This window comes from Haliotis asinina, chromosome 13, assembly GCF_037392515.1.
Source record: "Haliotis asinina isolate JCU_RB_2024 chromosome 13, JCU_Hal_asi_v2, whole genome shotgun sequence".
Classification (NCBI taxonomy): Eukaryota; Metazoa; Mollusca; class Gastropoda; order Lepetellida; family Haliotidae; genus Haliotis; species Haliotis asinina.
In genome coordinates this window covers 20,920,095-20,981,042 of record NC_090292.1, presented here as the reverse complement: position 1 = coordinate 20,981,042, position 60,948 = coordinate 20,920,095, and the positions used below count along the sequence as shown (strand labels likewise).

General features: G+C 41.6%; 2 protein-coding genes across 3 annotated transcripts in view; both read right to left on the bottom strand.

Moving 5' to 3' along the window:
• Positions 1 to 248: 248 nt before the first annotated feature.
• On the bottom strand, positions 249 to 29,394 carry LOC137259268 (aminopeptidase N-like). Its single transcript, XM_067796902.1, has 21 exons — positions 29,121 to 29,394; positions 28,219 to 28,723; positions 27,787 to 27,954; positions 27,163 to 27,274; positions 24,860 to 24,980; positions 23,801 to 23,952; positions 21,022 to 21,135; positions 19,746 to 19,880; positions 18,695 to 18,760; positions 17,921 to 17,986; positions 17,616 to 17,794; positions 16,105 to 16,214; positions 10,985 to 11,130; positions 10,277 to 10,332; positions 8,692 to 8,839; positions 7,184 to 7,263; positions 6,316 to 6,426; positions 5,300 to 5,470; positions 3,262 to 3,402; positions 639 to 714; positions 249 to 407 (listed from the first exon to the last, which is right to left on the bottom strand). The coding sequence occupies exons 1-21, from the start codon at positions 29,392 to 29,394 to the stop codon at positions 249 to 251; spliced, it is 3,090 nt and encodes a 1,029-aa protein (XP_067653003.1).
• A 5,631-nt stretch (positions 29,395 to 35,025) lies between these two features.
• Positions 35,026 to 60,948, bottom strand: part of LOC137259267 (aminopeptidase N-like) — a 34,997-nt gene continuing 9,074 nt past the window's right edge. The window contains exons 8-22 of one of the 2 annotated variants that reach the window (XM_067796900.1): positions 60,831 to 60,948; positions 60,313 to 60,378; positions 59,879 to 59,944; positions 57,624 to 57,805; positions 56,169 to 56,269; positions 51,586 to 51,734; positions 51,076 to 51,131; positions 50,133 to 50,280; positions 47,396 to 47,472; positions 46,827 to 46,937; positions 43,772 to 43,939; positions 42,865 to 43,008; positions 39,167 to 39,248; positions 36,510 to 36,685; positions 35,026 to 35,276 (exon numbers count right to left, since the gene is read on the bottom strand). The exon at positions 60,831 to 60,948 is cut by the window's right edge and continues 17 nt beyond it. In XM_067796900.1, coding sequence (XP_067653001.1) covers positions 36,542 to 36,685; positions 39,167 to 39,248; positions 42,865 to 43,008; positions 43,772 to 43,939; positions 46,827 to 46,937; positions 47,396 to 47,472; positions 50,133 to 50,280; positions 51,076 to 51,131; positions 51,586 to 51,734; positions 56,169 to 56,269; positions 57,624 to 57,805; positions 59,879 to 59,944; positions 60,313 to 60,378; positions 60,831 to 60,948 — 1,612 coding nt within the window. In that variant the 3' untranslated portion in view covers positions 35,026 to 35,276; positions 36,510 to 36,541. The remainder of the gene's footprint in view (positions 35,277 to 36,509; positions 36,686 to 39,166; positions 39,249 to 42,864; positions 43,009 to 43,771; positions 43,940 to 46,826; positions 46,938 to 47,395; positions 47,473 to 50,132; positions 50,281 to 51,075; positions 51,132 to 51,585; positions 51,735 to 56,168; positions 56,270 to 57,623; positions 57,806 to 59,878; positions 59,945 to 60,312; positions 60,379 to 60,830) is intronic. The other variant, XM_067796901.1, reaches the window with a different exon arrangement.

The window sequence follows — 60,948 nt, the reverse complement described above, 5'->3', positions numbered from 1 at the left end:
TCTGTGCTAAAATACAAGAGTTACGATGTTCCTAGCGATAATAATGTCGTACGAAAGTGATAAAATAAAGGGGTTACGATGTTCTTAGCGCTACGACTGTCGTAAGCCAATGCTAACGAATGAGTTACGATGTTCGAAGCGTTACGACTGTCGTACGCCTGTGCTTAAGCATAGAGTCTACGGACTCATTGAGAAACATGCATCGGGTATGCAGCCAGACAAGTGAAACAAAGTCCCTGAGTGGGCAGTTACGGCAGGTAGTCCGCGAAACCCTGTTCTGTGAGCCACTCTTTGATGTCGTCACCGTCTTTCTCCAGCCAGTCCAAATTAGCCTGAGTCGTCTTAATGGCTTGTTGAAATGCAGCCTGATACTGCTCTGTCATGGTGGCGTTGGCCAACAACTGCAGCTGAAGTAAACAACATGGATACTTTTGACAACATCACTTAAATTACTGGGACACTTATCTATTTGCACATGAATCAGACTTGTGGGAAGATGCACGCTGGGCTCAGCTCAGAATTATTGAAAAATACTTTTTTATGCACTGCATTTGAAATAACTCTCTACTTCCAAACACTAAATTGAATGAAAATTCTTAACGGGCAGGCATTCAGCATCACACGAACTACAAACTTACCTCGTTCAAAAGGTACCCCGTGTTATAACCAGATGTCATATATCTTATCAGCGAAGATAGTTGGGTTTGACCGAATCTTCAAGGAAAAGAAATGTATCATTAGTTTACTGTGATACACGTGGTGTCATGTTACACATAATCAATAATGTGGTAACATGGTAACATCTAGTTGCAGTGTTAATTCAAGGAGGATGGAGAGCTATGAACATTAAGGTTCATGCTGTATATTAAGAAGGTCACAATTAAGACCAATCTAGGATCCGATCCAAAGCAAATAGGCCACTCATCACAGCACAGAGTCTGCCGTTCCTCCAGCTCGGGATCCGTTTTAAAATGGATCTTAGGCATTCCCTTATTTAAGAGGTGACTAATGGTCGGATGGTCAGGCTCGCTGACTTGCTTTACACATACCACCTCAACATAGGTGGAAAGCAGATATACAATGGAGACAGTCAAAACCGGCACCTGTCCAATTCAGCAAGTTGCCAAGACTGGGCATACAATCTCAGTTACATCAATGACTTGTTCATTTATCTTCAGCTCTACAATCCAGCACATTGTCTACACCGGACTATTTCTTCAGTCCCAGTGAGTGCCGGTTTAGACAACTTCCACTGTATAGCGTTAGGCACTCCGATCCATGCACCCTCGTTCTTTAGCTATAATAGCTACACTGCTACTATTGCTACTCTGCCACTACTCTGCCACTCTGCTCTGCCACTACTCTGCCGCTCTGCTCTGAAAGCGAATGATTATTTGAACATGTACATATATATACACTACGCTAACTGAAAGATTGTTATAGTTTATTCTTGTATATATTATTGCCACAAATCCCTGTTGTCAGTGTTTTCATATTGTAAATATGGCATATGCGAATTTGGTGGAGAGGACGTTCTTAAGTTGTGCCCAGTCCATTTCATGTTTGAATAAAATATGTTTAATACAATAGTTAAGGACGAAAATGTCCTGTATTACACTATACATGTTTGAAGAGCAAACTGCATTACTTAAAGCAAACGTTGACGCTATATATACTTGAAAACTAAATGCAGTAAACGAACTAGCCTATCATAGGTTTTCACTGAAACCTAGCATTGAACTATAATGCGAGATGTCTATATGCAGCAATGAAATGTAACAAGGGGATGTAGATCACTATACTAAATTGGCTTTAAGGTAGAATCTACTTCAATGAGGTGAATCACTGAATTACAGACCAACTGACTTCAATGAGAGCAAGGATTCAATGAGGTGAATCACTGAATTACAAACCAACTGACTTCAATGAGAGCAAGGATTCAATGAGGTGAATCACTGAATTACAGACCAACTGACTTCAATGAGAGCAAGGATTCAATGAGGTGAATCACTGAATTACAGACCAACTGACTTCAATGAGAGCAAGGATTCAATGAGGTGAATCCCTGAATTACAAACCAACTGACTTCAATGAGAGCAAGGATTCAATGAGGTGAATCACTGAATTACAAACCAACTGACTTCAATGAGAGCAAGGATTCAATGAGGTGAATCACTGAATTACAAACCAACTGACTTCAATGAGAGCAAGGATTCAATGAGGTGAATCACTGAATTACAAACCAACTGACTTCAATGAGAGCAAGGATTCAATGAGGTGAATCACTGAATTACAAACCAACTGACTTCAATGAGAGCAAGGATTCAATGAGGTGAATCACTGAATTACAAACCAACTGACTTCAATGAGAGCAAGGATTCAATGAGGTGAATCACTGAATTACAGACCAACTGACTTCAATGAGAGCAAGGATTCAATGAGGTGAATCACTGAATTACAGACCAACTGACTTCAATGAGAGCAAGGATTCAATGAGGTGAATCACTGAATTACAGACCAACTGACTTCAATGAGAGCAAGGATTCAATGAGGTGAATCACTGAATTACAGACCAACTGACTTCAATGAGAGCAAGGATTCAATGAGTGACTGAAGCATTCCAAAGCTCCTTTGACGTGGATTGTTCAGGATATCCTAATAACCGGATTCCATAGCTTCTGATCGGAATGAACCCGTGAAGGTCCTGGGCTAGAATAGGCCTTCGGCAACCCATGCTTGTCATAAAAGGCTACTATGCTTGTCGTAAGAGGCGACTAACGGGATCGGGTGGTCAGACTCGCTGACTTGGTTGACACATGTCATAGGTTCCCAATTGCACAGATCGATGCTCATGCTGTTGATCAGTGGGTTGTCTGGTCCTGACTGGATTATTTACTCAGCTTCAATATTGCTGACTCACTCGCTCTGATCAGAATGACAACAACCAGGAGGTAGGCGGCATCACTATGGCTAACAGAGAAAACAAGTGCAGATCGAGAAGTGCAATTACTGTAACTACCACTGATGGTAAATCGCCATACTTGAAACAATATAAGGCATAATGTACTTAACTTTCATGATTCATTAATAAGAGGTAACAAAGAATTGTATTTGATGTGAGGGATTATTAGCAAGACAGAATTGACTTTGAGAAACTGATGTTCGATCTCTGTATCTGTTCTTGTGATTTGGGGTGATTTTATCAATTTTACAGGCCGTTGGATTAATTCCGAAGGAAAGACTGCTCACTTCGTGACTTACTTGTTATGCAGTGTCATGAAGTTGTTCTTGACAAAGCTCCATGTTATATCTTTGTCGGCAACATTCCCGGCGACGTTGACCAAATTAGTAAGTGCATCAGAAGAGCGAACAGTACTATTGTCCAGTGTCATGTCCAGCAACCTGGAAACATAAAACTTGTTAAGATGAACAAACCATCACCACCACCACCACCACCATCATCATCATCATCATCATCATCATCATCATCATCATCATCATCATCATCTACAACAACAACAACAACAACAACAACATTTCCAATCAGTAAGTTGAGTGAGCTGGAATGTCACACTATACAAAGAACTATGTCTGATTCGTAATCTGTATATGTATATATATGTACATGATATAACTATACCACTGCGTAAAGCTTGGTAAAGACACACAAACTCTCTCACACGTGCGAATGCCTGATGTTGCCACTTTTATATCATAAAATATACTTTTCAAGGACAATTCAAGCTGCTTCGAAAATTTTCTCGTTACTTCAAATAGTTCTTCGATGTGTCGGATGCTTTCTCGTTGCTTTGGACATTCAGTGGTTTCTTCAAATTTCTTTTGAAAAATTGAAGTATTTACTCGTTCCTTCGAGTATTTTCTCGTTAGTTTAATTATTTTTTCGTTGCATGGATTAGGTTCTCGTTATTTCGGGTATTTTCGTGTTACTTCAAGTTTCTATCAAAACACTTGAAATTTCAAGTATTTATTCGTTGCTTCAAGTTTCTCATTAATACAAGTTTCTGGCGAAAACGTGAAATTTCAAGAATTTTCTCGTTACTTTAAATATTTTTTCGTTGCTTTCATTAATTTCTCGAGTATTTTCTCGTTATGTCAAGTTTCTTTCAAAAACTTGCACTTTTGAGTATTTGCTCAATTAATTTGGGATTAATTATCCCACGCAACTTCGTGGCGGATACAGCTTTTTGAAAAAGTTGGATAGGGGTGGTGGGGTGCACACATCATTTTCACCCGAATTCCAGTGGTCACTCGCTCACTACACCTGCAATAGCTTCAAAAACGGCACCTATTACAGCCGACCTCATAAATGAGGTCCATGGAAAATTGTTAGTATACTGAATATTATCCGACTTTTGTCTTGTAATGAAACTAACATATACTAGACAAAAATAGTTAGGGATATTTGTAAAACTTGAACTTATGAACAGTGAAGTATTTATTCCCTGAAATACTGATAAAACATCAGTCATAAACTTACCAATATCCCTAACTTAGTTTGTCCAGTATATTAAATATAGGGACCGGTATGTTGATTTTATCGAGAGACAAAGCAGTGCATCCGATTCGGTGGCACACCGTGACTCATCATTACATCACGTCAATGAATGCAACCTCCCATCTCTGTAAACTGCATAGAAATGGTTCAAGGTTGCAAATATGTCTTCATTGGTTTCCTGCTAAAAAGGGCCTGTCGGTCAGGTTGTTCATTAGGATTTGGCTGGTGTGAGGACATCTCATCATTAACGAAAACACATGCTAAGTGGGATTACGGTAAACTACACTGTAATTGTACTGTATATAACACTTATAAATCGACCCCTACCATCTGTCGAGATGCAAGTTAAAAATAGAATGCCACATGATCTAAGTCATGTGATCCCGTCCGGAAGTGTACTTTCTGAAAGACAACATAAGTTCGACGCGATGACATATGTTTTAGGGCATTTGAAATTTAGAAAAGAATATGCAATTGCCAAAGTAGAGTCTTTTTACGTTTTTCATCTAACTTACCACCTGAAGCTCCACACGCGACATGATTACGTCCGAGACAACCTGACATGGTAACCTGCGTTCCGCATTCCATGTATCATCGATACACTTATATGTTATAACGATTCACTGTTATTACTATTGACTGTTGATTTATTGATATATGTACTTGAAAATGGTTTTTGTTTTCACTTAATTTTCACGTTTTGCTTGTTGGATCCAGTTAACCGAACGTCTCGCTATCCGGACGATTTTCGAGTGAAACCAAAACGTGGTTCGACTGTATCACCTTTGTAAAAGCCATCGCTCTGTTGTGCAGGATAGAGCGGCAAAGAAGTTCCTGCTGGTGACTGTTGTCGGAAGTGTGTTCCAGTACTGTTCGTAAGCATGGTTCCATTCTGCCATTCCCCCGTATCTTATAGCGTTACAGGTGATAACATCGATGATGTTAGGGTTCATCCTGTAACAGAGAGAATGAATTACATATAGTTAATATCTCCTTACAATATAGACACGCTTTATAGATTATAACTTCATTACTTCGTGAGTCCGACATTTGGACACAGATTCTTGTGTACCTTGTCATTCCTGCTTAACAACGGTATCAGAACGTCCGACATTTTGACACAGATTCTTGCACCTTGTCATTCCAGCTTAACAACAGTATCAAAACGTCGCACTCACGAATCCAAGAAATTGTAATCCTTGTCTGTGTTCGTTAGTTATGTCTGTAAATAATCACGTTTGGACCATGCAATCCAGTGATTGAAAGTCCGAGCAATTTACCGGTTCTCAGAACAGATATTGCAATAAGTGTGGATCGAAAAGGGCACAATGATAATGCAGTCCTATCGAACGGTGTGTCCAATATATGATATTTAGGCCACAAATATTAATATTCTTCCGTCACGAATTTAAATCATCAGTACCGTAACCCTCCAAAGCTAAATCCTTGTCACAGTGTTCTAAATACAAATAGTATATTCCAATTATCTTACCGTGATGGAGGGGAGAAAGCCTCTAATTAAGAAACACTCGACTGGAATACACTGTGTATTGTTTGGACAGTCAAACAGGGAGTGGTCATAATGGGAATGAACCTCACAATGGTTCACTCCCATTATGACTACTCCCAGTACTCTTCTCGTTCTTTATCATTGCAAACTGATTGCGCTGTCTAACCTGTTTCTTTGTATCACCGGTATCTATATGATACATGTGTTTATACTGCATTTGGGTCTATGCTTACATTTAAACTTTGCCCTTTTCATGCTTCTTTTGTGTATTTCTGGTGTAACTGTGTACCTGTTATTGACGGGGTCCATCATCACCTCCCGGTACAGCCTCAAAGCATCGTCCGCACATTCCTGAACACCAAATTTGCAGGCATAATTGGAACCACGCGCTGTCTGGTATCTGTAAACATTTGTATGTTGTTATATATTGATAAACATATAATCTAACCCCAGTGAGTATGCTTTCACATCGCTTTTAGCAATATTCTAGCAATATCACGGCGGGCACACCAGAAATGGACGTCACGCATTGCGCCCATGTGGGGATTAGAACCCGGGTCTCCGGCTTCACAAGCCAACGCTTTTACCAGAGACCTGTATTAGATGGTCTCTGCTTTAACCACTGGAATATCCCAACTTGCCTATTCTAGTCTGAAGAGAATCTCTGCATGTTCATCATATGTTTGAAACCACAATCACAGCCTTTCATTTCAACGACATGTTTATTTATTACTGAGAAAGCGACCGCAGTAAATACGGTTACAACGAATTCAAAGGGGCTTCTTGTTTGTTCATGGAAACCCTTACATTCCTGTTCGACTACAACATACAGCAATTGATTGGAACAGAAACTGTTAATGGACTCTTTGTGTGTTTGTTATTTGTTATTTACAAACAACACCGTACAGTTGTAATACTATTGAAACACAAATATGTTCGTGACATTGTTACAAATGTATAATCAACTGTGCTTTTAGAAGAGATTTCCTCTAGATGTAGAAGGGGTTTTCTTGCTTTTACTTTCTTACTTTTCTAATGTAATAACAGATTAGACCGTTAATGTTCAATCAATCGCATTTGTATGTATTTTTTTAAATACTCCAGTGGTTGTGAGCAGCGGTTTGACCACTAGATCACCTGACACTACTGACACTTACATGTCTATCGGGATAGTATCAGCCTGTATGTTCATCCTGTAGTGGTTGTAGGTCTTGTTAGCGCTCACCTTCATGAATTCCTAAAAAACAAACATTTATACCTTTTTATATATCTGTGAACCATGAGTCAAACACATGTTTGTGTTAACATTGTTATGACTGTGTTATGAAACTAAACAACACTGATGTTGCAAACGTTGTTTACACGCACCATCATAGCGAGGACGTGAATCCTGCAGGTTAAAATTGCTCCCTTTGGTTTGTACCCTTGAACATCCGGGTTAGAATTGGTCTTCAGCAACACATGTTTGTCGAAACAAGCGACTGAAGGGATCGGGTGGTCGGCTCCTGGCTCGGGTAACACACTGCCAGCAGCGTAGATGGATGATCATATTCTCGATCACTAGATTGTCTGGTTCACACTTGAATATTTACAGACCGCTGCCATACAGCTGGAAACCTGCTGAGAGCGGCGTTTAACAACACGCCAACAAACAAACCAAACTTTGGTTTCTTGTGGCTTACAGAAAACAGATGAGAAAAAGTCTGAATAAAAGAAGTTTGTGTTCACACTAGAACACAATTGACAATTGATCTCATCGTTATATAGCTGACTTGACGCCAATTGCACGTTCTAGTGTAACTCACTCACCATAGTTCTCTAAGAGAGTGACGGCAATAGAATTATCCCTCGTTTAAAATGTTACACGGAGTTTTTCTCACGTGTGTAGTTATTATAATTGTCCGGTAGTGTGTGGGGTTGCATGTTTTCGAATCAGGTCCCAGTTTCACAAAGCTATCACACCCTTACGACTGTAGCACCTTCCACACTGTAACAAAGACTTAGTCGGACAGTAGTCGGAGCTTTGTGAAACATACCCTGATTCAGTCATGAATCAAACTGCGGTGGCATATATGTCAGGTCTATGCATCACTGTAGAGTGCAGGTCACATGCCCTAAACAGACGAGGATACTACATTATAAATTGTTCGTTGGCCACGAGGAGGGCATATTTGTTTATATCTGTTGAGACGAAGGCCCTGGGGGACTAGTGCCCAAAGTATTTAATCATACCGTACACCTCAATGTTAATTTTGAACTGTTTGAAGTATGGGTATCGGATCGTACACTTCAGCCAACCTGTGTGAACCAAACGATTCGAATCTTGCATCTTGCTATTTTCCCCGCAGGTATTGTCTTAATATAGTCGCCACGGTGTAAATCCCTTCTTAATATTCACAGAGACTACAGCTAAACGCGTCATCACAATTCATTTATTGGAATGCGAGGCAAATCGTTTCGTAGCCATCGCAAAATTTGGCAGATGAAACAAGAAAAACACAATTGGAGTTATCTCCCTTCCATCCATTTGCATTCGCACAACATCGGTAATTCCCGTGCACCAAGCGTGATTCAACGTTTTCAAGACAAAGAAGTATTACCACGAAGTACCGAATGAGTTGCCAGTGACAGCGGGGTAAATTGCAATGTACCCGAAAACACTTACCCTAAGGGCACCGTGGTATTGAGTACGTTCCAGCATAGAGGTGAGAAAGCTGTCATGCCGTGCAAACGCACGCCAAGATACGTAGTCGACCTCGTTCTTGAGGAAATTCAAAGTACGAAGGGCAATCCCAATCTTCAGGACGCCGGCGCTAAAAGAAAAGAGAAGAGATACTAATATGCACTGCCTGAAGTGGGGCGGTGAGCAGCATTGTTATCACGCTAACGACACGGGGTTCGATTCCCTATGTGGGAACAATGTTGGGATGGCTAATGTAACGAGGTGACTCTTCCTTCCCAGGTATCAAGCAACCATCCAGATCAGATGTGACCATAATATCTCCAGATACAATATACCCATCTGATTCTATCTGATCCACAGGGGAAAACTTAAAATCCCATTCCCAGTAAGCAGTGCCCATCCCACCCCGAGGTACCGTGACGATCTGGGTCTTCAGTTACCAATGCTTGTCGTAAGAGGCGACTAATGGGATCAGGTGGTCAGGTTCGCTGACGTTTCCGACATATGTCATCCGGTTCCCGTAGAACATATGCTCAGAACGATGCTCATATTTTTATCACTGGACTGTTTGATCCAGACTCGATTATTTGCAGATTCCATGTAATGTGGAATATTGCTGAGTGCGGCGTAAAATAACGAACCAACAAAAATGAGGTAAGGAGTGAACACCCTCTACCCAGATATTGAATGAAGACACAATCCCTACACCATATGGGATGAAACTTTCATCCAGCAACGAGACATTTTCATAGATCTGAAACATACTTTCATCCCTGAAGCACCCACCCTTCCTTACATACGAGTGACTTAGCAGTGACCATTCCGTCATTAGGCAATAAATGAACATTCACCACTAGTGGTGTTTTGATTAATTGAAGTAATCGAAGATTGATCACTGTAACAGCCAAGCAACCGGTCATGTTTTCTCATAATCGAACACAAACAATTTGTGAACACTTGTGTGCTTTAACAACATTTTTAACAAGGTTGGTTTTGTCAGATAATTCCATAAGCATTACAAGCTTGTTCCATGTCACGATGGAATTTATCTTATAAAGGCAAAGTTATGGAAATTTATGTTCCTAACACGTTACTCATCCTTCAAGAAGTGAAATTTGTAAATGCGTTTTGTACAATTTTCAAAAACTACACACACAAAAGAACTACCATTAACAGCAGAATTTGATACATGACGCTGAGCAATTGTTTTCGATGGCGGATCTGTTGTAATGAACCAATTATCAGTTGTGATATTTTAACCAATTGCCAACACTACATGCCCCCTACCCCCCCCCCCCCCTCCTCCCCAGATAAGGAGTAACGACCCCACCCCAGGTTAAGATGCCACCCTGCACTTTCCAGATAGAGGAGTGAGTGAGTTTAGTTTTATTCTGGTGTTAGCAATATCACAAGACACAAGAAATTAGCTTCACACATTGTACCCATGTAGGGAATCGAACCCGGGTCCCCGGCGTGACGAGCAAATGATCTAACCACTAAACTACCCCCGCCCCCAGTTAAAGAGTGAGTACCACATCCCTAAGTAAATATCCCCCTCGTTACTTACTCAAAAAGTGACCAAGCATCGTTTATGATCTGTCCGCGGGTCGTTGGTGGAAACACCTGGAAATGAGATGAAACATAAAAACAGATTTGAAATGGACTAGTTGGATAAACCTTTAAAATGAACGAAGCATCTACTTCTTCCATTTGCACTGGAGCATCTTCACAGTCATGAACCAATCTTCTAGGACTGAAAGATGCTCAACATTTCAGTCCTGAAACGTACTTTCAGGTCACGAACATTCTTCTCACAATGAAACATCCTTTGCACCATGCAGCCTCCTTTCGGGTAAAGAGTAGTTGTTTGCAATTAAACATTGCTCCCTCCATGAAAAGTACTTCCCACTTGAACATTTTTCTGGCAATGAAACATTTTTCCAGCTCTGAAATTTTCTTTCACCCCGAAGCATTAGTCAAGGTGTAACATATCATACCAACCCTGAAACATACTTTCCGTCACTTCAGTACTAAGTCATTCTTCTGTGACTGAAACATACGTACAACCATAAAAAAAAACACTGTCCGATCAAAAACATTCTTCTAGCAATGAAACATTCTTTCCTGTTAAGAAACATTTTTACAGACCCAAAATGCTCTTCTTGCTCTGAAACATTCCTAGAGCACTGACTGAGCTATTGTTCTAGCCTTCAAATATTCTTTCTCCCCGCAAACATTCTTCCTGTTCACAGCGAGCAGAGACTGCACCCCATACCGTGTGGTCTGTCTCTAGTTGTTTAATTAGAGCCATCCAGTTTTTCTCCTCGTAGTTGACCCTGTAGTAACCGGACTGCTGTGCATTCACGATGACCCACGAGTTCTCCTGTGAAGGGTCTGGGATAATTGGGTCTCTGATGTCTTCTGTTGAGAAATACATTGAGAAGAGTTATTTTCACTTCTCTGGATAGACACGATCACAAACGACCAACACTGAGTGAGAGTGACTTAAGTTTTTAAGATCACATATACTCTAGTAGGGTACAAATACAAAATCACTTGCTGACATCGTTGTAAATGAAACACCGCCATTAAAACTACTCATTTCGACCTTTAATTATCTTAAATCAACCTTTTTGTCAATTCTCAGCCGCGAACGAAATTTCAACCAATCAGAGCGGCGCGTCTCCGTGACGTAATTATAGGTATAGAAATGAGGGTCTGTGCAGTATTCATCTACATTTCAGGGTTTAAACTATTTCGTTTACAGGTTTGTACAAACCTAAAATCGCGAAAGCTGTTGTGAAATATGAAAGCTATATGTTCTCACAATCTACTAGTATCATTTAGTTTTGTCTCCTGCTTTGCTTAGTTTTCGAGTTACGACCCTTGTTTTCATAGACGATTCATACACATTTTGTATACATCTAACTGAAAATCCTTCTTTCTATGACGTCACTGTAGGGCTCTGGCGACAGAGTTACGTAACCTGTCTGCAGTTTCGTTTGCGGGCGAGAGAGAAGCAAACAGCCTTTTAGCAACTTTTGAGCGCTTGGTATTAATTAACCACAAGTTTTGTTTTTTTTTAAACAAATGGTGTTCCGTTTATGACTAACCAGAAGACTTTCATATGCAGTGGTAGAAAGTGTACCAAAACTTGAGTTTAGTTTTTCTTTAAGTCACACTAAGCAATATTCCGGCTATTTGGCGGCTGTCTGCAAATGACCCGAGTCGGAGCCAGATCAATAACATTAGCATCGATTTAACAAATTGGGATATGACGACACGTGTCAATTAAGTCAGCGAACCTGACCACCCGATCCCTTTAGTTGCCTCTTACGAAAAGCATCGGTTAGCAAAAGTGCTGAACCTGCCCTTTCAATATTGGGTACATCATAAATGTCGCTATTCGTACACGTGGTTATTAGGTGAATGTTCTGAAATAAGAAAATCGATTAATTACTCTGAGGTTTGATTTTTTTTACAAAAACAAAAGCATATTTCTGATCACTGATATCTGTTCTTTATCAGATTAATTGTTACCACTTACCACCTCACTGATAAACCTGAAATCGGTCAGGACACAAGACTGACACAAAATGACAAAGGTATGTATCTATATCTTTTGATTAAAATTTCAAAATTGACACAATTTACAATACACAGATTGTCAGAATATTTCGCATCACTGCCATCACATATTTCTGTAGTGACAAGCCCTAAATCAGGTGAGTGAGTGAGTTTGGGTTTACGCCGCACTCAGCGATATTGGAGCAATATGGTGGCGGTCTACGCAAATGTACATGTTTGGTGAGTGAATGAATTTGGTTTTACGTCGCTTTTAACAATATTCCAGCAACGTCACGGCGGGGAGACACAGCTTCACACTTAGGACCCAAGAGGGGAATCGAACTCGAGTCTTGAACGTGACGAAAGCTTTAAATACCAGGTGCTTTCTATGAGATAACAGTTATACATGCCCTGCTATTATGCTATGTATATGTTAGGTATCTTTTGGGTACATATATTTTCAGAAAACTAACTTCATTATCATCATATTGTTTTGTTCGAAATCATACTTAAAGTGGATGATGGCTGTATGTTAATCATACGTTTGAAACATTGATTATTTCAGGAATGTATGCTCAGTACATAACATATTTACGCATTTAATACAGAACACTATAGTCTTCACCTTTGATGATGGCAGTAAGTTCATTATATCCTTTGAAAATTGTTATTTGCTTGAGCAATATATGAAATCGACACATTCCGCGAAGAACAGATATTTAACCATAAGTCTCGTTGGTCTGTTATTCAATGCCGCACATATTCTAGCTATATGTCGGTGGTTTCTAAATAATCGAGTCTGAACCAGGCAGTCCAGTGATTAACAGCATGAGCATCGATATACGCAATTGGAATACGATGTTTTAACCTTCACGCAGGTGTTAGATGACGACACGATCTAATTGCAACATGTACCGTGCTAAAACAGTGTTTTATTTCTTGAGGTTCAGGCCGTTGGTCCATAGGATATAGACCGTCCGTACAGCTGTCGCAGTGTGTATCATGTACGGAAATATCGTTGTCTATTTCCTTTTGCATAGTCGTCTGCAACGTTGTCGTGTTCAGCAAGGTTTCGAAATAATGCTTTGATTCAGTTGCTATTATAGTATTTGTAGTTTGTTATTATAAGAATTATAAGAATTATTGTCGCGTCAATATCGACGTGTATTTTCTTGGTCACGGACTCGTCTAATGATTCGTCAGGTGCGCGTTTGTCACAGACGTTTACGTTTCTTATCATTAACATTAAACATGAGCACACACATCAACTTGTAGTGAGTGAGTTTAGTTTTACGCTGCACTCAGCGATATTCCAACTATATGGGGACGGTCTGTAAATAATTCGAGTCTGGACCAGACAATTCAGTGATCAACAACATGAGCATCGATCTGCGCAATTGGGAACCGATGACATATGCCAACCAAGTCAGCAAACATGACCACCCGATCAGGTTAGTCGCGTCTTACGACAACCAGAGTCGCCTTTTATGGCAAGCATGTGTTGCTGAAGGCCTATTCTACCCCGGGACCTTCACGGCTACATCAGCTTGTAACATGAGCACACACATCAAATATAACATAAGCACACACATCAACTTGTAACATGAGCACACACATAAACTTGTAACATGAGCACACACATCAACTTGTAACATGAGCACACACACATCAACTTGTAACATGAGCACACACATCAAGTATAACATGAGCACACACATCAACTTGTAACATGAGTACACACATCAACTTGTAACATGAGCACACACATCAACTTGTAACATGAGTACACACATCAATTTGTAACATAAGCACACGCATCGACTTGTAACATAAGCACACACATCGACTTGTAACATGAGCACACACATCAACTTGTAACATGAGCACACACATCAACTTGTAACATAAGTACACACATCAATTTGTAACATAAGCACACGCATCGACTTGTAACATAAGCACACACATCGACTTGTAACATGAGCACACACATCAACTTGTAACATGAGCACACACATCAAGTATAACATGAGCACACACATCAACTTGTAACATCAGCAAACACATCAACTTGTAATATGAGTACACACATCAAGTATAACATGAGCACACACATCAACTTGTAACATGAGCACACACATCAAGTATAACATGAGCACACACATCAAGTATAACATGAGCAGACACACCAAGTATAACATGAGCACACATCAAGTATAACATGAGCACACACATCAAGTATAACATGAGCACACACATCAACTTGTAACATGCCGTCATACATCAGGCTATATTTCCTTCGCTTTCCTTCAAGATACGAAATAAAAGAACCCGTTCGCTTAGTGCCTATGTATTTGAAGGGTGAGGACTATTTTTAAGGAAATACAACTTCTTTATTCTGTATAGGCGTCGTTTCGACATATATTCTACTGTCGTTGTTAAGTAAGTGTATTTGCACTTGAATTTACACTACGGGTAAGGAAATTTAATATTCTACATTTCTGTGTAGCTTTGTACTGTAGTTAGATCCAAGGCTGCTTAATTCTGTGCGTCAGAAAACACAGGTAGACTCCCAGGAGGTCATTGAATGTCAATGTCTTGGTGTTTCAATGTAATTTATCCTAATGCCTACATAGGTTACATCAGCTTAATGGACAATTAAACACCTGCCCAACCCTCACCGTCCGGCCGTGGGAGGTCCAAGCCCATGAAGTGTTGATCAACATACCCTCTGTAAGTAGTGACCAAACGCCTACATAGTTGTCAGGTTAAGTCTGTGCATCCGAAAATACAGGTATGCACCAAGGAGGTCTGTAAATGGCAATGTCTTGGTGTTTCAATGTAATTGATTCTAACGCCTACACAGTTGTCAGGTTAATGGACACCAGCCCAACCCTCAACGTCCAGCCGTGGGAGGTGATCATCCACACATCCACAGGAAGTAGTGAACACCTATGAAGTATTGATCAACTTGTCCACTGTAAGTAGTGACGTCTACGTTGACACCAAGCCCAGGAGGGTGACAACTGGAGACAAATATGCTATCCCCAAAAAGAAACGCATATTGATTTGTGTTCTTAACAATCTATTAGTTACCTACTGTGTTCAAACAATCGTCAAAATATGCACAAAAGTATGAAATCGCTTTTACCTGAAAATATTGCTTTGATAACTATTCTATACACTGAATCGTTTGTACACTCAACTTAAACAGAAGTAACAATTTTAGAGCAGTTTTAATCATGTCAGAATATGTTCATTGATTTTAACAATCCAATCGAGAGACAAACGCCACTTTGTTTACTTGTCATATAGTCGGTAGCAATCTTCAAAATAACATGAAAATTAATGATATTTTGTACATTTAACATAGCGGTGATATAAATACGTTGAGTGCTTCTCCCTTAGGTAATACTGTCTGATGTGCGTCTCTTTGTAGCGTGTTGATGTACTACTGTGACAAAGACACACATCAGACCTTCGAGAGAAGCATACAGTTTATATGGTCAGTTTGAATTAGATGCAGAAGTACTCCAGAGTGATGAATGCCATGAACATTTTTAGGCAGCGGGCAGGAGAGTAAAGGTTCTGATCTTTGAAGGCATATTATATGAAAGTGTCCAACCGGAAGTTACGCGGGAAAGCCCGAACTGACGCAGGGTCGAGTGACGCTAACGATGATTTAGTGAAGCCCACTCCACCACGTAATGGGACGTATTTGAAGTGTGCGTTTGTATTTCATTTTGAACATGGGCCCAAATATTTTGGGAGAACATCTCCGAAATTCAGATGCAGTGATATCCTGTATTCAGAAGAGATACTACTTACTCTCTTCTTCCGTTGTAGCCAACCATGTGATGTCGTTGTAGCTGTACACCTTGTTGAGGTTGCTGTAGTTACTGCTGGTGGCGATTGTGATAGGGATTGTCCATTTGTATCTGTAAATAGAGCATTCGCGTCAGGAATACAGTTTACATGATAGGTTCGGAAACTTACACCAAGTCTGACATGGAGGCGCATCGTGGGCAGACGTAATTTCTATAGATTTTCATATTTTGTTTAGGGCCGTATTCAACACTATTCGAGCTAAGGCCGCAATCAAAACTATTCGAGCTAAAACCAAATTCAACACTTATTCCAACTACACATGCCAAAACATGAGTCTCATTAACCTATTCAGACAATGACCTACCTTTCAGCCGATACGAATTTTCACGTGTGAAAGTGGAAAAAAGACATCACAAAAAACTCTGGTTCCACTGAATTCCAATTTCTTGCTTCATAAGAAAATCGTATTACAAATGAATTTTAATTCTAAACTTTAATAATAATATTTTTATATTTTGTGGTGAGGTGTAGGTAGAATGACCCTAACACTGACGTCGCAGACTGTCCCTTTTGAATGCGGTCGTAAAATGATTCACATTGCATCCAGCTCACTGGTTATACCCTTTAAGTGTTTTTTTGCGCTTATTCAGAGTAGTTCAAAGAAGTCGTAAGATGATTCACAATTCATCTGCCTCACTGGTTACACCTGTTATGTGTTATTTGAGCGTAATCGGTGTAGTTCTGTAACGCAAAAAGAGATATAATATCAAATTTCATACCAGACCGCCAAACTTTTCTGGCGGCAGAGCAACGTTGTGTTATTTGCACGATGTCTAGGTTTGTGTTTGTCAGAGGTCGTTGTTGCAAGGGTTAGAAAGAGCGTAGTGATGCAATATGCAAGTGCTTAGATGTATCAAATCATTCTAATTAATATTTACGCATCCAGTTACATGAATTAGTCTAAAAACTATGGACTCCACTAAGTTGCGCAATGGGGCGGAACCGCGTCAGCAGGAAACGAGACAGTTTTGTAATCAATGTTTTGAGGCATAAGGCATAATGGAACTAAATTTACTTCAGTCCAAATTCAAGAAATTTGTTTTATAAACTACGAATCGTGCCACATTGACATGCAAATAACTGCCAGTTTGACAAGCAGCGCGGCAATTTTAGGATGGTAACGTAATGGAACTTTTCATACGTCAAAACAAATATGATCGGCGGAGTAGCTGGGTGACTGTTCATCACTCCAATAACCTGAGTTCGATTCCTCAGGTGAGTAAAATGCGTGAAGCTCATTTTTAGCGTCCCCCAACGTGACATTTGCTGGAATATAGCTAAACGTGGCGTAAAGTCATTGCTCGGACCAACATAAGCTATCATAACCGACTCTCCCTTGGGGTTTTCTTACTTCCAAGTTTCACGTTTACATCATATTGGTTACTGCAATATATTGTGGAATAAACAGCATTGAACACAAACAACTAAACAGAAAACACCGCCGTATTTACCCAAAAGGAGCGGTGTCTCCGGTGGTGTTGGCACTCATGTTGTTGAGGTAGCGTTCCTGGCGGACGTTGATGGTTCCAGGACCTGTGACCTTGACAGTGACCAGGGGATAGTTCATCTGAGTGACCCAGGGTTCAAAAATCTCGGTCATGTTGATAGGGGTGCCTTCAGCTACAGATTGCTGTGTATATAAAAAAAATATTGTATATGTTTTATAAATCAGTATGTATTCTGGTGAGTTTCCTGATGTGGACAAAACGACAAAGGATGTACAGTGATCACAAAGCAATTCCAAAGATTGACGTACCTCTGTCAGAGCGTTGAACAGGTCTTTATGCTCTGCAACTCCGTACTGATGTCTCTTCAGATACAGCTGAAACATTAATTATTATCAGATTTTTGAAAAACAAACTTGGACCTATTTGCTCTAGATTTTCCTGCACTTTTTCCGTGTGTTCGGTGTATTATGTTACCAATCCGATCTAACACATACCCTGAAGCATTGATGCATGTGTGAAAAAATGAGATATTTTTCATCTTCAAAAGATCACCAATCTGTGAGCAAGTTAGTGACTAAACGCGAATAATGCATCTCATATATTGTAACGTATATGTACTTTTTAATCTTGATTTCCTTCTGAAAATTCAGCTGGAGATTTATCGGCGTCAATGAACGTTGACATGATATTGTTGAATATTATGAGAGTGCATCAACATTTGCACTTCCTTACAACTATTGTTATTGGGAATGTAGTCGCTCGTATGTATACGATTTCTATTTTAAAACAAACGACTAGAAACAAACTCTAACAACTGTGTGGTGCAGGATGAGTGTCAAAATTTATGTTCTAAGTGGTTTCTCGACCTTCTTGAAAAAATTCAAAATCAAGAATGGGACCCCATGCACGTGTATGGGGCTGCTGCGTTGTGCACGCGCATATCATGCTTTGTGTTTAGGGGTGGTAACAGAGGAAAATGGTGGTGCGTTCTTGAAACGTTTGGTAACGTTTACACTTCCTATCCAAATTGAAAGTTCATTATCCCCTTCTTTTTTGAAGAGTATATATGAAACCGTACTTACATTGAGCCCTCTGATGAACAGGTCATGTCCCATGGTGAAGTGCATCATTCGAACCACACACGCTCCCTACAAATTGTAGAAAAAATTACATTTTTCATCATCAGTGAAGACAGTTATTAAGTCGTTTTAGTTCGTTGTGCGTATTTTGACTGTCTTGATTGGCTGTGATTATCATTTCATATCATTAAAGATTAAACCCCTTTAAATTTTCAAAAGCTGAATCATGCACAAAATATATATTTATTGTTTCCTGAGATTATCTAAATATTACAATTTAGTTCTTTTAGTGTTCACGGTTAATCACAATGTCTTGCGCAAAATAGAGAATCAAGTTAGGATTTAATCCATTAGCAGTTCAGGGACTCCTTTCACAAAGCAACCTTAACTAAGGTTAACCTTAACTCCCATTCTTTAACACTGAATGAGCTGTATGCGTCAGATTAAGTGGACGGTTGAAATGACCGTCTTGAAGTCAATGCTCTATTCTCGACACAAGACATAAGTACAGCTCAAACAGAGAGCTGTTTGTGCCAGATTAGGTTCTAAGGTTGAAATGACCGTCTTGAAGTCAATGCTCTATTCTCGACACAAGACATAAGTACAGCTCAAACAGAGAGCTGTTTGTGCCAGATTAGGTTCTAAGGTTGAAATGACCGTCTTGAAGTCAATGCTCTATTCTCGACACAAGACATAAGTACAGCTCAAACAGAGAGCTGTTTGTGCCAGATTAGGTTCTAAGGTTGAAATGACCGTCTCGAAATCAATTCTCTATTCTCGACACAAGACATAAGTACAGCTCAATTCAAACAGAGAGCTGCTTGTGTTTGTGAGCGTCGAAATGATAATACTATTTTTTTTTTCGACACAAAACCTCACACTTGGCTCATCCAAAGTTCGGTGTCGAAATGGCGGTGAGGAATCTGGCTACATGTTGTGTATTTAAGCCGTATAACATCGTATAACGAACAGCGGATATAACGGACGAAAGGTAGCGTTCGATGTATCTGGCACGGTAGTTTACACCCGCCCCATCCTGCTAAGTCCAACTTACCTTGGTGTAAGTAATTGTGTCAAAAGAATCCTCCACTTCAGCGTTACTCTCGACGTCGTTCGTCATAGGGTGCGACGTCTGCACACCGTCTACAAACATCGCAGCATGCATCGACTGCACTATAAACTGCTCCGTCTGAAAAGAGGAACTTGATTTTGTTGGCTTTTCTTTTGTTTCTGTTTTGTTTTTGCTTTTTGTTTTGATATTTTTAAATTTTGTTATTTAGTTTTGTTTTGTTTATTTTTTTGGTTTTTGGTTTTTGGTTTTGTATGTGTTTTTGTTGTTTTTGTGTTGTTTTCTTTGTTTGTGTGTGTGTTTATGTGCTTGTTTGTTTCTAATCACACTCAACAAAATTGTAGGTTTCGTTTCTTTTGTGTTTAACGTAGCAGTCAGCAATATTTCTGTTGTGTGACGACAGTCTGTGATAAAAACGAGTCTGAATCAGACAATCCACTGATCAACAGCATGAACATCGCTCTATGTAAATGGGATATGGGTTGAGCAAAGTCAGCACGCATGACCACCCGATTCCGTTTATCGCCTTTCATGACAAGCATGTGTTACTGACGACAAATCATAACCCTGAATCAGGGATTATTATGTTTTACAGATCAAAGGTAATATGCAACAGAGAGGGCTCAGATGATCCTGGAGATTATATTTATTGTTTCCTAGATTATAACAACAACACAGTCCAGTGACCCACAAGCCCAGCATCTGGAATTCCTTTAGAACCTCTTAGTGTATTTTCCGAACGGCAAGTACTTAAAAAAGTGAAAAAAAATATGAATGATTCCGACCATTGCCTACATTATATATTTGAATTTTTGCCTTCTGGACGTCGTCTCCGCTTGCCGTTATTCAAATCCAAGCGGGCCCGTAAGTCTTTCATACCAACTAGTATCAAATTTTACAACGAGCAGGCCTCATAACGTTTTTCTTCTAACGTTGTTTCCGCACTTACATACTGTGTGTATTTTAATAATTCATATCTTATTTATATAGCTGTGTATTGTCACTGTCTGTGTTCCTACCTAATTGCTATTTGTATTTTTAATATGTTAACTTATACAATGTGCAACAAATTTCCGTTGGAATAATAAAGGATTATCTTATCTTATCTTATCTTAGCATTGATCTTCGTAACAGATCTAGAGATACAAACACGTGAGTCAACCATTTCAGTTTCAGATTCCCTTTACGATCTGCATAAGGGTAATATTCTTACCTTAAATCCTAAAGTGTCACAACTGGAATTTGTTGTTTAGAAACTCACCGACCTCCTCTCTGGATAGAGTGTTCCCACCGCAAAGAAGTCAAAGAAGGAGGCGAAGGACTCGTTCAGCCAGAGCCACCACCACCACTTCGGTGACACAATGTTGCCGAACCACTGTAGCACAAAGACGACACGATGCACTATACCGCACTAGCCAATGGTAAGTTATTGCAACATTCAGGCAGTAACATTCTTGTACGCTATATGGAGAGACACGATGTACTTTACTCTACCGGCCAATGGTAAGTTACTGTATATTCAGACAGTAATATTCTAGTATATTACATGAAAGAATACCACGTACTTTACCGTATCAGCCAATGGTCAGTTATTGCAACATTCAGACAGTAATTTGTATGCACACTACAGGAAGAAACTCGAGACATTCTGCCTTATCACTCTGTATTGTTTATTCATTCAAATATTGTTCCTATATGTTCTGTTATTTATATTTAAATACTTTTTTTATTATTTCTTCTGGGGTTTTCTGGGGTGTTGAGAAGCAGGGTTTGTTAGAGTTTTGTTTCTAAAAGATGCACATGTCCATGATCAGAAACAAATGTTTATCTATCTCTTTATTTCAAGATTTTATCGCAGGTATTGATGGGTACACGATCGTTCACTCAGGGAAAGCTGTGTGATGCCCAATTTGTGATGCACGTGCTTCTACATTTTTTTTCTCTGTGTGGATTAACATGTCGCTAGGCCAGTTCATTATTTGCAAAGGAGCATTCTCGAAAGAGAAGAATATTGCTGACTACATATGATATATATCTCAGATTACTGTCGATTTATAAGTCACTTCCAGACTTCGAAATAATTTTAATGACACCGTCCGGGCTTAAAGTCGAACGCTAGACGTCACACCTGATACTGTTTTTATCGCCTGTCCCCATCGTGTCTTGAACTTGTCTGACGATATATGCAGTTGTCAAATGAAATGTTCAACGTGATATTGACAGGTTAAAGCAATTTATGGCCAGTCACGTTAACTCCTAATGACTTCAGCCTCACATAAACCATGAATATGCTGTGTAACGTTAGGGGTTAAATAGAAGGCGATAGTGTTTGTACGAAGTTTTATTTACTCCCGTTCTCATTCAGTTTGATGAGACTTTATGAATCAGTGATCAGATGTGGTGACTGTGTTGTCTGTTGGCTGCATGTCATTGTACTCAAGATGCGTGGGAATCCGTTTATAATGTCGATCACTTGCTTTTCTCACCTCGCCGATTTATTGTTGTATAGCTGGAATTTTGCAATATTTCACTCTGACCTCATATAGCTGATGACGTCACAGCATGACGAGACAATGTCACTACGTCGATGTCTTCAAGGAAATATCGCTTGTTCTCATCCAAACAATACCTTCTGGGAAAGACAGTTTGGAATGATACTATCAAAGAAAACGTAACATCTAAAACCTCAGAGGTGTTATCGCTAATATTCTTGCCCGCCTTGTTGCTGCTGGAAAATTGCTAAAGCGGCTTAAAACCATACTCACTCAATCACTTTTATATATTTATATATGCCTGCTGATATGACTGATATCGTGCTTTCTGTGTGTGTCTGGGAAATGTTTTTGTTGGCCTAGTGGTTAAAGCGTACCCTAATCACACCCAAATACGGGCTTTAATCATAGGTCCAATCTGTGATGACCATTTCTCATGTTAAATCCTCCCAACAAACACACGCACACACGCACGCTCGCGCGCGCACACACACACACACACTCCGCCAGTCATATTGCTGGACTCGTGGCGTACACCGCTACTCACTCACTCTGGGTCTTGATGATGTACATGATACATGCTACATAAAGCCCTATAAAAAGATAGAGTATATACTCTCAAATCGTGTAAAAATATGTAAGGGATATAGGGTAAGAAATATACTATCATCGATAAGTGCACAAAATTTCAAATATACTGAGAGAAACAAATTAGGGAACACGACTTCATTACACTGTTCCCACATTTTTTCTCATATTTGCTCCCACAGCGCTATTCAAAGCTGGTGATAAATCTGGAAAATATTCAAAGGACGCTTGAATTTTCTCGCGTTCCTGTTTTTGTTTCTCTCACCATCTCATAATTCGTTGACATCCCAACACAGACGACCTATATCCCACACCCTACAGAGAACTTGTCTGGCGCCATGGCTGTAAATCAACTGTGGTTAAGTGCCCGACATTCTGACATTTACTTCGATTTTATTGAACTCTTGCCAGTTAAAGAGAAAATGGAGGGTTTGTATATAAGATAACCTGTCTTCGTCTGTCTGAAATTCCAAGAAAGTTTATTTCTTTACACCGAAGAGAATTTTTTCTGAGGGTATTTGAGACGGTGTTTTCTCGAAAGCAACACTTGTAGTCATTTTATCAAAGACAATCCGTCCCAGAAATTAAAAGGAAACTGTAAGGTTTTTTTCCTTTCTTAACAAATGTTGAGTTTAACCTGCTTTGAATGGACATTAGAAGTTGTAGAGGAAGAGGGCAAACCAAGTTCTCGGATACAAAGGCCGACACATAAAGAAGTTGACTATCCATAGAGCTTCTTTTTCTTCAAGGGTAAATTAGTGTAGCAAAGTATTTTATAATACTTTCCATCAAACATTTTCAAACGGAAACTGTCAGTGTTATCCACGGTGAAGACAATGCGCACGCGCACCTTTTACCGAATGTGGAACAGATTTGTAAACAATTATTTTGGGGCAAATTGGCTAAACGCTCCGAGATGTTGTGTAACCAATCATTGGAACACGTTTAACCATGTCTTACCTGATGAGCTATCTCGTGCGAGATCACCTCGGCAATCCAGCTGTCTTGAGACGCTGTTGACACACCCTCCTCGTAAAGAAGGTTTTCCCTATAGGTGATGAGGCCCCAGTTCTCCATGGCACCGGACACAAAGTCGGGGATGGCGATGTTGTCTACACAGACGCTATTATTTTTATAGGCCTTTAAAACACACGTATATGTATCATACATTTTGTAATGTTACATACTGGGGAATATCACCCAGTTTCCACAACCAGCATTGGATACGTTTGTTTGTGTGTGTGTGTGTGGTAGGGGGGGGGGGGTATGAAATATATACTTTTGTAAGTAAAACCCTCATAGAATCCTCGACTATGAGTACATACACACTCATGCAGAAACAAAAATCCAACAACACACGCAACGCACAAAGACACACACATAATTGGCCTATTTTCGTTAACTGTCAGGGGTACAAACGAAATTTATCAAAATGAACTTTACTTACTGAATTAAAATCAAATAGTTAGTAGAATTACTGTCAATTAAAAAGCCATTTCTGACTGCCAATATGGGGATACCACTTTCTCAACGCGAGAAAATGTGTTTTTGTCTCAAAAAACATGATTTTCCCCCATCAAGCTAATGGCCGAAAACAATAACATGCCATTCTGGTGTTTTGAGATCATGTCTTAATATATCATACTTATGTCTTTGTTTCAGGGGGCGGTGGGGTAGCCTCGTGGTTAAAGCGTTCGCTCGTCACGCCGAAGAACCGGGTTCGATTCCCCACATGGGTACAATATGTGAAGCCCATTTTCTGGTGTCCCCCGCCGTGATATTGCTGGGATATTGCTAAAAGCGGCGTAAAACTAAACTCACTCACTCACACACTTTGTTTCAGCAGTATTAAAGCTCACGATGTTGTTTTAAAACAACGACTAAATATATTTGAATTGTTACAACATTACCAGCGCATTTCGAAAATCTACACTAAAGGCTTACTTATTGTTTCCTAACGGAAACCATTGCTAATTGTATCGTAAGGGTATGCATGGCATCATAAACTCGTCTACATACCAAGTTTGGGCATGGGATAGTCAGGGTCGAAGGTCTCCTCGAACCAGTCGAAGAAATCCATACCATACCTCTGGGCTCGAACGGCGTGCTGTATGGCGTTTGGACGTGCCAGCGTCCGGTACTGCAACGGCATAGAATGCATCATCATCATCAACAAGTCAATAATCACATCATCATTCACGTCGCCATGGTCACCATCATCTCTCTCGCTCCTATTGCTGCTTGCAAGTACGACATAGCAGTACTAGTATTCTTCACAATTATCCATACTTTTTATCACGTTTAGTGTTTATGGTATCATCATCATCATCATCATCATCATCATCATCATCATTATCGCCGTGATTTAGGAGACAATGTCGATAACCATCACGTGTTGGCCAATTTCCGGGTGTTATTGAGTATTTGAGCTCGGGAATACATTTGGAGCCGACAGCGACAAATGGAATATTCCCGTGCTTCAAAATAGTCAATAACACCCGGAAATTGGCCAACACGTGATGGTTATCGACATAAACCAAAGGGTTTTGCTGTCTGCACTCGTTTACATCGAGTACGGGTACAGCAGTGAAGTGTCATCAGCTGGCCGTTTCAGTTGGTTCCCATGGTAACATCTGGAGCTGCTCATTTGTGACGTCTTTCTAACTTTACGTCACAATATATGTGATTTGAATGACGTCACCACTGTGAATGAGACAATTGCTTGCGATGTTTCTACGTGTCAATACGCAGTGACCAGTCTTGCAATTTCCGGGAATCAAATCCCATCTGATGATGTTTTTCAACCAATCAGATTACAGAACACTGTGACTTTTGGTTTACAATGTCAGTTAATTTTGGTTACGTTCTGTATGCGAGTTCGTGCATGAGTGTGAAATGGATTCTGCAAATCAGATCTGTACCAGAGATAAGACCTACCCATGAGTGAGTGAGTGAGTGAGTGAAAGGTTCTACCCCTCTGTTAGCCTTTATCCAAACATATCACGACAAGAGATATCGGAAATGGGCTTCACATATTGTACCCAATGTGGGAACCGAACCCGGATCTTCGGTGTGACAAAGAAACGTTTGACCGCAAGCTATAGGCTTCCCCACCGTCCCATTTTTTCCTTGAATGAGTATAGCAATATATCAATATAGCAATATTCCATTAATATCACAGGATACATTAGAAATGGGCTTCACACATTGTGCCCATGTGGGAATCGAAATCACGTCGTTTATGGCGAGCGAACATTTTAAACACACGGCTACCCCACCACCCATCATTTGTCCTTAGATTCTTACAGACAGAACGAGGTGGGATGAACGGGGACCTGACACATGGATCTATATATACCCAGCAATAACACGATCAGTTCTATAGGACACGGGACAGGTTTTTGAGCAGTCAGTTGCTAAACAACTACTCCCTCCTTTGCTTGAATGCGTTGTCATGTTCCCAGCCTGTGTACGCCATATTTACATAGAAACCCTATGTCTAAATTCAAATATATATGTAGAGAGAGAAAAACTGTGTTTTTCTGTTTTTCTCTTTACACGTGTCAGGCAAGATGATGCAGCCTTCCGGTCGTTTTCAAAGGTGGTCGCAAGGGCGGTTCTCTCTAAACATCGTCTTCACAAACTCTTAAAGCGGGGCTACGAGTGATACTCAAATGCTGGATACCTTACTCTGAACAGGTTTAACCCGTGAAGGTCCCGGGGTAGAATAGGCCTTCAGCAACCAATGCTTGCCATAAATGCTACCATGCTTGTCGTAAGAGGCGACTAACGGGATCGGGTGGTCACGCTTGCTGACTTGGTTAATACATGTCATCTGTTCCAAATTGCGCAGATCGACGCTCATGTTGTTCCAATCGATGCTCACGGGATTGTCTGGTCCAGACTCGGTTATTTACAGACCGCTCTCATATAGCTGGAATATTGCTGTGTGCGGCGTAAAACTAAACTCACTCACTCATTCACACTGAACATGTTTACTACAAAACACTCATCACAACACACTGACGGGGCATACCTATTTAAACCCCAGCGACTCTTTGGAGAACAATGTACTTCTGAAAGAAGACTAAACCTTGTGCAAAACGTTAATTGGTTGATTTGTTGTTCAACGTCAGCAGTATTCCAACGGTTTGTAAATAATCGAATCTGGACCAGATGATCCTCTGATTAACATCATGATCACTGATCTGCACAATCGGGATTCAAGCCTGATCACCCGATCCCGTTACTCGCCTTGCACGACAAGCATGTGAAAACAACCCGGACCTTCACGGGTTTCACACAAAATGGCATGATCGTACCGTTATATTTGAGGTGGTGTTTTCCAGCTGCTCGAAGTCACAAATGATGAAGGCGAGGAGGTATGTGGACATTACTGGCGTCGTTGCAAATATATCAGCCGTATAGTTGCCCCTGTAATGGAAAACATGGAAAAACTAACCCGACTGTTATTTGCCACAACAAACTATGTAATTTCCCGAAGGAAGGGAGATACCACTGCAAATCCTGCAGTCGACTGAAATCTTTTTAACAATCACCATGGATGTCGACTTCGTTACTAGATTTTCACCGGACTATGCACAGAATCGATGCCAAAATACAATCCAGATCTAATTCGGCAAGAAGGGAGAGTCAGCTAATGTCGTCAACTATCTCCCTAACATTAGGAGGATGGCTTGAACAGTCTTTCTAGATTCTAGAATTACAAATGCGAACTGATGTTGTATAAATCATTGTGTTCATGATGTTCTCTTTACAAAATAATTAGTAGATAGATGATTGAGGAATACCACTTCACTTGGTCTAACCAGACGCGCTGTATGAAGTGGTCTTTGAGTACTTCACTATACCCCCTTCACTTGATCTCATTGGACACAGCTTCAGTATTAGCCAGTGTCCGGTAGCTCGTCGCTATGCGCACTCACCTGATCTCACTGGACACGACCTCTGTATTAGCTAGTGTCCGGTAATTTCGGCCAGTGGTCGTCTTCCTAACCAAGGTAATGTCAAAGGTCGCCTTCAGAGCCGGTTCATCAAAACACGGGAACGCTTTCCTCGCATGAGGTGCCTCGAACTGGGTGGTTACTAGGTATCTGAATGATAAACAAGTGATATAAACCAGGTTCTACGAAGTACTATTATGTCAGACCACAACATGAGATCACAAGAAAGCCAAATGTATTACATAACAATTTCCTATTTTTGCATATTTTTAATATTGACTCGAATTTTGAAATCTTTATTAATGTGCACCTATTGTACATTTATGTACTTATATTCACGGCACTTTACACTCTTAGGAAGCTTTGTTTGGCAAATAAACTGACAGGGATTTCAGTTTAGCATTTCTTTCTTACATGGTTTCATTCGAATCCGTCTTGTAAGAACTCAGATACAGACCCTCCCCGTCGGTTCTCATTTTGGCGTGAAAACTCATCTCGACTGCATATGATCTTCCGGGTTGAAGGTCATTATCAAGGTGAAGGACGTAAAATTCCCTGACCTCATCATAGCTTGCGCTGACAATAGATGGGCCCCTATCGCTTAGGTTGTCAGTAGGTCTCAGGGATAAAGAGTCATTATTAATCATCAGATCTTTCTTGTGCAAGGTTACGTTAGACGTTGCTTGCGTTACGTTGATGACAATAGAAACTGTCCCGCTAAAGGTAAACAGAGACGAGTTGTCGCTGTATATCTCAGGTTGCAGTTCAAGGACGTAGTGGAAAGGTTTGATAGCTGTTGGGAGGCGGTAGTTGATGACTGGGGCTGGTGTTGTAGTCGTTGTTGCTGGTGATGTTATCTCTGTTGCTGGTGATGTTATCTCTGTTACTGGTGCTGTTGTTTTCTCTGCGCATGCGTCGCCTGATTGAAGTCATGCAAATATTAACGCCTACAATATGTTATGTTTTCAGTTTCCAGAAAAATACGAAAAACACAAAAGCGATTGAACAACAACTTTTACAAGATAAATTTTTCAGCAAATATTTCTATATTCTTAGAAATACAGTGGAAACTGTCAAAAGCGGCATCTAACCAATCCGGCAAGCTGTCAACACCAGCATAAAATCTCAGTCCTGTCCGTGGCTTGAACATTTATCATCAGCTCTACAATCCAGCACGTTGCCTAAACTGGATTATTTCTTCAGTCCCGATGAGTGCCGGTTTAGACAGCTTCCACTGTACACGAAATGCTACTAGCTGACCTCATACTCTTCAAGATTAAAGCTATTTTTCACCAAAAATATGAAGCCCAACTTACAAACTTTACGATCACCGTTTCCTGCTAGCTCCACACAGCGTGCCCGGAGCTCCTCAGGACCGAGAGGAGGCGTTGCTACAGTGGGTGTTTCGCACTTGCACACAACCTGACCTGGTGATACCAGATGCACAACGAGCCCTACCAACACGGCCAGACAGACAGCAAGAAGGACGAGGATAAACGCCGCCCCATGGCTGATGTGAACTCCGCCGCTACGCTTCTCCCCTGGCATTGAAGCGGTACCGTTGAGATTGGACAGGGTATATTCTCCCATGGCCGCAGGGTTTTAGCTGAGGAGAAACAGGAAGGCTTGATTTTAAAAAATACTAAATGTTGAAAACTGGTTGGACCACGCGAACACCAACTGATCTGGTTCCAGCTTCAGTTGCATCATACAGCCACAGATGTGCAAAACCAACCTCGGATACACCCAACTATTGTAAGATGATCAACTACGGATGTGCCGAACTAAAGCAAGATGATACAAGTGCGGACGTGCCGAACTACAGTAAGATGAGAAAATACGGATGAGCCGAGCAACAGTCAGGTGATAAAATATAGATATACCAAATTACAGCAAGATGATAAAATACGGATGTGCCGAATTGCAATGACGGTTGCGTCGAACTACATACAACTACCCATGTGCCGCAAACCGGTTGGATCATACAATTATAGATAAACCGATATACATGTATCGATGTTTCAGTTACATTATTCAGCCTCGTATGGTTTTTTTTGTATTTTTGTTTGTTTGTTTGTTTTGTTTTGTTCGGTTTATTTTATTTTTTGTGATATTAAACAAGTGCGGATATGTGGGGCGTTAGTACTAGCCATAGTTACACCTCCTGGTTGTGCAAGATCAGGTTAGACATTACGTTTAATGGCAACAAACACTGTCCCGCTAAAGGTAAACAGAGACGAGTTGTCGCTGTATGTCTCAGGTTGAACTTCCAGGACGTAGTGGAAAGGTTGATTCGTGAGTTTTGCAACGTCGGAGAAAAAAATTGCATATTATGCATGATTTCATTCAGTGATGTAAGGTTCAGCCAAAAGAAAGACATGTCATGGTTTCTAATTTTACTTTAGAAATAAAAGAATACGTTCATATCTGCCATCACAATGTTGTCTCTTCAAATATTTAAATATACACTGATTATATTATCGAAAACAACTGTTTGCGTGTGCGTGTGTGCGTGTGTGTGCACTTCCTGTTTACCTGAGAATCAATTGTCATTTAGCAAATTACAGGACAAAACGGGGAGGGGGTGCGCACCCCCTTTTCACCACTACCATTTTACTTATATCAAGGCTAACGGTAACTCAGTCGCTGTATATTTAGCAGTTCACGTGAAATTACATTGTTGATTATTGAAAATCACAAAAAGTAATGCATGTTTCAGTTATGCCTACCTTTCATTTTCTAATAATTATGTGAAGGTCAATAATACGTGCATGTGTCATATGATAATTAGCATGGCTAATATAGATATTTAAAAGATGTTTGAACGATATGTAAAATATATTACGGTACTGAAAGTGTAAGCAGCAGGAAAGGCTAATTGTGTTTACTCTGATTCAACCGAAAATCACTGATTTCTTACAAAATGGCTGGTCGGCTGACATTGGCACTAAGCAAGACTTTGCAAGAGAACTTTCCTTGATTCAGGGAACGCAATCTTACTGTAAGCGTGTTACTTGTTTGTTATAGACACATTAGTGCCTATTTTTTCAACCACCTTGGCATATTCACTTGCGTTTACACCATCAATAAAAAATCTAATATTCTACAATATTATCAGTATTCGTAACAAATAATGAAGTATGTCAACATTTTGATGATAGTCTATTAAATAACATATATTTTTAGGACATAAATTTTGAAAAAAAACCACTAAGACAGTTGGTATGATATTTTGATTATGATCGGCGTTTCATTGACTGTAATATTGTTTCGAGTTAGATTGCAACCCATCGGTCCCCTTTTGAGGCAAGCGGACTATTACAGTCAACATGCTTGGTCGTGAGATTGCCTGTCAGAAATCTTCCCATTATGACTACTCCCAGTATGACTACTCCCAGTATGCCTACTCCCGGTTTGACTACTCATAACATCAAAAGTTTAGACTCACTTGAAACACTCAATATACGTTATGTATGTATATGTGCTTACAACGAAGATGAATTTCTCCACAAACTTGTGGGAACCAACTGCAAACTTTATGAACTGCACGAAACTGCATTGAACCTGCGTACATACGACGATAAATAAAGCAATAACCAACTAACTTCACTACAAGTCATTGGCTATCCCGCCTTCTAAGAGAAAAAAGACTGGGTTAACTCGAGATGTAAGAGTATACAAACACGCATTGCACTGTGTCTGAACAATTTTGTTTGTGTGTGGTTAAATCTTTTATAAAAACTTCCTCTACACTCACATACCTATTAAACGACATTTTTCATAGGTCCCGAGAGATATGTGTTAAGAGGGAGTCTTCCAAAAATGATGTCTTGTAAGTGGAACAATGATCAATGTTCCGGTCACGATGTAGAGTGTGGTGGCGGTGTGTGGCCCTTTGCGGTCCTGCACGTGGAATTCAGGTCATGAATCAGTTGCACTTAGGCAAATTAGTTTGTTCAAAATTGCCTCTGTTCAACCAGCAGAAAATGGGTACCCGGTGAGATAAGTCATGTGACTATTAACCTTCAAGTGCCTCACAGGCAGCTTGTGTTGTCCACAGAAATAAACATCAGATTCTGATTACGGCGTAGTAGTAGCAGTAGCAGTAGTAGCAGTAGTAGTAGAAGTAGAAGCAATAGCAGTAGCAGTAGCAATAGCAGTAGTAGTAGTAGTAGCAGTAGCAGCAGTAGCAATAGCAGTAGTAGTAGTAGCAGCAGCAGTAGTAGTAGTAGTAGTAGTAGTAGCAGCAGCAGTAGCAGCAGTAGTAGTAGTAGTAGTAGTGGTGGTGGTGGTGGTATGAATATATACCCCAAAACGATGTCTTGCAAACAGTGCCGAGAAAATGTAAATGGGCAGTGTCAACATATTCTAGAAACACCTTTAAATGTGAAGCGTTTCTCCCTTCTCGATTTTGAAAATCCAAAAAGAAAAACATTAAGAACACAACACACAAATATTCACGCTCCTACAAAACAAATATATTCACATTCCTACAACACACAAATATTCACACTCTTATGACACACAAACATTCACACTCTTACAACTGGCAAACGTTCACGCTAATACAAGTCACACAAATTCACGCTCCTATAACACACAAACATTCACACTCCTACAACACACGAATTCACACTCCTACAACACACAAACATTCACACACCTACAACACACACATTCACACTCCTACAACACACACGTTCACACACCTACAACACACACATTCACACTCCTACAACACACACATTCACACTCCTACAACATACACATTCACACTCCTACAACACACAAACATTCACGCTCCTACAGCACATACAACAGATAAAGATTCACATTCACACAGCAAACGAATTCCACCAACAGACAGCGTTAAGTTGTAAATCAGGAGATGTTTGAAGGTTAGTGGAATGGTTTCCATAATATCACAAACATTCACCGCCATCTAATGAACATATTGTAGTGTCTACCAGTCAGAAAAGTAGGTGTTGTGTCTTGTCCAGACTAGTTCTATTCCCAAAATGTGATAAGACAGTATGCGAAATAGTTCTCTGACTTTGCTATCCAGTCACGCTAGCTGTCAGAAAGTTACTAGCCTACAAAATAATTCACAAGCCCACAATTTGAATGAAGATTGTGCACGCTGCTATAAAAACATTTCTTGGTGTCACCATCTTTAATGTTACCGAATTGCTTTAGAAGGCTTACTCACATAACATAACCATAAATGTCCTTAGATCTTAACGACCGCGAACATCGCTTCAACAAGACCAGACTATTTGAACGCATTTAACAGTCATTTTCAAATGCCTTTCTTCTATCATTGTGTTCGTTTACGTGGTGAAAGAAATGGCAGACACACATGGAAACACATGCGCACAGGCATCCACTCAATGCATTGACGGGAACAAGCAATCTTACCAACGTATACACATGAATTTACGTGCATAGACACAAGCTCCAAAAGCAGTCAGCATTAACATTAAAATAGACATATTAAAATGTATACATTCAATACAACTGATATACATCGTAACATATGCATTAGAATATTCTGTGCTAGCTTTCAAGACAGCAAAGCACTTTTACGAAATCCATCATTTCTATCTACACCAACCTTAACAGGATTCAGTCGTCCAACTACCCTACCGCATCAAAAGCGATCTTCAAACCCCTCTATACAGGGCGCGTGATCAAACCCTGGGCATGCGCATTGTTGAACGGATTTTCAAACAGAAACATAATATCGGGCCAATATTTTCTCTTAACGTTTATTCGTCGTGACCTATATACGGGGTGGTTTAACGGGTATTGCGACTGTCCGAATGAGGAGCGTCGTCTAGAGAGCATTCTGTCCCTTGTGTGAAGTGCAGTTTTGTGGTATGGTCCATGTAACAAACTTGGGCGGATATTTGTGATTTTTTATAATCCAATGCTGGTTTTCAGAGGAGATATCATTTGTAAAACAATTATATCAGCACGCGTGTGCTTAATGTAGCAGGAAAACCCTATGTGATACAGTTACCGGGTTAATACTGGGACAGAGGCTGGCAATCCAAATGTCGCAATCATTTTGGGGGTTCGAACCTTCATCCTGATCAACAAGATCCGGGTTAGAACCGATCATCAGTAACCGGGGCCGCGTTCCACAAAGCTCAGGTAAGCCTATGATCTCCTAACTTTCCTCGTTGCATCCTTCCTCCTATCCTGTAGCATTGACTTGCCACAGTCAGAACCAGAGCTTTGTGAAACGGAACGCTGACTTGTCGAAAGAGGCGACTAACTTCCGCCGCAACTGACCGAGCCTCTGACGACTACGGTTTCTCTGTCGACACAGAAGAGGTTTGAGAACAAGTTATCAGTGCAGTAAAAGTCAATGTCAGTCTCATCAAGAGTGTGAGTATGTAGTAAACAGTATATGCATATTGTCGTTAGCGAGTGAGTTTAGTTTCACTTTTTCTGAGTGAGTGAGTGAGTTTAGTTTTATGCCACACTCAGCAATATTCCAGCTATATATAGTCTGGGCCAGACAATCCACTGATCAACAGCATGAGCATTGATCTGCACAAATGGGAACGGATGACATGTGCCAACCAAGTCAGCGAGCCTGACCACCCGATTCCGTTAGTCGCCTCTTACGACAAGCATAGTCGCCTTATATGGCAAGCATGGGTTGCTGAAGGTCTGTTCTACCCCGGTCCTTCACGAGTCTTTACTTTTTGCAATATTGCAGAAATACCACAGGGCACACCAGAAATTGGCGTCACACAATGTACCCATGATTGAGGTGAATCGAACCGGGTCTTCGACTTGACGAGAGAACAGTTGAACCACTGGCTACCTCACGCTCCTCATCACAATGAAACTGCGACTGTCCACTGATGTCTCATTTGTTACGAATGTTTGTTTCTGTGTTCGTTTGTACTTCAGTTCTTTAACGCCGCACTAGACAATATTTATGTAGGGATCTGTAAATAATCGAGTCTGGACGAGACAATTCAGTGATCAGCGCAGTGGGGTACGATGACATGTGTACACAAGGGTCAGCAAGCCCAACTACACGATCTCGTTAGTCGCCTCTTCCAGCAAACATGGGTTACTGAAGACCAGTTCTATCGGGCACCAACTAGAAATAAACACAGGGCATTATTAAGTAGGTATGGGACATGCGAAGGACTTACATTCCGTTTCCTTCAAAACAAACAAATACAACAGACAACATGCTTCAGATATTTTAGGATTTATAGCAAATACCTATGCTTTTTTCTTCGAGTTTTCGGCATTATCAGACATGAAACATAAATCCATAAGAATTAGAATCTCCTCATAACTTGAAAATATCTCCACTGATTCATGACACAAATTAATAGTCTCTTTCTGTGTCCCGAAAGCCTGTTCTTCATTTTTAAGCACTCTGACGTCACATGAACGCACGGACAGATGCAGCTATGGGGGATATCTTGAATTGTATTTATCTGAAACAAGAACGCCAACATACACAACCGGCATGTGATACAAGAATGCCAACATACATAACCAGCATCTGATACAAAAACGCCAACATACATAGACATATCTGATACAAGAACGCCAACATGCATACAGTGGAAGCTGTCTGAACCGGGACTCCTTAGGGCTGAAGAAATACTCCACTTTAGACAATGTGCCGGATTCTAGAGCTGATGATAAATATACAAGCCACGAACGGGACTGAGATTTTACGCCAATGTTGACAACTTGCCGGATTGGACAGATGCCGGTTATCACATCTTTAACTCTAACTAGTATCTGATACAAGAGCACCACCATACACAACCAGTATCTGAAACAAGGACGCCAACATACATAACCGGTATCTGAAACAAAAACGCCCAACACATAACAGTGACACAGTATCGTGATGCTGAACATGCTGGCCAGAGTGACCTACCTACGATATCAGATGGCCGACTGACCGTTCAATGACCTGTGGTGTATTTATTTACTCTCTTCAAGTAGATTCTTGAATGCATTATTATTTATGTCAATATACCCAAGCGCTCGCAAGAGACAAACACGCCGAGCGAAGGCATACACTGTTTGTTTAGAGGGGTTTTTTTACTTGGCTTCTACAGGAATATTCCAGCAAAATGCCGGTGGTCTGTGAATAGTTGGCTAGGCTTGACAGCTCGATCCATCAATTTCGTGTTCAAAGACACGCACGGGGTGTCCGAGAAAGGATTTGACCTGGTGTCCCTTAGAAGAAATCGGCGTGATAGCGGAGACATTCCAATAATATTATCATATATTCTACCAAAGAGAACAATACCAATTGTGTCCCAAAGGTGAAACAGGATTTAACGATTGTGGGTTTGAACCCTATTTTCTGGGGATGCTTTCGTCCAAAGCTGAACACGCATTGCAATTTATGTATTACAGATGTATGAACAAAATGGATGATTGTTTGGGTATGATATTTTCTTGTCCTGTTTGATTTAGGAATGATCTGATTGGTTTGTTGTCCAATCTGGACGAGACAATCCAGTGATCAACATCATGGACATCAGTCTCGTCAGTGAGACATACTGGTCCGACTGGATTTGTACTAGCCACGGGCTAACGGGCCAGATGTTATTTCGCACACTGGTTTCAGTCCACCGTTATACAACTGGCGCTTAACGTCGAAAAACACATACTGATGTAAAGAGGCCACGGTTCTTGACCCTCACCTTGACCTGTGTATTTGACCCTCGCCATGACGTCACTCTAGACTCTCCAGCCACTGTTTTACGACTGGGTAGTTCACCCGCATCCACTCAATGTTAGCCCTGGTCTGTGTTATCGCCTGCTCGAATCCAGCGGCACCCGGTCCGAGGTCGGGCGTCACCCTGACGAATTCCTCCAGCTGAAAAAAACGACATGGAAATGACGGTATTACACATGCCATCCTCGATATCGCCAGGGTACACGTTCCGACAAATCTCAGCTGTACCCTGGATGCATTGATAATTTTATAACCGCCCTTGGATGGTTCCGCATTCAACCAGAAGCCAATCACCTAGGCCGCCGTTACAACCGAGCTAAAAAAAAATAGCGGTCGACACTGGGAAGGTTTGTTCGCAGTGCGACTCAGATTTGGAGGTAAGCATACAGACAAAATGACAGGTCCGAGACCTTAACAAAAAAATATGCGGGTAAACTGCACTTTACGGATCCCCTGAAGTGTACGAGACAGGCATGCGCAGAAGCCATATTTACATCGAAGCGAGCAGTAACGCTGACGCCATTTTGTTTTTACTCCGGCGAATAACTACCGCTGTTTTATGGCTTTGTTTGACCTATTAAATTACCTTTGGATTATAATCGAGAATCAGCTCAAGACCTTCATTCCTCAACATTATTTTAAGGTCAGTATTATGTCATGGTTTTGTCAGTTGCAGTGATTATTCATTTTTCGCTAGAACTCCTTCTGCCTTTTTCAGAGTACCTCTGCATCTTTTGTCTTGCCAAGTTTAATCGGTTAGATAATGTAAAAACAGAAAGTGAGTTGCCACTGTACGCTCATCGTAGACACCTGATTGGCTAAAAAGCCAGCCAAGGGAAGTAATAAATTCATACAGTTGAGATTTATCGGAACGTATATACCCTTGACACATCGAGGATGTAGAAATACATGACCGTGACCTTTGGAACAAGAGGGTTAGCTAATGTGGTATATGAAACAGCAAAAGAAACTCTATTTTTGTCAAGTTTCTAAATAGAAGACATAAACACGCTTACTGAGATTTCATTTTTCGAAACTTGCGTTTCTTTTGTAGTTCAGAATATATTCGGAAGGCTCATGCATACATATTGGCATTTGAGACCCTTCGTCGACACAGGATCCGATGATGGAGATGCACGTCGTTGCTTTCTCCGAAGACGTTACCGACAACGACCAGTATCGTGTCTGAGTTTCAAAAGCATCATAAATATTTGCGTCCACTATCTGGTGCAGGATCCGCTGATTTACGTTCAAATCTAAGGTGTTCCTGTTTTTTACCCCTGTGGCTTGATTTTCGAAGCTCTCCTAGCTCTAACATAGTCGTAAGTTAATATTAATGGATATCAAGATTAAACCTAGCGCTCAGAGAGCTTAAAAAATCTAGGCCCTGGTCTTACTGCACGCTTAACTGCCATGTATGTTCAACCGGAGACTTGTGTGAGGTTAATACTACGCTACGGGGTAATGTTTGATTGATATCCAAATAAAATTCAAAATACTGGGGAAATACTTTGGGTTTTGTTTCCCTTCTAACGTGGCGGTAACATAACCCAGCTCCATCACGTCAGTCTTCTGACGTTTTTTGTAGGCTACCACGCTGTTAGCGAGGCCGACGATTCATGAGGCTTACGATGACACACAGTCGGGTCACGTTTAACGTCCACCCGGTCAACTCTGTTGAAAAATGTATGTTGCCAGTGGCCTTTTCAAAAACCTCTCTGTCAATATTTAACTTGGCTGTCTACAACTTTCATAACAGGTGAATAAATGGATGGCTATACGGTTGAATCTGTTTTAATCAACACATAAATACCATCAAGATGTTTTAATTCTCTATAGTTCGCCAGCTCTCTCACTCTTCTTCTGACTGCTCCAAACTTCATGAGATAGCATTGGCTCAATATTCGGGAACAGGTCTGGCCGTTCAGTCAAAACCCGTTGGGTTGAAGTTGCAGGAATCTGATTAAGTACTTCTATTATTATATTGTACTTATATAAGTATATTTATATAACGCATATATCCATGCTCGGGTGCATGCTCAAGGGGGCGGTGGGGTAGCCTAGTGGTTAAAGCGTTCACTCGTCACGCCGAAGACCCGGGTTCGGTTCCTCACATGGGCACAATGTTTGAAGCCCATTTTCTGGTGTCCCCCGCTGTGATATTGCTGGAATATTGTTAAAAGCGGTGTACAACTAAACTCACTCACATGCTCAACGCGCCGGCATTTTTCCCTCGATCACTGGATTTCAATATCAACGTCGCATCGGTCTAACAATCTCTACTCCACGGGGATCATACAACTCTAGATGTCAATAGGCTCTTACGAGGTGTGGGTAGACTGAGACATATATAGTTACAGTACTTTGTCCGTATCTGGTCATATACCAACAGATTCGTGGGTTCTTTTAAGTGCACAGGGTTGTGTACTGTACACTAGGGGTTGTGACGACACTGTAAAGTGTCTGCACACAAAGTTGACTCCAAGGTTTTAACACCCGGTCACAGAGGCGCTCGAACCAGATAGCTCAAGCTGGGTCACTAGTCTTGGAGCCTTAGTTCCATACAGAAGAAGAATGAGAGGCATACGCAAGGACCATACTTTTTTTCTTCAGAGGAATTACCTCATCCAGCTTGGCCTGGGTGTTGAAAGGTGCCGTAGCCGCTTTAATCATTGACGTGAAAGTGCCAACACTGGCGCTGTAGCTGTCGAGAGAAAATTATAAGGTTAGCAAAATACTGCAATCTGACTGGTTCTTCGCAAGTGGGTCCCGGTCAAACTTAACCCAGAGCCTCGTTTTTTACCAGACATATCTTGCAGAATAATGGGGTCAAAAATGGTTCATTTTTTTTACTCTGAGAAGATAAAGACCGGTGAAGCATCAAAGAGTAAACATATCTTCAAAAACCAACCACACGGGCTACAAGAGACTATAAAATCAGGAATAATGACTGGTAAAAAAATTAACTTCGACGTAGTCATGTTGTTAAGTTCACATTGAGAAATTAGTTTTCATATAAGACTCACATGACTTCCTTACAATCTGTAGTGGAAACAAGCGTATCCACCCGCTGATAAGGCTGATATTCAACAGAAACGAGTTTCTTCTTGCTGCTAAACTAAATTAACGTCACAACTTCTGTCACAGCTTTCCTAAACGAGCCATTATTAAATGTGCAGAACTTCTGCACTTCTAAACGGACGCAATTCAAACCTGACATATTTCTTCGTATGCTACAACAATGTCAGCCTGACTTCTTCTCGTGCGTAACCTGATTGCTTAGAGTTAGACAGGAGTACAAGTGTAATTCTGTAGAGAAACAAATCTACGCTTGTTTAGTTCAGTTTTGTGCACAGCGGGTGGTAGACATGCAAGACAGGTAAATTATCTAGTGTAATTACTGATGTTCGCACATCTAGCGATAAAAGTTCGCTTATTTCGTCGAATTATCAAAACTGGTTATTAGCTTGCGTTGACGTTGCATATTACGATACCTTCTAAAAACTATGAGGGAGCTATAAGTTGGAGGGTATATATAGCCTCGATGCAAATAATTCGAATGCGGCATTCAAGGTCTATGTATGTCGACGTAGTCTCGTCCCCGTATAGCTGAAATCATGCCGAGGTGACGTAAACCTCCAGTCACGTGAAGTCATTTAAGTTTCTAGTCTCATCACAACGCCGCGCAATTACAATTACTCGCATGACAGGGAACAGTGGAGAGTCGTGACACTGTTTGACGCCGTGAAGGTAGAGGTCCGTGGGTTTGCACCAAGATACCGTCGTTGAAGTTGTTGTTACTGTTTATGCGTGACAAAGCAAACGTTGGACCCTGTCACTGGCATATTACTTGAAATGTTTACGGCTTATGTTACTGACCTATTGCCGACTTTTCGCCAGATCATGCGCCGGTCCATACGGAAACATGAGTCTCATCAACCAATTCAGACAACGGCCTCCTTTTCAGCCGATCCGACGTGTGAAAGTGAAAAGAGACACTCCAAACACTACGGTTATACTCAATTCTAATTCCATGCTTCATAAGAGCATTGTGTTTAATTTAATTTTATAATGGTATTTATTTTAATTCAAAAGTTTAATTCTAAAGAAATCATAATTCTATATCTGATGTCGAGATTTAGTCAGTATGGCGTTAACTGAGACGTCACAGACTGCCCTGTTTGAAGAGGTAAAACGGTCGTGCAATGATCATCTGGCTCACTGGTTACACCTGTTATGTGTTCTTTGTGTGTATTAAATGTATTTTCATAACGTACAATGTGATGGATAAAATATCAAGGCCGTACCAGCGTGATGTTTTACAAAGCGATCTGAGCGCTAAATATATTTATTCAGTTGTTGGGTCAGAGTAGTATAGTCCCCGGGGAGTGGGAGGTGATCAAAAACACTCACACTGTCGTGTTCTACAGTGGAAGCTGTCAACCCGGTATCTGTCCAATCCGGCAAGGTGTCAGCACCAGCATAAAATCTCAGTCCTGTCTGTGGCTTGAACATTTATCAGCAGCGCTACAATCCGGTACGTTGTCTAAACTGGATTGTTTCTTTAGTCCGACGAATGCCGGTTTAGACAGCTTCCACTGTATATAGTCTGGTTTCTGTCCTGTATGTGTGTTAAAGTCACCCAACACAACAACGTCCCCACAATATTTGTATTCAGCAGTGTAGCTAGATGAAGCATCCTACTAAAACGCGTCGATGAATTTCATTGAAACAAAATAGTGAATCCATGTAAAATAAAGTGAAAATACGATTGCAAATCCTCATAATTTTACCTTTCCAAATGAACATACAAGTCTCGGAATTTTAGTCATCTTTGGTGAAAAGATTTTGTAACAAACGATTATAGATTCAAATCGTTATTATTGGTTTGTATTTGCTTGCAGTCGGACGTGTAACTTTCATAATCAGGCCTTTCACCTTCTCACACTGTTTTGAATAATTCAACGTTCAGCATTCAATGTCTATTTCGTGGGCGGGAGGCGTAATCGTAATAATTAGAATACCCCAACACCCAGTCCATACAATTTGCCTTTGAGATCATACAGGTGCTGTCCTATACCAGTTTAGGCCTCTCTTTCTCCATTCATATAATCTCTAAAGAGATGGCATTGACAGACTCATTCACCAGAATTCATCCTATACAAATCTCTTACTGCGCAGGTGGTCTCGACTCAGACAAGAGTGCAATCTATACAAGATGTTTTTATTAGTTGTGAGTGAGTATGGTTTTACGCCCTTTTTAGCAAAAATCCAAGGCGGGGCATTCCAGAAGTGGGCTTCACACATTGTGCCCACGTGGGGAATCAACCAGTGGCTTCACCGAGACGAAACGAACGCTTTGACTATTAGACTACCTCTCCTTTCTCCGTACAGATGCTAAACGCAGGGATTTGTGTGTTTGGGGGTGAGGGGGGTGGGGTGGGGTTGGAGGAGGGGGAGAGGGGGGGAAGTTGGTTAACCCCGCACACGTCAATATTCCACCTACACGACGATCGATCTATGTCACTGGTATACAATGCCGCTTACCTGCAAACTCAGTGGGCCTCCGATTCCGTTAGTCGCCTTTTACGACTTGTCAAAAACCGGTTTTAACCCGGATCTTCAAAGAGTTAAACAAGCATGGGTTGCTGAAGACACATTCTATCCCTGATCTTCACGTGAACAATTCTTAAGCACGTGAGGGGCGAGTGGGGTAGCTAAGTGGTCACCTCGGAGGTTTCACCATAACACACTGGCGGAACTTAAATACAAATTGAATCTTAATGGGAAATAAACCAGGACCACGACCGGGACGAGCGAACGCCTTAACGACTGTGCTACACTACTACAATTAAGAAACATACTACCCCAGATCTGATTGACGTAAGAGGACGCCCCAAACGAAAAACTACAAACTTTCACCACAAAGAGGTGTATATCCGGTGTATATCCGGTATATATCCGGTGTATATCGAGAGAATGGAATACCACTGTGTGAAATAAGACCCTTCCGGTCACCCGAGTCGGGCTACATTTCTGATGGAAGGTCTACGCGTGTAGCATACGACTAAAAATGTAGATGTAATAACATTTTAGATAAATATTCAGTCGAATTTATCAGAAAATGACTGTTGATAGAAAACATATGCCTTAGGATCATTAAATTGTTCATTGTAACTAACATTGTGTTATTTTCTTTTCTGGTCTGGGTAAATCCATTTGGGTTGGTATCATTTTGTATTTACCAGCCTTGATATCAGGCTGCGTTTAGGGCTTATTTCATACAGTACGAAATAAAGGAGTTTGCTGCACATACATACTCAGTTCGAAGGATGTCGTATTTCTCCCTGATGAAGTCCCACACGAACGGCTGAGCGAAGGCGTTGATCCCAGGAGCAGAGGCAATGAGACCGGGGGCATCTTGTTTAGGGATCTCACTTGGCGTTATTGCTCGCTCCAGCAGCCTAAAACACGTGTGTCTATTTAGTGTTCGTTTGCCTGATTGCTTACTTGTGTGCTCGTTAGTGTATGTTTGTGATTGTGTGCTCGTTACTTACTTGTGTGTTCGTTAGTGGATGTTTGTGTTTGCCTGATTGCTTACTTGTTTGCTAGTTAATGTGTGTTTGTCTTTGCCTGATTGCTTGCTTGTGCGCTAATTAATGTATGTTTGTGTTTGCCTGATTGCTTACTTGTGTGCTCGTTAGTGTATATTTGTGTTTGCCTGATTGCTTACTTGTGTGCTCGTTAATGTATATTTGTGTTTGCTTGATTGCTTACTTGTGTGCTCGTTAATGTATGTTTGTGTTTGCCTGATTGTTTACTTGTGTGCTCGTCAGTGTATGTTTGTGCTTGTACGCTCGTTAGTGTATATTTGTGTTTGCCTGATTGTTTACTTGTGTGCTCGTTAGTGTATATTTGTGTTTGCCTGATTGTTTACTTGTGTGCTCGTTAATGTATGTTTGTGTTTGCCTGATTGCTTACTTGTGTGCTAGTTAATGTATGTTTGTGTTTGCCTGATTGCTTACTTGTGTGCTAGTTAATGTATGTTTGTGTTTGCCTGACTGCATACTTGTGTGCTCGTTAGTGTATATTTGTGTTTGTCTGATGCTTACTTGTGTGCTAGTTAATGTCTGTCTGTGTTAATGTATGCAAGACTCCATCCGTTGCCTACTGTGAGGTTCAACTTTGGAAAAAAAGGTTCATGGGCAGAATTGGCAGATCTCTTACATCTCAATGATGAAGGCTTCCTGAGAACACGCTAACGCCCTCAGCATATCGCTCTTGATGGACAAAGACGTCTCCGCTTGGTAGCTGTCGTAGAGGTGATACCAGTCATCGGCCACGCCCTCCGATATACCCGTGCACAGCACCGTCATCAACAGCTCCGGGTTTATTCTGACAACACGTCACATAGATGGAAGTAATTACGTTTAAATCGTCATGTGAAGTGAGTGTGTGAGTTTAGTTTTACGCCGCTTTTACACTACACCGAAGCACAAGCAGAAGCAATAACACCGAAGGGGACACCAGAGAAATGTGCTTCACACATGGTACCCGTGTACGTTACAGGCGAACGATTTAACCATTAGGCTACCCCACCACTTTGGTTCCCTAACCTCTGTTCATACCAGTAAAAATTATATTAATGACTTGTTTGTTCAAGAAATTGTTTCACAGAATGAAAAGATAACAAACAATTGAATGAACTTATGAGCCTACGACTATCGTTACTGAGTGTATCTACCTATGGACCCGACCCGTGAAGGTCTACCCGGGGTAGAATAGGCCTTCAGCAACCCATGCTTGCCATAAAAGGCGACTATGCTTGTCGTAAGAGGCGACTAACGGGATCAGGCGGTCAGGCTTGCTGACTTGGTTGACACATGTCATCGGTTCCCGATTGCGAGATAGATGCTCGTGCTTTTGATCACTGGATTGTCTGGTCCAGACTCGATTATTTACAGACCGCCGCCAAATAGCGGACATATTACTGGGTGCGGCGTAAAACTCACACACACTGCCCATGCGAATGAAATGGTGCGGTAAGGTGTTTAAAGTTTTGGTGTGTTGTTTAGTGTATGCTGAATGTTTGACATACACGAAAAATAGCGAGCATGACTATCCGACTTGCCTCTTATGTTAAGCGTGTTTGTTTGCTGAAAATCAATCCTAACCTAGATCTTCAACCATATTGGGAATGACTGTAGTAAAGTGACAGAACATTAATACCATAGGAAGATCCAGAGGAGGGGTCCAAGGGTGCGCTGCTCCACTTTTGTCTTGAAATTTTGGTAACTGACCGTTGAAATATGGCTGTAAATGGAGTCTGCGCACCCACATCCCCACCCACTCCTTTTTTTCAATAGTGCGCACACTCGTACACACACACGAACAGGCAGGCACATATACCCACGTACACGCACACGCACTCACACGCACATACACGCACGCACACACATACACATTTCTCAAAAACTTGTATCCGCCATTGAATACCATGCAAATGTTTTCAGACATCACAATCACTGGATCTTGCACAACACCACTCTCACAACTTGAATGCAATAACTTCAAACAATGCTCCTCGCTGCTCGTATGCGGTGACTTCATGTAACACTCCCCACTATGAAGGGGACTGTTGCCACGTCTTTCGAAACTGAATTGAAGAGTGGCTGTCATTATGTAATCAATCTAGAGTTGTATTTGTATATCCCTTCACCACCTGTCAAGGCCTCGTGACGATGACAATCGTGATGCATGTATTTGAGTTAGCAACTTTTTATCAAGCGCTGGTAGGTTCAGCTTGGTGACCTGTTTCTTCTCAAGTCAGAATGACATGCTAACAGTGAGGCGACAAGTGGCTGCATACAGTACTAGCGTTTTAAACAGTTAACCAACAGTGGGATGGCACTCAAACCTGAGTTATATTTCTTACAAAGACACAAAAAAGTTCGATTGTAGTTCAATGTTATTAGACGAAACGTGTTAGGGCTCTCACTTACCTTTTTTCATCTCTAGAAAATCAACAAAACAATTCACATTTTTTCAGGCTATTCGATTATTTCGAAAACAGTTGTAATAGAGACCCGTGTCAGTATTAATACAATGTTCGTAAGATCCAAGTGACATTTTGCACATTTGTGAGGAATCATTTTACCTGGTATAATAATGTCTAATTAATTTTCCGAATCAACATGTGTACGGTGCCGTGAACCCCTTTAGCATGGCGGCCCTTAGGATTGTCCTTCTTCGAACCATACGTAAGTTGATAAACATGTCATTAGTTAGACAGCGGTCGAAAACTGAACTTAAATAATGTGCGCAGAGCAGAGATGATTTCACATTTGCCACATTTTACAAAGATCCATCCTAAACTCACTTCATGAAATTTGTTTACATTACACTGAAATAACACGTAAGTATATGAGAATGACGTCAAGTGTCTGAATATACCTGGAACCCAGTCTGTAGTACTCGTGTGGGAATCGACCCCTGGTCATCGGCGTGACGAGCAGAGGCTTTAACGACTAGGCTACCCACCGCCCCGACTGACGTCGAGAACCGTGGCCCTGTTATGTCTTTGAGGACAGAGGAGAGTGTGTCATTCTTTGTATAGTATCAGAATGAAATTTTATAGCTTTACAAGACTTCACAATATGTATTAATACCTACATGACATTATTCACGTCACGCTGGTTTACAGACTACTTCAAGGAGCCATGGGGTCTTTACAAAGCCCATGGGATTTGCATAGATTAAGCTCTGAGTGCAGGTTGCACCATTCTGTAATCTTATAATATCTATTTCAGTTCAAGATTCGGCGATGGGGTAGCTTTAGCTAATACCTGGGCCCCGTTTCACAAAGCTCCCGTAAGCTTAAGATCTCGTAACTATTCTCGTAGCATCCGTATCTCATGTTACAGTGTAGGAGGCATAGTGGCTACGAGAAAACTTACGAGATCTTTGGCTTACGAGAGTTTTGTGAAACGGGCTCCTGGTTCCAATCCCCGTATGGGTACACTGTGTAAAGTCCATTTCTGGTGTTCCCCACCGTCATATTGCTGGCATCCTGCTAACAGCGACGTGAAACCAGATTCGAAGTTTACAATAACTTCACTGTTTGAACGCTTTGGGTATGAATGACGTCGGATATAGAAGTACGCCCTAAATTGAGATTGCTGTCTGTCAAAACAAACTTATATAATGGGTGACCATCAATATATCGTGAGTTGGTTATATCCGTATCTAAAACTGTCGGTGTTTCCCGCTGTTGGTGACTCACTTGTTATCCTGTGGGTTGTCCTTCCACGCCAGGAACAGATCCCTCGCTTCCTGGAGACAGTCTTGGTTGTAGACTCTACATGCTGCACTGGACACCTCACGTTGGGCAAACCTACGATAGCAGACTGTCCAGGTGAAGACAGTTCGTAATAACAGCTTACAGAGCAGCAAACCTACAATGCCAGACAGTCTTGGTAAAGACAGTCCGCACCATCAAAGTTCGGATTAGCAAACCTACAACATCAGACAGTCCAAGTGAAGACATTCCGCACTAGCAACTTTCGGATCAGCAAAGTACCTACAATGTCAGGCAGTCCTGGTGAACACACTACAATCTGTACAGGACAACTCTTTCTTCGCAGCAAGCAGCACTGAGCAAATCCATACGACAATTACTCAGTGCAAGACACACGCAACACCAATTTGTATTGAACATTCTGAGCAGCAAAACTACGGTGTCAGACCTTCCGACTGAAGACACTACAATGGAAACCATTCTGAGGAGATTCTGAACAGAACAAATTATCTACCCTCAATATTCACAATGTTTGAGAGAGCCAATATATTTACGATTCTATCTGCCCTTCTGCTGGAGTCCGTAAACCATAAAATCTGAAGGCTGCGTCACTGCTTGATCTCAGGAATTCCTGCAACAGACAAATAATGGTAACTAAGGACCACAGGTTCTTAAGTGGATGTTAGTAAGTGTGATTTTACTCATTTTAGCAACATTCCCGAAATATCATGACGGGAGTAATCAGAAACGGGCTTAACACATTATACCCATGTAAGGAATCGAACGTGGGTCGTCGGCGAGACAAGCAAACGCTCCATTTAGTTTGGATGAGTACTTTTTAGTTGAGAACGTTGTCTGCTACGAGGATGGATGGATTATAGTCCGTAAACCAAACAACAGATATAAGGGTCAGTATGGTACGTCGAACCCAGGATAAGTCGAACTATTCCATGGTTATAAGGAGTTCGACAGAGTACCATGAGTTATGGAAGGTTGATTGTACCTCAAGTACCCATTGTTGGAACAATGAAGGCAATGAGTATTTACTTGTATATGGAATATAATGGTGTATATAAGGTGTATATAATGGTGTATATAAGGTATCGGGGTTTCACTCTACGAGATAGCGAGATATACAGATGGATATTCTCTGAAGAATCCTTCATGGATATGGTAATCGTTTCGTTCATCTCGATCACCTTGTCTGAGACCCACTCACTCACTCACTCCAGCATATCTCGTTGTAACGGATCATGGCGTCTATGTTGACCAGCATGACTCACTCCCTCACTCACCCACTCTACCTGAAAGGCAGGGTATATATCGGTGTCATGGATCATGGTGTCTATGTAGACCAGCATCACTCACTCATTAACTCACTCACTCACTCACTCACTCACTCACTCACTCACTCACTCACTCAATCAATCAATCAATCAATCAATCAATCAATCAATCAATCAATCAATCAATCAATCACTCACTCACTCACTCACTCACTCACTCACTCATTCAATCAATCAATCAATCACTCATTCAATCACCCACTCACTCTACCTGAAAGGCAGGGTATATCTCGGTGTCCTGGATCATGGTGTCTATGTAGACAAGCATCACTCACTCACTCTACCTGAAAGGCGGGGTATATATCGGTGTCCCGGATCATGGTGTCTATGTAGACCGGCATCACTCACTCACTCACTCACTCACTCTACCTGAAAGGCGGGGTATATCTCGGTTTCCCAGATCATGGTGTCTATGTAGACCAGCATCACTCACTCAATCACTCACTCTACCTGAAAGGCAGGGTATATCTCGGTGTCCCGGATCATGGTGTCTATGTAGACCAGCATCACTCACTCACTCACTCACTCATTCACTCTACCTGAAAGGCAGGGTATATCTCGGTGTCCCGGATCATGGTGTCTATGTAGACCAGCATCACTCACTCAATCACTCACTCACTCACTCTACCTGAAAGGCGGGGTATATATCGGTGTCCCGGATCATGGTGTCTATGTAGACCAGCATCACTCACTAACTCACTCTACCTGAAAGATGGGGTATATCTCGGTGCCCAGATCATGGTGTCTATGTAGACCAGCATCACTCACTCACTCACTCACTCACTCACTCACTCACTCACTCACTCTACCTGAAAGGTGGGGTATATCTCGGTGTCCCGGATCATGGTGTCTATGCAGACCAGTATCACTCACTCACTCACTCACTCACTCACTCTACCTGAAAGGCGGGGTATATATCGGTGTCCCGGATCATGGTGTCTATGTAGACCAGCATCACTCACTCACTAACTCTACCTGAAAGGCGGGGTATATCTCGGTGTCCCGGATCATGGTGTCTATGTAGACCGGCATCACTCACTCATTCACTCACTCACTCACTCACTCACTCACTCTACCTGAAAGGCGGGGTATATCTCGGTTTCCCAGATCATGGTGTCTATGTAGACCAGCATCACTCACTCACTCACTCACTCACTCACTCTACCTGAAAGGCAGGGTATATATCGGTGTCCCGGATCATGGTGTCTATGTAGACCAGCATCACTCATTCACTCACTCTACCTGAAAGGCGGGGTATATCTCGGTGTCCCGGATCATGGTGTCTATGCAGACCAGTATCACTCACTCACTCACTCACTCACTCACTCTACCTGAAAGGCGGGGTATATCTCGGTGTCCCGGATCATGGTGTCTATGTAGACCAGCATCACTCACTCACTCACTCACTCACTCACTCTACCTGAAAGGCAGGGTATATATCGGTGTCCCGGATCATGGTGTCTATGTAGACCAGCATCACTCACTCACTCACTCTACCTGAAAGGCGGGGTATATCTCGGTGTCCTGGATCATGGTGTCTATGTAGACCAGCATCACTCACTCAATCACTCACTCTACCTGAAAGGCAGGGTATATCTCGGTGTCCCGGATCATGGTGTCTATGTAGACCAGCATCACTCACTCAATCACTCACTCACTCACTCTACCTGAAAGGCGGGGTATATCTCGGTGTCCCGGATCATGGTGTCTATGTAGACCAGCATCACTCACTCAATCACTCACTCACTCACTCTACCTGAAAGGCGGGGTATATATCGGTGTCCCGGATCATGGTGTCTATGTAGACCAGCATCACTCACTCACTCACTCTACCTGAAAGGTGGGGTATATCTCGGTGCCCGGATCATGGTGTCTATGTAGACCAGCATCACTCACTCACCCACTCACTCACTCACTCACTCACTCACTCACTCACTCACTCTACCTGAAAGGCGGAGTATATCTCGGTGTCCCGGATCATGGTGTCTATGTAGACCAGCTTGTCCCGGGCCGTGCTCCATGGATAGTAGTCCAACTCCGCCGACAGATATTCCAGCGTCTGCAGTCCCGTCAACTGATCCAGGAAGCCAGCCCTTAAAAACACAGAGTGATCACACTTGCTGAACATCAAGTCAGCACGGTTCATGAGTGAGTGACTAAGTGACTTTAGTTTCACACCGTTACAATACACCGTTATAGCAATACAGTAAAATATCTTTATAACGAACTCCAATTGCAAGGGACCACTGAAAATAGTTCGTTATATCCGCAGTTCGCTATTCACGAAAATCCATCGAAAGAACAATAAAAACTCCCTACAATGTATATAGTGCGATACAGCTACAATATACTCAGTTTATTCATGCATTCATTAATTCATACGACAATTACATACATTTCACTTGTTGTCTTGCTTTGTCCATGCTTGGCCGACTGCATGCGTGCCAAAGCCTTGTTCAAACCATTAATTACTGGTAACTGGGTCTGCCGGGTTCGGCATACACTGATTTCAAAGTGAGTACCTCTAACTGGCAGTGACACTGATAGAGTTCGCACAGTTCGTTATTCACACCGTTAATTAGTGTTTCCTTGGACTCACGGGGACTTTTAAAACAGTTCGATATAGCCGTCAGTTCGTTATATCCGTGTTCGTATTCTACTATATTCCAGCAATGTTCAGGGAATCTAGGCCAGGGCCCAGATTTTCGAAGTTCTCTTATCTTGGCGCTAAGAGGGCTTCGAAAATCGAGCCCCGGTCTTGAATATGACGAGCAAATGTTTAACCAATAATCTACCCTACCGCCCTGCTGGACGAAACGATTGTCGTCAGTGCCAGTCGTGGTACCGTGACTGCAAAATATGGCATATCAGCAACTGGTTGGGCATACCTGGCTAAGTCCATGGCGTCGTTGATGATCTGAGCTCGATTGATTGGAATGATCACCTGAGAAAAACTAAGATGCATGAATATCAAAATAAGGAGGGGTGGTTGGTGTGTGTGTGTGTGTGTGTGTGTGTGTGTGTGTGTGTGTGTGTGTGTGTGTGTGTGTTCGTTTGTGTGTTTGCGTGCGTGTGTGTGTGTGTGTGTGTGTATGTATGTGTAGCGGGGGATTACGTACATCGATGTTCATGTTGAAATACTGTATTGTCTGGTCCAAACTGGATCATGTAGTGACGTCCGACGACGGATTCAACTGGTTATGTTAAACAGATAAAATGAGCGAGTGAATTTAGTTTTACGCCGCAATCGGCAAATTTCCAGCTATATAGCGGCGGTCTATAAATAATCGAGTCTGGACCAGACAGTCTGTAAAACAGCATGAGCATCGATTTGTGCAATTGGGAACCGATTACTGAACTGAACAATGATTTAAAGCATTTATTTCACAGCTACTTACATCATGGTCTGTTTTAAGTTGCTTGATAATGTTCTTCCAGTTGTCGTCATCATAGTTGACGCGATAGTAACCATGGTGACGGATATTACCCAGAATCCAACTCGACTCATCCCCAGGATCCGGTATCGTCACGTTGATGGTGTAAACATCTGAAAAGAACATATGGCACTGATGATGTCAATGGCCTGAAACATGATTATTCTTCAAATATGAGAACGTGTACACATGTGTCGAATTTTATCAGTAGACATTCAGTCTACTCAATCTAAGCATGCTTCTTTTTTTATGTAATTACTCTGTGTGTCCAACAAAGCAAGTTTAGTTTTCAGATGTCCGAGGCAGTGAGCGAAATAGTCTCTGGTCCGCCAGCTCGTAACTCGAAAAAATAAAGGCGGGCCAGTAATTCTCCACAGTCACTCGCCAAACTAGTTTGAATTTTTATGGAATCGTTCTGTATGCTCTTCCCCACTTGGTAAGTTACAGTCCACTTTAAATCACGCAGGAGTATAGCCTGGTAAAACTACTCATCACACTCGCATCTTAAATTATTAAACCCGTATCATGCCGACAACAAAATTATTTTCAGCTATTTCTGTAATCTTTTGCTTCGCTTCTACATTCAAATTTCGGGCTAGTGAATTAGTTCAGAGAGATTTTTTTTTATTTATGAGTCACATGTTATAAACATCTACAATATACGTACACAATTTAAAACGCTGCTAAAATGTAACATCCGGTCACATGGCCTACGAGACACAAGACACTACAGAACGTATAGTGATGCATGAAGTTAATAATCTATCTATAAGCACCAGTGCTGAATGAAAAAATAGTTATGGTGAATAACGTATCGACAGTTCCATGTTCACCAGTAAAGATATTTAGTTACAGGACTACAATATGCGTTTACGTCTATTAAACATTTTAGTAACCAGTGCAGCTGGAGGTTTAATTAGCTTAGCATTACTTAGTATGAATACGGCCTGGTCGGTAGACGACAAGAGAAGAAAAAAAGGATTGATTTTTAGTACATGTTCCAATAAGTCATTAGTTTGTGGGCTCGTAGCTATCAGGCATAGCTAACGCGACCGAATAGCAAAATTTGGAAACTATTTCCCACACTATCCGAAACTAATCCATGAGCTACCATGCCATACGATGACCTGTTTTAAAAGCTCGTTGTTAGCCTTAAAGATCCGCGTTAGAACTAGTCTTCAGGCATGGCTAGCCTGATTGGCTAGCAAACATTGGAAATTATCTCTCACACTGGTGCATGGCGGCACCAATCCCCTCTGGAGTTAGCGATAAGTGGGCAAAACAAGTGCAGGGTTCCGATCCACAAACCGTTCACAGCGTTACGACTAGTCGTAACTATATAGTTAAGCATAGACTTGCGAATGTCACATTGCTACGAACGTTTTGTGGCTCGGGGTCCAGGTCTCAGGTCTCGGTTCCGATCCGCAAGGCGTTCATAACGTTACGACTAGTCGTAACTCTATAGTTAAGCATAGACTTGCGAATGTCACATTGCTACGAACGTTTTGTGGCTCGGGGTTCATGTCTCAGGTCTCGGTTCCGATCCGCAAGGCGTTCATAACGTTACGACTGGTAACTCTACAGATTAAGCGTAGACTTACGAATGTCATAGTACTACGAACGTTTCGTGGCTCGGGGTCCAGGTCTCAGGTCTCGGTCTCAGTATAGAGTGTCTGAGTCGGACATCCATCTTAATCGGTGCCATCGTACATCAGTAAACTTATACTGTACGACCAGCCTAAGTCAGGGCTTATACAACCAGTCACGTTCACATGAGCTTGGCCGCAGCATTACACCGCGTTTCACACAGCTTATCACGACAGTAGACAAGGTCAACAGTGACCCATGTGGGGTCAGGTGGTCAGCTCGCTGGCGTGGTTGGCATTGTCTAAACAATGGATTCATGAACACACAGTCCAGTGTTTGATATGATACGTTTCTTACACTGACGGTCGTTTTGTCGCCTCTTAAACTAGGGGTGATCACATCGGGTTAGAATTGGTCTTCAGTAACCCATGCTTGTAGTAAGAGGCGACTAACGGGATGGGATGGTCAGACGCGCTGACTTGGTTAACACACGTCATGGTATACATTTGCGTAGATTGATGCTGATGACGTCAATCATTGAATTGTCTGGTCCAAAGTGGATTATTTACAGATCGCTGTCACACAGGTGGAATATTGATTGTGGCATTATACACCAAACAAACAAAACTAAGAGTTCGGGATTATATGAATTATACATAACACGATTTAGACAAAGGATTTTACAACGCCTACACTTGGATTTAGCCGACACGAATACATATGGACAGTGTTGCAAAATAGGAAATATTCAATGAAAATGAATACGGATGAAAAGACACGTTAACTCCTCATGCTTTGATTGCACTGCGCTTTCAGTATGTTTAGTTTTCAGATGCCGAGGCAGTGAGCGAAATGACCACTGACACGGTAGCCCTCGGATCATAAAACTCCAGTCGGTTCAGTAATACTCCACAGTCACTGGCCTAACTAGTGAGTCTATATGGGGTCATTTTGTATACATATCACTCTCTCTCTCTTTCACTTGTTAAGTTATAATGCACTTTTAAATCATGCAAGATTATGGCCTGATAAAAACGCTCATCATATTCGCAGCTTAAATACTTAAACGCGTGTTCGGGATAACAGGAATTATACAAAACACGACCTAGACAAAGGATTTTCATAACGCCGAGATTTGAATTCAACAAACACGAAAAGACACGGACTATGCTGATGGAAAATCACGCACATTCAGCGAGAATGAACGGGGTTGAAAAAGTACACGTTATCACCTCATCCTTTGATTTCACAGCTTGTTGTTTTCGTAAGAAATACTTCTTTCAGTTGTTGTCACGTCTGTATAAAATCATTTACCATTGTCATCTGTCACAATAAACACTGTTTAATAATAGATAAACGTGCTTTGAAAATAGATCTGCAACACCGCTGGGAGTATTTTGATGCTATTTTCACGGCGTCCATTTTGGTTCAGACTCGATTTATCTTGATCATCCCATTAAAGTGAATGCATGAGTGTGGTTTTACGCCGCGCTGAGCAATATTATAGCAAAATCACAACGGGGACAGCACAAATTATACCCATTTGTTGATTTGAACCCTGGTCTTCTGCTTGATGAGCGAACGCTTTACCCCCTGGGCTATCCCACCACCTTAGCACAACTTGGTTTAAACCACAGTAACGCATTTAGGTTTTACGTGAACAAGCTCATAAGGAGCTCACGCGAGTCTAGATACGCCTGGCAGGAGAATGATCTGGCGAAAAGCAGGCAATAGGTTAACCAACAGCAAACCGTCAGTATTAATATCACCTCTATGCTACCCAAACGCCTCGGTATAAATGAGTGACTTTAGTGTTACGCCGCACTCAGCAATATTCCAGCTATATGGCGGCGGTCTGTTAATAATCGAGTCTGGACCAGACAATCCAGTGATCAACAACATGAGCATCAATCTGCGCAATTTGGAACCGATGATGTGTGTCAACAAAGTCAGCGAACCTGACCATCCGATCCCGTTAGTCGCCTCTTACGACAAGCATAGTCACCTTTTGTGGCAAGCATGGGTTGCTGACCTCCATATAAATCTAAAAAATGTAGACAGGTCATAAAACAATACATTCCTAGCTACTAGAAAATCAGAGTTATCTGGACAAGCACCATAAGTGGGCATCACACACTGAATCAATGTAGGGAATCGACTCTAGTTTTCATTTAAATGCTTTGTTTTAAAGCAAATAAGCGAGCATCCTTCTTTTTCCACAGCAAATTGTTTCAGGAAAACACAAGTCCAGCGAACATTTTTCCTTAAATTGTACCCCTCGAGGAAATCGAACCCATGACCTCGGAGTGACGAGTGAACGCTCTAACCGCTATGCTACCCATCTACCCCAGCTATTGTAGTGTAGGCCTTAGGGTGATGATGAGTTTAGTTTTACGCCGTTTTCATAAAAATTCTAGTAATATCACAGGGTGGGACACCAGACATGTATCGATGTGTGGAACCGAACTCGGATTTCAAGGCCCCGTCTGAGCTGACCCAGAGTCACTTTGCGGAAACGTAACACACTCCTCGTATCTCTTGTCCCTTCCCCAGGAAAATTACTAATTCTTTTAATGACCCATCGCTACATCCGTCACTACAGGGTGTAGTATTCACCACGCCCAGCAAATGAATGACTACATCGTTTTAACAGGCAATTGTCCAGTTTGTGCTTTTTGATATATAAGCTAATATTCAGCGGTTATATAGTTAACAATTGAGAACATAAGCAGATAAATGGACACAGTTTAAAGTATAATTTGGTTTAACACTGCCAACAAAATTAAATTAAAAGATATTTATCAGCAAACATGGATGTCATCGATTGAAACCTGTTCCAAAGTAGCCACTTGTAGCATTTTGACAAATTCAGAAACAAATGTTGTGTTTGGTCATATAGGCATACAGGGTGTCCCTTCTGATGAATAATCTTTCTCTGAACGTTTTGGTGCCGCATTTACCTGCTGTGTCGTTTCTCAGCATCCAAATGATGTCGGCATCAGTAACGTCGAAGTTCTTCTGCACACTCGTGGTGAACGTGAAGGGGATGTTCCAGGTGTAACTGCATCAAGGCGTAGACATATACTCAGCGTACAGTATTACGTAAGTGAAAGACTTTAGTTTTACACCGCACACAGCAATATTCCAGCCACATGGCGGCGGTATGTAATTAATCGAGTCTGGATCAGAGAATCCAGTGATCAACATCACGAGCATCGATATACTCAGTTGGCAGCCGATGACATGTGTCAACCAAGTCAGCAAAGCCTGACCACCCGTTAGTCGTGTTTTACAAGCATCGGTTTGCTGAATTTGAACAGAAAGGCTTGAAAAAGGACAGGATATAATCCTATATATGTTATATGTGGGATTATGCTTTCTCACTAAAGTACAGATTCCAGTATTTTCTGGCTTTATGGTCGTTCTGGCATTGAAGTGATCTAACCCACTCAGCCACCGGGGCTTCCACAGACATGAAATTTGAACAACTGGTAGTTTAGATCACGCACTTGAACTACCTTGTTTCCTGAGAAAGTGTAATACCAAATATAAGAGATATTGCATTTGACCATTTTCGAAACGGCATTGCGTTTCCATAAGAGATTATGGTGAAATTAGAGCTATCAAACAGCTTGAAACCTTTAACGTCAACGTCAAAACTACGCCTCAAGTTACGCTTTCATAGTGATGTGCCGCGTGGAGTTCAGTTTTACGCCGGGTACATCAATGTTAATTCTGAATTGTTAGAATCACGGGCACAAAGTCTTTTGTTGCCATCGCTAAATTTTTCAGACGACAAGACAGGTAGATAAAGAGTCATCACCCTTTTATCGAATTTCATTTGCTAAAAATGAAAGTAAATGCAATAATATTCAATAATATTCGAGAAAAAAAATTCCACGAGGTTCCCAGTGAGTTTGGCATTCCCAGTGGGGTATATATACAGAAAATGCTACTCGCATGAAAGCGTGGTATATTGAAAATAACAGAAGAGCGCTCAGCCAATCAGAAAACGATATTTATGACTGACGCAAGATAAGTACCAATATGCAAGCTCTGTGACCCATAGAGCATTTCATAAATACGTGGAATAAAGAGAGTCCTGCCTAATGAGCTGTGTTATAATGAGGATTCCTGATACACGGTAAGTGTAGATGTACCTAAACCTTACGAGCTGTAATAAAGTGAGTGAGTTAGCATGGTGTTCCGTCAAATTTAGCAACATTTCAGCAACATCACAGCGGTGGACACCGGAAATGGGCTTCACACATGGTACCCATGTGGAGGATCGAACCCGGGTCTTCAGGGTAACGAAAGAACGCTTTAACCACTTGGCTACCCCACTGTCCCGTACGGAATGAAGAGTGTCCGGAGTGAGTGGAATAACCGGGATTCACAATTAAAAAGGGACTTACTTATACGGGGACACGTATTTGCCGGGGTCTGATGAGGCCGGGTCAAACAGGAACCTCTCCTGTGTGAGCCGTATCATCTTGGGGCCAGCCCTGGACACGGTGACCACTGGATAGTTCATCTGCAGTGTCCACGTCTTCATCGTGTCCACCACGTGGGCAGTCTTCTTCTCCTCCTCGGCTTGCTGCAACAGTGAGTGAGCTGGGTTCAACGTCGGGGGTGAAGGGGGGGGGGGGGGGGGGGGGGTGTTAGGCGGACAGAAAAAAGCCCCACAAGACAGAAACCCCTCAGAGAAAAGCCCCTTTGGACAAAAGCCCCAAAGCAAAGAAATTATATGAGACAAGCCCCGCATTATTCTTTCTCAAGGTGGTCTGTGTAGGACGTGGGGCATAAGGAGGTTGGTCTTGAGAATTGGGGATTAACGAAGACACTTAAAGTGTTGTTTGTTTTTTAAAGATGGTCTTCAGGACGGATTAATTAATGTAGTTAGTGTCAACAGGGTCTTCGCCATTAAGTGTTCACTGTTAAAAGGGTCTGCTCAATGGGCAATGTCAAGACTGTAAACTCCGTTGAATCGGTGACTTTGAGATGGCCACTATGAGAACAGTCAAGTCTGCATTTAAGAATCATGAGAGGACCCAAGGTTGTTTCTGTTGGCTAACTAAATTACATTTTTAAAGAATGGCGGACATCGTGCAATTATTTGCCAGGTGTGCCAGAAAAGGAGACTATGCTTGTCATAAGAGGCGACTAACGGGATCGGGTGGTCAGGCTCTCTGACTTGGTTGACACACATCATCGGTTCCCACTTGTGCAGATAGATGCTCACTTGTGCAGATAGATGCTCATGTTGTTCATCACTAGATTGTTTGGTTCAGGCTCGATCATTTACAGACCGCCGCCATATAGATGGGATATTGCTGAGTGCGACGTAAAACTAAACTCACTCACATCGAGACATGCAATTTCGCTTTTCTGTACATAAGCAGTTATGTAAATAGAGATAGGTGAGTCATTTTCTGTGATCGTTGATAATGGGTGACAACGAAAAACAAACACTTTGAAACTGTTAGATGTTCTCAGTTGTATTTATGCTTAGGACCAATGCAGGGTATTATCTTCTGACGTGGCAACATTGAACCCAGTAAAGACTTTGCGTAAGGTTGTTTGTGTAACTTATTTCGTACTGCCGCACTCAGCGATAGTTCATCAAACAGGTCATCGGCTGTTTCGTGGTAGTTGTTTAACAACAGTCACAGCAATATTCCACCTATATGGCGGCGGTCTGTTATCGAGTAATCGAGTGTGAACCAGACAATCCAGTGACCTTCAACCTTGGTGCCCGAGTGAAATGATCGCCGTGGCATCTCCGTTCAGTCGCTGTGAGAGCGCAGTAAAATTGGTAACACTGCGTGCAAGCGCCGCAGACCCTCCATGAAGACATGGTAGACACGTTGTGACACCATTAAGGACTTCGTGTGATCTCCTGAGGGGACAACTGTGCCCATAGTGCGATCGTGTGCGCCAAAATAGCTCCTGTAGCGCATTGGGAGACCTCACTGCGTTGCTTGTCATGTACAAAATCAATGGACCTTCCCTCCAGAACATGCGTACAAAACTGATGACCCCAACCCGTCCCCCTCCTCCAGGACAAAATGGGAGACTCCCCGAAACCCTCACCCTCACCACCCCTAGCCATAAATTATGAAGGGTCCCTAATCTTACATCCATATCATGTTTGAAACGTGAATTTATTTCACCCGGTAGTGTATATAATGTTTGAAATACTTATCACCACACGGGTACGTTGGCATATTTTGAAAAGTTGTAAAAGTCTTTCAAGGGCAGGGAGTAGGTGAGTTTAGATTTACGTTGTTATCAGTAACATATTCCAGCAATATCACTGCGGGGGACACCAGAAATTGGCGGTAAATATTGTACTTAAGCGGGGAATGTAACCCAGATCTTCTGCGTGGCGAGGGGACGCTTTAACCACTAGGCTACCACCGCCCCGCTTATTCAAGAACTTCCATGTTACAACAATTAATGGTAGAGTATGAGTATTACCATCATAAGTGGGACTCTTTAACCACTTGGCTACCCCCATCGGCGACACAGCTTTGCAGATGTTATCGTCAATCCTGACTAAACGTCAGTACAAGTCGTTTGATGTTTATGATATCGCTAACTAAAGACAAAATTCGACTGAAAAATCAAACGTTTCTATTGCCCCTGAGTACTAGTATACAATGCTCACCGTTCTAAGTGCCACCCAAAGATCGTCGTGGTCGGCGTTGCTGTATTCACGAGAGAGGAGATATCGCTGTAACAGACGTCGTCATCATACAATCAATTTTCTAAACATACGCGACGCAACGAGAAAATACCCCCGGGCACCGTCATAATAGGCAAAGTAAAGCGAATTTCGCCGAAAATATCTTATGTTGCATATCTGTATGTTTGAATTTGTCAGACACAATGGACGAGTTTTCTGATTGGTGTCTAGTGTTGTTGTTTGATTGACAGACGGACATGAGTTAATTGTAGCAGAGATTATGTACTCACCCAAGAAGCTGAAACAAAAGTTTGGTGTTATCCGCATTTGTTAATCCAAAACTCACACGCTCGCACGCACGCACGCACGCACGCACGCACTCACTCACTCACGCACGCACGCACTCATACACTCACCGTTAAGCCCCTCTGGAACGTCCCGGCGCCGATGAAGAACTTCAGCATCCGTATCACAGACCCTCCCTGATGACGTTAAGGAGAAAAAACATCATCATCATCATCGTCGTCGTCGTCGTCGTCGTTTTTTTTCGAATTATTGTCATTATTATTGAATATTATTTATTTATGAAGGCCTATAAGAAGGGCAGTGTTTGGTTGCTTACTTGCCAGTTTATGCTTTTGGGTAAGCTTCTCGTGGCTTCTGACTCTACATAACTGTAGACATGTGCCACATACAAAACAACATGAAATGTTTCAGATGATGTCACAATATGTGATTTGATGTACACTCTTCAAGAAAAGGTCTTCCATATTTAGATGTGTCAATGTTCGTGGCATTTTTTTTATCTATTTAAAGAAGATCAACTCTTACTGCTACTGTTTTCGTATGATGATTATTATCAATATGATTATAACTGGAGACAAAATCGACTTTTTTATACGGAAACAAATCGACTTAATATCTAAAGAATCACCTTGTTATAGGAGATAGAGTCAAATATTTGATCAATCTCTTCTGGGCTCTTCACGTCCACATATACCGGATGTGACGTCACACGTCCATCGAATTCAAACACTGGCATGATTTCCTCC

Bases quoted from the DNA above. Each gene is read 5' to 3' on its own strand.
- LOC137259268 (XM_067796902.1), bottom strand. From the start codon at position 29,394: ATGGGAGAATATACCCTGTCCAATCTCAACGGTACCGCTTCAATGCCA. The intron at 28,724-29,120 runs GTAAGTTGGGCT...GACTTCAATCAG, and splicing joins AAACGGTGATCGTAAAGTTT to GCGACGCATGCGCAGAGAAA. The intron at 27,275-27,786 runs GTGAGTGCGCAT...TTTCCATTACAG, and splicing joins GTCGTGTCCAGTGAGATCAG to GGGCAACTATACGGCTGATA.